This window comes from Diceros bicornis (assembly GCF_020826845.1).
Source record: "Diceros bicornis minor isolate mBicDic1 chromosome 13 unlocalized genomic scaffold, mDicBic1.mat.cur SUPER_13_unloc_1, whole genome shotgun sequence".
Lineage (NCBI taxonomy): Eukaryota > Metazoa > Chordata > Mammalia > Perissodactyla > Rhinocerotidae > Diceros > Diceros bicornis.
The window spans coordinates 1,046,608-1,118,696 of NW_026690866.1; positions in this window are offsets into that span (position 1 = coordinate 1,046,608).

Sequence of the window (72,089 nt, forward strand, 5' to 3'; positions counted from 1 at the left end):
CCAAAAGCTAATGCCAGAATAATTACCTTTTTTAATGTAGATTGGGCAAGAGAACCTCAATATTGTGCGGTAACATCAATACATATATATATACTTAATGGATGTTTTATCTTCTTTTTCTTTTTCTTTGCTGAGGAGGATTCACCCTGAGCTAATATCTGTTGCCAATCTTCTTCTTTTTCAAAGGAAGATTCACCCTGAGCTAACCTCTGTGCCAACCTTCCTCTATTTTGTATGTGGGTTGCCACCACAGCCTGAACCACTGATGAGTGGTGTAGGTCCATGCCCAGGAACTGAACCTGGGCCGTTGAAGTGGAGTTCTCTGAATTTAACCACTAGGCCATGGGTCTGGCCCATCTCTAACTGTTTTGAAGATGTTACTAGAGATGTAATTGAAGTTTCACTATGATCTCTGGATTTCCTTGCTGCTCCTTTAGTCCCTCACTTCAGTGTATGTGTTTCTTGCTCCATCTTTCATGCTAGAGGAATTCCTCAAATATCTAGTGGTCCTTGGCTACCCATTCGTATTTCTGTGATGAGGAGGAAACAGCTGAGTATGATCTCTGTGGGCCTGATGGGGCCTGTGTCTGTCTGGACTCAGTGTTTCTTCAGGGGTGTAGAGTGTTGACATAAACAAGCAAACAATGTTGGCACCCACACTGATCTCTAACAACATACTTATTCCACACATTCCCACAATGACAGACATCCTCTGAACACTTGGAAATGCTGACAACACACACACACACACACACACACACACACACAATTTGCAAATGACCAGCAGCATTCAGCCTGTAAACTGCACCTGATAATGCACACTGATAATCAGAACATACACACAAACTCACACACATACAGACCACTCACTGTCTCAGAGCCCACAGTGACTTGAACTCTAAACACACACAGACATCAACAAAACACACATTCACATAGATGCTATAATAGCCATGCAACCTGTGACCATACAGAATTGCTGAACACACACACATCCACACAACAAGGAACGTGGCCATGCACGTGTGGGCTTGATCAGGGGTTTTTTCACACCTCAGCATCAACATGGACACCCCGGGGCGAGAGGGAGAGGCAGAGGGAAGAGGGAGAACATGGGGGGAGCAGACAGGAGGCACTTGCATAAAGCAAATATGATACCTGCAAAGCTGGTTCCTAAATGACATATGACTCAAGGGTATGAGGAGCCAAGAGGGTCTGAAATGGTACAAAGGAGGTGACTGATACAAACCCATCACAAGATATTGAAATGTAAGGGACAGTGATATTTTAAAAGGCACTGAGGAGAGTTCATCAAAGCTTAGGTATAATTCCAGACAATGAGTGACATGGAATTCTGGCCAAAGAACAGCCATTATTGCTGTTAAAATTCCTATTTAAATGTTTCTTATAAAATTATACTCATTGAAAAATGACAAATATTCATTGGTTTAAAACATTTAAAACATTTCAGGATAAAATTACTGCAGGTTCCACTTTTATTGAGTAGCTTTCCTTGGGCAGCTATAAAAGCTGGATAAAGCACACAGAACAGCTGCTTGAAGGGTCAGAGAACATCCCGTGCAGGCAGGACTTGGGGGTCTATAATCTCTGAGATGAGGGAAGCACAAGATTGTGAGCACCAGCTCCATGCAGCTTCTCCCCTAAGGCATTTGCTATTTCAACAGTGAGAGAAGAGAGTCTGAGTAGAAAGAGGAGGAAAAATGAAATGAAATTTGGTTCCAGCAAAGTCCAGTAACTTCTGCTTCCAGTCAGATGTGGTAAAGGCAGAGCAACAATTAAACATTGATTTAATAAATACAGTGTGTTTGAAAACACCAAAGGGATGTGGAAGAAACAGGACTAGATGAAATAAAATTTCAAAAAGTTAAGAGCCTTTTTAGGTGAGATTGCCCGACATACCCTCACCCGGGGGAATTTGCGTAATCTGGACTGTGGTAATCAGACTTGTGTTAGCAGAAGACAATAGTAAGTATAATCTGTCATATTGATCTATGTTAGCTTTTTAATATCACAAGTTTTGTTTCCCTGTTAAATTTTATTGCCTCCACTAGAAGACTCTGTGAAGGGAAGGACATTGTATCATTTGCCACGTGATCTCCAGAACATTCTTCAGTTGGGGCTGCATGACTACTATAGATATTTGTTAATTGTTGGTTTCATGAATGCTATGGACTGAATGTCTATGTAACCCAATTTCATACGTTAAAATCCTAACCCCTGACGCGATGGTATTTGAAAGTGGAGCCTTTGGGAGTTAATTAGGTTAGGTGAGGCCATGAGTGTGAAGCCCCCATGATGGGATTAGTGCCCTTATAAGGAGATGGAGGGCCAGAACTCTCTCTGCCAGATGAGGGTAGAGCAACAAGCTGTCCTTCTGCAAAACAGGAAGACAGGTCTCACCAAAAACAAATCAGCTGGAACCTAGATCTTGAACATCCCAGTCTTGAGAACTCTAAGGAATGCATTTCTGTTGTTAAAAGTGCCCAGTCTAGGGACAGCCCAGTTGCGCAGTGGCTAAGTGTGTGTGCTCCACTTCGGCGGCCTGAGGGTTTGCAGGATCGGATCCCGGGTGCACACTGACGCACCGCTTGTCAAGCCGTGCTGTGGCAGCGTCCCATATAAAAAGTAGAGGAAGATGGGCACAGATGTTAACCCAGGGCCAATCTTCCTCAGCAAAGATGAGGAGGATTGGCATCAGATCTTAGCTCAGGGCTGATCTTCCTCACACACACACACACAAAAACCCAAAAGTGCCCAGTCTAGGGGCCTGCCCCACCACCTAGTGGTTAAGTTTAGTGAGCTCCTCTCTGGTAGTCTGGGTTCGGTTCCTGGACACAGACCTACGCCACTCATCAGCAGCCATGCTGTGGGGGTGACCCACATACAAAATAGAGGAAGACTGGCATGGATGTTAGCTCATGATGACTCTTCCTCAGCACAAATATAAATAAAGAACCCAGTCTATGGTATTTTTGTTACAGCATCCCATACTGACTAGGACACTGAGTGTGTGAATAACTTCATCTAGATCCATGATCCTTCTTCCACGTGACACATTATTGCCAATGATTCCTAATTTGGTGTGAGTCAAATGTCCCTTAAGGATCATAAAGACGTTAGGGACCTTCTCCGTAGTTATGTACATATTGATACGCATGAAAACGTTGCATCAAGTGCTTTATCGACGCCTTAGTCTCACACCTCATCCCATTAGCCTTCAACGAACCTCAGTGTTACAGCCAGTGCTTTGGGAAATAGAGGAAAGTCCCTGGACGGAAGAGGGGCTGGTGTCCATCGTGCAGCTCCTGTCCTCTGCCCAGCCAGCTCCAGCGCAGGGTCAATTTATAAGATGGGCTTTCCTCCAGGCAGCTCTGTCTTTCTCCCAGCCTGTTCTCATATAGGATGATCTCACCAAGAGCAATGAGTGGAAATTGGAAGGGAAGAGCTACAGAAGGCATCTGCCAGGGGAAATTCTTTGTGGTTACATGATCTAGAATATGGACACCCGGCTGCTCTAAAGGGTCCTGAAAATGGAACCCTTCCCATGTCTGCAATATCCCTCTATGTCCTCTTTCCCCACCATCTCTCTGTTCTTGGTGGCAAAATTCCCTTGGCAACGACAATATAAAAATGCAAATAGGGAATGGTCCATTTCCAGTCTCAGAATTCTGTGAAATTTTACTGCCTATCCCCAGTCTCCCAGGACTAAGGCCCTTTTTACTCTTTTAAGATTAGATCACATTTTAATCTCCTTGAATCAGAGTTTTCTCTCATCCTTGTTTATGTATATACATTTTCTAACACAGAATATTGAAAACATTATTTTTGGCCCTACAATTTCCAGATTAATTCATAGCTATTTTCTGATGGATGCATGCCTTTTTAATTATGTTTATAACTCCATTAACTATAGAAATTGACTACATGCTGAGTAGTAATGTACTAATACAGGAAAATGGCCCATTTTTATTCATCATAAAGTTTCATGTTTTCATCAAGACAAATACACGAATACTTAATTATTCAGCAAAAACTCTTACTGTGTACATGTAAGCAATAATAAATCTATTGGAGTTGGTTTACCTTGTCGATTATTCCTTGTTTCTGAATTGTCCCTTCAGCATTTCCATGAACATTTTAGAATCCTGCATCCTTATCCTACCATTTTAAATACTAGGTCATTGACAAAAGTCCACATGACTTATCCAGTTGTGTGCTAGTGTGTCCTTTGTAGGGTGTCTTTCCGGGTACGTTTTCCAATGTGAACTCCAGCTGATGGCCTTGTGACACTGACGTAAATACTGGTGTCTCCACATATCATGGGGCCAGTGGTGTGTGGTCCTTTACGGAGTCATATATAACCTAATACTTTTCATTCAATCAGTGTAAACAATGCTATGGAAAGTAGATTGGGGACAATTAATAAAAGAAGATTGATTATGAACATGCTGTTGGGGAGAAAAATTGAACCTCTGGCTATAAAGGTTTATGTTTATGCAATTAATCAGCCACCCTAACAAACCCCGTTCATAGGCAGGGCTATATACATATATATATTAGATTAAGATTATATCATCCATTAGTTTGAATGTGCTTTTGTAAAGTATGCCTTGTTTCTCTTGCCCTTTCATACTGGGAGAAATACGGAATAGATAGAAAATGACTGGCTTACTCTGGTCCTAACTCAGATCACGTAGGGCTTGAATCGTTGAACAAATGAGCCATTAACGGCGGCTACACCACTGGGATTTCCTGATCTAACATCGGTTATACAGCCTATTGTGGATATGGACTCTAGAATAGGATTGTGCTGTTATCCTCAGGGTAACTTGTTCTGCTGATCAATATTTTGGATCAATAAGTGATAAAATATTTTGACTAGCTGGTCTAGATTTTAATCACTCGGTGGTTATTTTCTTCCCTGAGGTCACCCCAACCAAAATTCTTAGTCCATTTCAGTTTTGTTATCCCTTGATTTGGCTTACCTTTGTTTTTTTTTTAATTAATTGAAGCTCCATAGGGTCTTCTCGCCTTATTTTGTCATTCCCACCTCTTCAGGGAAAGGTCCATTTCACTGTTTAAATGTAAGAGAGAGTAAAACCCTCGAGTGGCCCTTCATACAAGTTCTCATTTAGACAACAAATGATGATGTTGCCTTTGCAAGGTCTGGTCACCGCGGCTTTTACACCGTGTCACTGAGCAAGCAGTGCCTGTAACACCAGAAATGCCAGAGGAGATGCTTTTTCTAAACAGGTGTGGGCTGTGTTTGCCGATTTTCTTTTACTTTTTAAAGCTTTCCTTGAATGCCTACCTGTGTTGGGTTAACAATTAATATAATAAATAATTATTGGGTTGAATTTATTTTATTGTTAACTTTTGGTGATTATGTGTTCTGATATCAGATTATGCAAGGAGAAACAACTCTTATTCCTCATAGTAACAGTACTACTTCTATGAATTAATAGATTAATGCAGTATTAGATTAGGAGTTAGTTTCTGTGACTGAAATTAAGTATATTGTCGAACCCGAAAGCTTTCTTAATTGGTGGCTGAATTTAGGCCAACGAGGGTATTGTTTGTACTCCCTCTCTAAGGAAGGTTGTATCCTGTATCTAAAAGGCTGTACCTCTTTAGGGCTGGGTCTGGAGGAGGCAGGAGGCTGGACAAGTGTGGAGCTGGCTCTGGCCCAGAGGGATGAGCAAGAGACACAGGGCACCTGCTGCCACACACAGCCGCAGCAGACATCACTCATCAGTCACGACATGCTTGGCTGCAGAGCCAAGAGAGCCCCCAGTCCAACAAGGTGCACTCCGAAGCCACTCCCGGGCAGAGCAGGGGACTGTGATGAACCCATTTGCAGTCCCTGCTCCCCTAAGACGTGCTGCAGGCCTCCTCTCCCCACTTACCTCAGCAGCTCCTCACTGTCCTCGGGACTCAGGCCTTCAAGGCCCGCCAGCAGGCTGCTCCAGCACTTCTCCTTCCTTATCATCGTCTCCCCTCTCTGCTCCCACTCTAGTTCCAGGGCAAGTTACTTGTGGCTCCTGAGTGCTGTTCCTTGGCCTGGAAGGCCCTTCCTTCACCCCATCCACCCTGTGCACTCCTACTTACGCTTCAAGACTCGACTCCAGTGATGCCTCCTCAGGAAGCCCTCCCTGATGCTCCATCTTCCCAGGCATGCTCTGGGCCACCACTCTGCCTCCTGCCCACGTCCATCACTGCCGGGAACCTTGCTGGGCCCTTGTCTGGTCTCCACGTCCAGCCTAGCCCCTAAGGGGGGGAGGAAATGCTTAGGCTCAGGCAGTGGAGCAGACTCCTGGACCGTGGTGACACTCTCCACCCAAGGAGAGGTCATTCATTGACCCACTTCCAGCTTGGGCCCAATGCAGCTCAGGGGGAGCCAGGACACAGGGAGGCTGGCTCTGGGCTCCACAGGTCACAGGGTCAGCCTAGAGAAAGGGCACAAGGGGCCACACAAAGGGCCTCAGGACAGAACTCCAAGTTAACAATACCCTTGCCAAGGGCAGCAGGGGCCAAAGGCAGCTGCACAGGCCGCAGGAGGTTCTGGTGAGCTTTTCATCTGCTCAGAGAGGCCCAGGGCTGGATAGAAGGAACTCAGGAGGCCCGTCTGAGGTGGAGGCCACCTCGGGGGCATGTAAGCAGAAGCTGAGCTTCCCACAGTAAGTGGAATCTGAAGAGGTGACCCTCAGACCCCTGGCAGCTCTAACGTCTCCGAGTTGGAAGTCAGTCCCCTCAGTCACAGCCTCTAGCTGCCCCCTCATAGGGCTGTGCCTCTCAAACACAGCTCCCAAGGTGAGTGGAGGCTGAAGGTGAATCAAACTTCCTACCCGTGAGAACCTCTGTGATCCCGGCCTCCCACAAGGGGCCAAGGATGATGAGCAAGGGACAGAGGGACTGACCCACACGACTTCCCCACGGATTCTGAACATGCTTGTGATTCACGGGGCCAATTAGTATCTGTCCTCATCTCCACTCCTCTCTCCCCAAAAGGACATGTCAGTGTTTACTATGACATCCACAGACACATCAAGGGCATCTGGGAAGAGTCATGTGTACATCTGGAGAGAAAGGAACTGTGAAAACCAGTAATATCTGCATCCATGTGTGCAGATACTGACATCCACATACAGCTGTCACATTCCTCCAGCAGCCCTGGAATACTCCGCAATCACGCTGACAGGTTTTGGCACATGGGAGCCAAACCAACTGGTGCTGTCCCCGAATGCCACCACTGCTGGGGCCTACCTTGAGATTGGGGGGAGCCTGGGTGCCATGCCCCATCTCACAAAATTCTGGCTGTTGTCCAGGAGGGTCTCACAGCCTTTGAGGATCATGCACTCCATGGCTATGTTTTCCTGGATGCTCTCTGTCTCATTTACTTCATTGTTCATTATCCTGTGGGGACAGAAAATAAGCCAGAGACAGGCTGTCCCCACCTCTCAGGGAGAAGGGAATGCCGGGCCTCTGGCCAGACGTAGGAAGAAGGCCTGGCACCCAGGATGCTCAGGTGGAGCCTGTGGTCATGAAGGGGGAGAGAGCATGCATATTGAATACCTGCTGTGCTGGGCACTCTATGGGCATGATCTCACATCATCCTTCTGACAGCCCAAGGAGACAGGCTTCAGGAAAGGGGATCAGGGTCTTGGGACAAAGGGCTTGGCACTCATGTGCCTTCCTCACTCCTGCCCGACCGGGAACAGGGCAACCCACAGTAACGAGGAGCCTAGCAGGAGACCCAGGTATCATCCTTGGGGAAGTGTGCAGGATTTGGCTCCTTGGGGCATGAGAAGACTGGGGTCCCCACCCCACAATGGTTTTTGTTAGTCTGCAATCACGCTCTGATTACATTTGCTCCCTGAGTGAACCTCCACTCCGGAGCCTGTGCCCTGCCCTGGTCCAGCCTTGTCCTCCCTCTACCCAGCTGGGATCCGTGGCCCTACTGGCTGCCTTTTGCTGGATTCGGGAAGCCATTTAGGGCACTGAGTGTTTGGCAGGGCTGGGTACTGGACCTCACATACTGCACACCGACAATCCTTTGCAGTTTGTGGCAGCTCAACACTGACTACGAGGCTGCTCATCATCTCTTGGCCTTCATAAGGTGGAGAACCCAGGGCTCAGCTCTTGGTGCGCATCTCGTTCCTGCCTAAACTCACTCCCCTGGTGATCTCACTAGTCTTGTGACTTTAAATACCATCTCCGAGCTGATGGTTCCTGAATGGCTCCCACCCTGAAACCCCAGACTCAAACACCCTCCTCCCTTCTTGTCCTCTCCACCACTGTTGTCCATCTCAAGTTCAACATGCCCCCAGTAAAGCTCCAGTGAAGCAAGAAAGACTGCCCCTCCACACCTGCCCTTCCTGCACCTTTCTCCATCCCGGTTAGCAGCAACTCCAACCTTCTGCTTGCTCAGCCAAAAACGCTGGACTCACCCTTGACTCCCGTCTTCTCTCTCCTCACATCTAATGCATCAGAAACTCCTGTTGGTTCCATCTTCAAAACACACCCAGAATCTGAACCTCCTTCTCGCCTCCACTGCCACCACCTGGTACAGGCCACCGTCAACTGCTGCCTGGGTTGTTGTAGGCGCCTTGTTCCTGGCCCCTCTGCTTCTGCCCCGGCAGAGGAAGGTTGCCCCGTACTTTGGTGACTGAAAGAGGGGCAGGGGAGGGGACTTGACCAGAGGGCTGGGGCCTCTGACACTGGACTAGTCATGGGCATCTCCACCCATGACACTGCCTGCTGTTGACTGCAGCCTTGAGCACATGAAGGCCCATCACCCAGGACCCCCTCTGGGGCTCCTAAACCACAGATTGTGACACACTGACACTGGAGAACAGAAGAAGTTGGCAGAGTGCCTGTGAGTCCCTGGGCGGTTCCCCATTTTGGCAGGTGGGCTCACGTGAGTACCCAAGGCCCTTCCTCGAACCCCATCTGTGCCAAGGACAGCACAGCACCCACACCATCCCACCAAGTGCCCACTGGGCTTCAGCTGTGAACTCCTCAGATTGTTCCGGGGGCCCTGCTTGCAGGTGGGGCAAGCTGGGGGTCCCCCAACCCTCACCACTTGGGATCCTAACCTGAACATGAGCTTTTACCATCTGGGGGTCAGCAAACTCCCACTGGGGAGCATCCTCAGCCCTGGCTTGTCCACTGGCGGGGGCACCCGGAAGCCGGGCTCACCCAGACAGCTCCTCCATTTTAGCCCTGGCGTCGTCCAGGCTATGGGCTCGATGTGCTCATGAAAAGTGGGCCAGGAGCTCATGCAGTGTCAGAATGTGCCTGGGAATCTGCAGCAGGGAGAGGTAGGGGGAGAAGAACAGAGGCAAAGATGGGGAAGGAGAGAGACAGTGATGAAGCAAGTCAGAGAGAGAGCAGCAACGTAGAGAGGGGGAGAGAGAGAGACAAAGCAAATGGAGAATGGTTCTCTCAGCTCCCAGCACTCCCACGAGCAGGGCTGAGGACGGACACCCACAGCACTTCTGATCTCAGACTCTAAGGTGGAGCCTCTTCCAAGGTCTTGTCTGGGGCAAGAGCCCAACGCTTGAGGCTCTAAGCCGACAGGAGGAAGGGCCTGGAGGTGGGCTTAGGACCCAGAGCTCCCCCTCACCTTCCCACACTGCCTGCTCTGCGGAGCTGGACAGCCTGTGTGGTCCGCTGGGTCAGGGGCTGGCTCTAACCGCATTCTCCACGCAGCCCAGAGCTGGGGCCTGTTAGGGCCTGGGCCCTCCCGGCCATGGGCCCCTGGTGTTCCCAGAGGTGGCTTCCTCCCAGCTGGGGCCCTCACTGCCATGGCCCCCGAGTGGTCTCCCCAGGCATGTGCCCTCAAGGACATGGTTCAGACTTTTAGATCAGACCTGCTTTCTAGCTATTAATCTCCATTTCCGTCTCTCTGAAATAAGGCCATCTGTCTCCTTGGGCTGTCAGAAGGATGATGTGAGATCATGCCCATAGAGTGCCCAGCACAGCAGGTATTCAATATGCATGCTCTCTCCCCCTTCATGACCACAGGCTCCACCTGAGCATCCTGGGTGCCAGGCCTTCTTCCTACGTCTGGCCAGAGGCCCGGCATTCCCTTCTCCCTGAGAGGTGGGGACAGCCTGTCTCTGGCTTATTTTCTGTCCCCACAGGATAATGAACAATGAAGTAAATGAGACAGAGAGCATCCAGGAAAACATAGCCATGGAGTGCATGATCCTCAAAGGCTGTGAGACCCTCCTGGACAACAGCCAGAATTTTGTGAGATGGGGCATGGCACCCAGGCTCCCCCCAATCTCAAGGTAGGCCCCAGCAGTGGTGGCATTCGGGGACAGCACCAGTTGGTTTGGCTCCCATGTGCCAAAACCTGTCAGCGTGATTGCGGAGTATTCCAGGGCTGCTGGAGGAATGTGACAGCTGTATGTGGATGTCAGTATCTGCACACATGGATGCAGATATTACTGGTTTTCACAGTTCCTTTCTCTCCAGATGTACACATGACTCTTCCCAGATGCCCTTGATGTGTCTGTGGATGTCATAGTAAACACTGACATGTCCTTTTGGGGAGAGAGGAGTGGAGATGAGGACAGATACTAATTGGCCCCGTGAATCACAAGCATGTTCAGAATCCGTGGGGAAGTCGTGTGGGTCAGTCCCTCTGTCCCTTGCTCATCATCCTTGGCCCCTTGTGGGAGGCCGGGATCACAGAGGTTCTCACGGGTAGGAAGTTTGATTCACCTTCAGCCTCCACTCACCTTGGGAGCTGTGTTTGAGAGGCACAGCCCTATGAGGGGGCAGCTAGAGGCTGTGACTGAGGGGACTGACTTCCAACTCGGAGACGTTAGAGCTGCCAGGGGTCTGAGGGTCACCTCTTCAGATTCCACTTACTGTGGGAAGCTCAGCTTCTGCTTACATGCCCCCGAGGTGGCCTCCACCTCAGACGGGCCTCCTGAGTTCCTTCTATCCAGCCCTGGGCCTCTCTGAGCAGATGAAAAGCTCACCAGAACCTCCTGCGGCCTGTGCAGCTGCCTTTGGCCCCTGCTGCCCTTGGCAAGGGTATTGTTAACTTGGAGTTCTGTCCTGAGGCCCTTTGTGTGGCCCCTTGTGCCCTTTCTCTAGGCTGACCCTGTGACCTGTGGAGCCCAGAGCCAGCCTCCCTGTGTCCTGGCTCCCCCTGAGCTGCATTGGGCCCAAGCTGGAAGTGGGTCAATGAATGACCTCTCCTTGGGTGGAGAGTGTCACCACGGTCCAGGAGTCTGCTCCACTGCCTGAGCCTAAGCATTTCCTCCCCCCCTTAGGGGCTAGGCTGGACGTGGAGACCAGACAAGGGCCCAGCAAGGTTCCCGGCAGTGATGGACGTGGGCAGGAGGCAGAGTGGTGGCCCAGAGCATGCCTGGGAAGATGGAGCATCAGGGAGGGCTTCCTGAGGAGGCATCACTGGAGTCGAGTCTTGAAGCGTAAGTAGGAGTGCACAGGGTGGATGGGGTGAAGGAAGGGCCTTCCAGGCCAAGGAGCAGCACTCAGGAGCCACAAGTAACTTGCCCTGGAACTAGAGTGGGAGCAGAGAGGGGAGACGATGATAAGGAAGGAGAAGTGCTGGAGCAGCCTGCTGGCGGGCCTTGAAGGCCTGAGTCCCGAGGACAGTGAGGAGCTGCTGAGGTAAGTGGGGAGAGGAGGCCTGCAGCACGTCTTAGGGGAGCAGGGACTGCAAATGGGTTCATCACAGTCCCCTGCTCTGCCCGGGAGTGGCTTCGGAGTGCACCTTGTTGGACTGGGGGCTCTCTTGGCTCTGCAGCCAAGCATGTCGTGACTGATGAGTGATGTCTGCTGCGGCTGTGTGTGGCAGCAGGTGCCCTGTGTCTCTTGCTCATCCCTCTGGGCCAGAGCCAGCTCCACACTTGTCCAGCCTCCTGCCTCCTCCAGACCCAGCCCTAAAGAGGTACAGCCTTTTAGATACAGGATACAACCTTCCTTAGAGAGGGAGTACAAACAATACCCTCGTTGGCCTAAATTCAGCCACCAATTAAGAAAGCTTTCGGGTTCGACAATATACTTAATTTCAGTCACAGAAACTAACTCCTAATCTAATACTGCATTAATCTATTAATTCATAGAAGTAGTACTGTTACTATGAGGAATAAGAGTTGTTTCTCCTTGCATAATCTGATATCAGAACACATAATCACCAAAAGTTAACAATAAAATAAATTCAACCCAATAATTATTTATTATATTAATTGTTAACCCAACACAGGTAGGCATTCAAGGAAAGCTTTAAAAAGTAAAAGAAAATCGGCAAACACAGCCCACACCTGTTTAGAAAAAGCATCTCCTCTGGCATTTCTGGTGTTACAGGCACTGCTTGCTCAGTGACACGGTGTAAAAGCCGCGGTGACCAGACCTTGCAAAGGCAACATCATCATTTGTTGTCTAAATGAGAACTTGTATGAAGGGCCACTCGAGGGTTTTACTCTCTCTTACATTTAAACAGTGAAATGGACCTTTCCCTGAAGAGGTGGGAATGACAAAATAAGGCGAGAAGACCCTATGGAGCTTCAATTAATTAAAAAAAAACAAAGGTAAGCCAAATCAAGGGATAACAAAACTTAAATGGACTAAGAATTTTGGTTGGGGTGACCTCAGGGAAGAAAATAACCACCGAGTGATTAAAATCTAGACCAGCTAGTCAAAATATTTTATCACTTATTGATCCAAAATATTGATCAGCAGAACAAGTTACCCTGAGGATAACAGCACAATCCTATTCTAGAGTCCATATCCACAATAGGCTGTATAACCGATGTTAGATCAGGAAATCCCAGTGGTGTAGCCGCCGTTAATGGCTCATTTGTTCAACGATTCAAGCCCTACGTGATCTGAGTTAGGACCAGAGTAAGCCAGTCATTTTCTATCTATTCCGTATTTCTCCCAGTATGAAAGGGCAAGAGAAACAAGGCATACTTTACAAAAGCACATTCAAACTAATGGATGATATAATCTTAATCTAATATATATATGTATATAGCCCTGCCTATGAACGGGGTTTGTTAGGGTGGCTGATTAATTGCATAAACATAAACCTTTATAGCCAGAGGTTCAATTTTTCTCCCCAACAGCATGTTCATAATCAATCTTCTTTTATTAATTGTCCCCAATCTACTTTCCATAGCATTGTTTACACTGATTGAATGAAAAGTATTAGGTTATATATGACTCCGTAAAGGACCACACACCACTGGCCCCATGATATGTGGAGACACCAGTATTTACGTCAGTGTCACAAGGCCATCAGCTGGAGTTCACATTGGAAAACGTACCCGGAAAGACACCCTACAAAGGACACACTAGCACACAACTGGATAAGTCATGTGGACTTTTGTCAATGACCTAGTATTTAAAATGGTAGGATAAGGATGCAGGATTCTAAAATGTTCATGGAAATGCTGAAGGGACAATTCAGAAACAAGGAATAATCGACAAGGTAAACCAACTCCAATAGATTTATTATTGCTTACATGTACACAGTAAGAGTTTTTGCTGAATAATTAAGTATTCGTGTATTTGTCTTGATGAAAACATGAAACTTTATGATGAATAAAAATGGGCCATTTTCCTGTATTAGTACATTACTACTCAGCATGTAGTCAATTTCTATAGTTAATGGAGTTATAAACATAATTAAAAAGGCATGCATCCATCAGAAAATAGCTATGAATTAATCTGGAAATTGTAGGGCCAAAAATAATGTTTTCAATATTCTGTGTTAGAAAATGTATATACATAAACAAGGATGAGAGAAAACTCTGATTCAAGGAGATTAAAATGTGATCTAATCTTAAAAGAGTAAAAAGGGCCTTAGTCCTGGGAGACTGGGGATAGGCAGTAAAATTTCACAGAATTCTGAGACTGGAAATGGACCATTCCCTATTTGCATTTTTATATTGTCGTTGCCAAGGGAATTTTGCCACCAAGAACAGAGAGATGGTGGGGAAAGAGGACATAGAGGGATATTGCAGACATGGGAAGGGTTCCATTTTCAGGACCCTTTAGAGCAGCCGGGTGTCCATATTCTAGATCATGTAACCACAAAGAATTTCCCCTGGCAGATGCCTTCTGTAGCTCTTCCCTTCCAATTTCCACTCATTGCTCTTGGTGAGATCATCCTATATGAGAACAGGCTGGGAGAAAGACAGAGCTGCCTGGAGGAAAGCCCATCTTATAAATTGACCCTGCGCTGGAGCTGGCTGGGCAGAGGACAGGAGCTGCACGATGGACACCAGCCCCTCTTCCGTCCAGGGACTTTCCTCTATTTCCCAAAGCACTGGCTGTAACACTGAGGTTCGTTGAAGGCTAATGGGATGAGGTGTGAGACTAAGGCGTCGATAAAGCACTTGATGCAACGTTTTCATGCGTATCAATATGTACATAACTACGGAGAAGGTCCCTAACGTCTTTATGATCCTTAAGGGACATTTGACTCACACCAAATTAGGAATCATTGGCAATAATGTGTCACGTGGAAGAAGGATCATGGATCTAGATGAAGTTATTCACACACTCAGTGTCCTAGTCAGTATGGGATGCTGTAACAAAAATACCATAGACTGGGTTCTTTATTTATATTTGTGCTGAGGAAGAGTCATCATGAGCTAACATCCATGCCAGTCTTCCTCTATTTTGTATGTGGGTCACCCCCACAGCATGGCTGCTGATGAGTGGCGTAGGTCTGTGTCCAGGAACCGAACCCAGACTACCAGAGAGGAGCTCACTAAACTTAACCACTAGGTGGTGGGGCAGGCCCCTAGACTGGGCACTTTTGGGTTTTTGTGTGTGTGTGTGTGAGGAAGATCAGCCCTGAGCTAAGATCTGATGCCAATCCTCCTCATCTTTGCTGAGGAAGATTGGCCCTGGGTTAACATCTGTGCCCATCTTCCTCTACTTTTTATATGGGACGCTGCCACAGCACGGCTTGACAAGCGGTGCGTCAGTGTGCACCCGGGATCCGATCCTGCAAACCCTCAGGCCGCCGAAGTGGAGCACACACACTTAGCCACTGCGCAACTGGGCTGTCCCTAGACTGGGCACTTTTAACAACAGAAATGCATTCCTTAGAGTTCTCAAGACTGGGATGTTCAAGATCTAGGTTCCAGCTGATTTGTTTTTGGTGAGACCTGTCTTCCTGTTTTGCAGAAGGACAGCTTGTTGCTCTACCCTCATCTGGCAGAGAGAGTTCTGGCCCTCCATCTCCTTATAAGGGCACTAATCCCATCATGGGGGCTTCACACTCATGGCCTCACCTAACCTAATTAACTCCCAAAGGCTCCACTTTCAAATACCATCGCGTCAGGGGTTAGGATTTTAACGTATGAAATTGGGTTACATAGACATTCAGTCCATAGCATTCATGAAACCAACAATTAACAAATATCTATAGTAGTCATGCAGCCCCAACTGAAGAATGTTCTGGAGATCACGTGGCAAATGATACAATGTCCTTCCCTTCACAGAGTCTTCTAGTGGAGGCAATAAAATTTAACAGGGAAACAAAACTTGTGATATTAAAAAGCTAACATAGATCAATATGACAGATTATACTTACTATTGTCTTCTGCTAACACAAGTCTGATTACCACAGTCCAGATTACGCAAATTCCCCCGGGTGAGGGTATGTCGGGCAATCTCACCTAAAAAGGCTCTTAACTTTTTGAAATTTTATTTCATCTAGTCCTGTTTCTTCCACATCCCTTTGGTGTTTTCAAACACACTGTATTTATTAAATCAATGTTTAATTGTTGCTCTGCCTTTACCACATCTGACTGGAAGCAGAAGTTACTGGACTTTGCTGGAACCAAATTTCATTTCATTTTTCCTCCTCTTTCTACTCAGACTCTCTTCTCTCACTGTTGAAATAGCAAATGCCTTAGGGGAGAAGCTGCATGGAGCTGGTGCTCACAATCTTGTGCTTCCCTCATCTCAGAGATTATAGACCCCCAAGTCCTGCCTGCACGGGATGTTCTCTGACCCTTCAAGCAGCTGTTCTGTGTGCTTTATCCAGCTTTTATAGCTGCCCAAGGAAAGCTACTCAATAAAAGTGGAACCTGCAGTAATTTTATCCTGAAATGTTTTAAATGTTTTAAACCAATGAATATTTGTCATTTTTCAATGAGTATAATTTTATAAGAAACATTTAAATAGGAATTTTAACAGCAATAATGGCTGTTCTTTGGCCAGAATTCCATGTCACTCATTGTCTGGAATTATACCTAAGCTTTGATGAACTCTCCTCAGTGCCTTTTAAAATATCACTGTCCCTTACATTTCAATATCTTGTGATGGGTTTGTATCAGTCACCTCCTTTGTACCATTTCAGACCCTCTTGGCTCCTCATACCCTTGAGTCATATGTCATTTAGGAACCAGCTTTGCAGGTATCATATTTGCTTTATGCAAGTGCCTCCTGTCTGCTCCCCCCATGTTCTCCCTGTTCCCTCTGCCTCTCCCTCTCGCCCCGGGGTGTCCATGTTGATGCTGAGGTGTGAAAAAACCCCTGATCAAGCCCACACGTGCATGGCCACGTTCCTTGTTGTGTGGATGTGTGTGTGTTCAGCAATTCTGTATGGTCACAGGGTGCATGGCTATTATAGCATCTATGTGAATGTGTGTTTTGTTGATGTCTGTGTGTGTTTAGAGTTCAAGTCACTGTGGGCTCTGAGACAGTGAGTGGTCTGTATGTGTGTGAGTTTGTGTGTATGTTCTGATTATCAGTGTGCATTATCAGGTGCAGTTTACAGGCTGAATGCTGCTGGTCATTTGCAAATTGTGTGTGTGTGTGTGTGTGTGTGTGTGTGTGTTGTCAGCATTTCCAAGTGTTCAGAGGATGTCTGTCATTGTGGGAATGTGTGGAATAAGTATGTTGTTAGAGATCAGTGTGGGTGCCAACATTGTTTGCTTGTTTATGTCAACACTCTACACCCCTGAAGAAACACTGAGTCCAGACAGACACAGGCCCCATCAGGCCCACAGAGATCATACTCAGCTGTTTCCTCCTCATCACAGAAATACGAATGGGTAGCCAAGGACCACTAGATATTTGAGGAATTCCTCTAGCATGAAAGATGGAGCAAGAAACACATACACTGAAGTGAGGGACTAAAGGAGCAGCAAGGAAATCCAGAGATCATAGTGAAACTTCAATTACATCTCTAGTAACATCTTCAAAACAGTTAGAGATGGGCCAGACCCATGGCCTAGTGGTTAAATTCAGAGAACTCCACTTCAACGGCCCAGGTTCAGTTCCTGGGCATGGACCTACACCACTCATCAGTGGTTCAGGCTGTGGTGGCAACCCACATACAAAATAGAGGAAGGTTGGCACAGAGGTTAGCTCAGGGTGAATCTTCCTTTGAAAAAGAAGAAGATTGGCAACAGATATTAGCTCAGGGTGAATCCTCCTCAGCAAAGAAAAAGAAAAAGAAGATAAAACATCCATTAAGTATATATATATGTATTGATGTTACCGCACAATATTGAGGTTCTCTTGCCCAATCTACATTAAAAAAGGTAATTATTCTGGCATTAGCTTTTGGGGAAAGAATTGTAGCTTTATTTTGTGAGATTGATCTGCAAGGAGATGGGGCACGTGTCTGTCTCAGATCTGTCTCCCTGATCCAGGGCTTGGGTTACAATTTATGGGATGAAGGGTAGGGTGGTCTGATGTGTGGAGGTAGATGATTGGAAGTAAGGAGAAGTGAGGTAATTGATGATCTGCGCAAGCAAAGTCAAGCTTCATGGCTCTTCATCAGATGTGTGTTCACAAATTGGCAGTGTTACCATGATCTGAGGATGGAGCTTTTAGCTCGATGTCAAAAAGGTCACTTATCAAGCATTTGCGCAGGCCCGGTTGATGGGTTGGTGGTCTCAACTGGCCTGAACTGGACGAGGGGTGTCAGTTCCTGAAAGAAAATGCGGAACTACTCTGTTGATAAGATGGGGTCAGCTGAACTGGTCCTGGAGGGCCCATGGTTGTGTTGGTATATGCATATATATGCATATGCATGAGATTATCAGGATGTGTGTTAAATGTAGAGTATACACAAAGCCAGAATCTAGTTAAAAAGATCAAAACAGATTTTAATCAGTAATATACCACTGCAGTAGGGAAGAGGGAACAGGGCTGAATTCAATTTGATTTGTACAGAGGTGACGGGGCATTTGAAAGGGAGAATGAGGGAGCAGGCAGAGGGGTGAGCAGGGGCTCAGTAGAGTCAGGGAGGGAACAGCTACAGAGTGTTGGTCAGTGCAGTGTGATCTGGCCAGTTGTGTCTGCTAGTTGGAAATGATCAAAGTTTAACTTCTCTCCTCTCACAGAGTCTGGGAGACTGACACCCTGTCCTCCTCTCAAGGAATGGCTCTCAGAACCTTGAGAAATGCAGTTATAGGAGACACATACACAACTCAAAAAGACAGAGGAAAGATTCACAGTTGTAAGCACTTTTGGGTAAATGCTCTAAGAAAGGGATGTCAGGGGCCAATGATCGAGTGTTGGCCAGAACAAACAGTCAATTCTTTTGGCTGCCTTGAGCTTTCTCAGGCAGGCACTATAAGGGGGCAGGGGTCATCGTAGGGATGTGGATTTGAGCTGTTAGAAACTATGTCAGTGTTTAATTCTTTAATGTGTGTGTGTGGGGTGAAACCATTTGTGCTGAGAGGCTGTAGTTATTATAGGCCAAGATCAAGGCCTAGTGAAGAAGAGGGCTCAAAGGAGCCTGGCTTGAGTTTGGTCAAGTAAAGGAAACTATATATACGAATAATATATGTATTTTTTGAATAACATAAATCATTATATTGAATAATATAATACATTGAGTTAAATAATATAAATATATATTTAATGAATATATATTGAATGTGTATAAATAAGTATGTGCATATATATTTGAATTAAAAAATATAAATATATATATGATTTAAAGGAATATTCAGACATAATAACAGAAATTTCCAGAATTGATAAAATTCTTCTACTCTAGCTTCAGGCAGCTGAATACATCTCAAGCAGAATTAAAAAAATAAATCTAGAGTCAGATCCATCCAGGGAAACCAAAGAACACCAAATACAAAAGAAGATATTCAAAGCCCCGCAGAGGGACAGAACACTTATGGAGACTTACATTTAGACCCATGATACGTGTCTTAACAACGGAAGGCAAGAGAGAGTTGGATTAATTCTTCAGGGTACAGAGAGACGATCACTTTCAGTGTATACCCAATCAAACCATATCTCAAGAACTGGGGTGAATTAAAGATATTTTTATGCAAACATTTACTAAGAGTATTACCACCAACAAATGCTCATTAAGGAACATCGAAGGAATGTACTTTAAGGGAGCCAGCCACCTGGTGTATTGGTTTAAGTTCACCACGCACCACTTTGGTTGCCTGGGTTCATGGGTTTGGATCTCAGGTGTGGACCTACAGCACTCATCAGCCACGCCGTGGTGGTGACCCACATGCAAAATAGCAGAAGATAGGAAAAGATGTTAGCCCAGGGCTAATCTTCCTCAAAGAAAAAATTTAAAAAGTGAAAAAGAATGTACTTTAAGAAGAAATTGATAGAAGAAGAAATGCTAAGATGTAAAAATGGATCGTGAGGATAAAAAAGGGTAAACGTCTGAATAAATCATTGAAAGCATGACTTTACCAAACAATAATAATATTGACAGGGTATAACTGATGGAGTTAAAAACTAATGACAAGGGAACTTCTGGTTTAGAGGAGACTAGGACAGGAAAACACTCTTGCTGCAAAACTGGACAAAGCCAGATAAATTATAAATATATTTTTAGAGCATCAGAGAACTTCAGAACCAACCAACTAAAATTCCAGAAAGAAGAAAACTCTTTTATGTGAGCAGGGATTTTTATCTTTCTTTCCCCTGCAGGCATTTTCTGATTCTAGGTGCTTGCCGAGACTCTGGCTTGCTCAGTCAGAGCCTCGGCTAGGGAAAAGAGAAACTAGCCAAACTTCTAGTTTGGTGTGGCAGAGGAAACCTGAAGGCTCTCAGACACACAACTGCTCTTCCTCACAGCACCTGTGTTAAGTTTTGGTGCCACACAGGAATCTGGGGAAATAGGCCAAAAGCTTCCACAAAGCAAAGCGAAACCTCCAGAAGTGGTGGAAGTGGCCTAAGTCAAACATACTGCTAGTGTGACCTTTTGGGAATTTGCCATATTGTGAACAATGTAAGGTAGGAGGCTGGAGAGCTACGCTGAGATGTCTGACGGGCGTAGCTAAGTTTTCTGTGGGCTCCCAAACCTGAGGAGACAGATCTACCAGACTTAGGACCAGACCCCTGTGCGGGGGAGGGGAGCACCGCAAACAGGAACAGGGGGAAAGTGGAAGGCCTGGGTTTACTAAAACTGAGACCCAGACCCAACTCTGATCAAGGTCTGATTGGACTCAAGTGCTCCAACTTCACTCTGTTTCCCAATGAAGGAAGATAAGGTCATGTGAAACCTCTCGAGTTATGTTACACGGACGTTACAAAGACACTCGTGGGAGGCTGGAGAAGGCAAACCACAGACTGGGAGAAGACCTTTGCAAATCACATATCTGACAGGACTATAAAGAACGCTCAAAACTCGGCAATAAGAAAATTCAAGTTTAAAATGGTCACAGATTTGGACACTTCACCAAAGAAGATACGCAGATGGCAAATAAGCACATGAAAAGATGCTCAAGGTCGTTAATCATGAGAAAAAGGCACATAAAAACCACATTGAGATCCTGCTATGTACATACTGGAATGACTAGAATTAAAGAGGTTGAGCATACCAAGTGTTAATGAGGATGGAAAGTAACTGGAACACCCTTACATTGCTGGTGGGAACACAAAGTGGTTCAGCCTCTTTGGAAAACAGTTTTAAAGTGGAGTTTATTATGCTGCTGTAACAAATTAGCACAAATTTCATGGCTTAAATCAACTCAGATTTATTGTTTTACAGTACTGTAGGTTAGCAGTCTGACACGGGTCTCTTTGGGCTATAATCAAGGTGTTGGCAGAGCTAGGTTCTTTTGGGGGGACTTTAAAGCTTAATCCATTTCCTAGCCTTTTCAAGCTTCTAGAGACCACCACATTCCTTAGCCTATGCCCCCCTCCTCCACCCTCAAAACCAAGAACTCGGCATCTCTCTGGCCCTGCTTCCCTTGGATCTTTTTCTACTCTACTGCTTCTCTTTCCCTTTTAAGGGCCTTTGTGATGCACTGGGCCCACCTGGATAATCCAGGATCCTCTCCCTATTTTCAAGTCAGTTGATCAGTAACCTTAATTCTGTCTGCAAATTTAATTCACCTTTGCCAAGTAAACCAATGTATTCCCAGGTTCAGGGATTAGGACATCTTTGTGGGCCATGACTTTGCTACCACAAAGAGTTTTTAAAATAAAGTTAAACATGCACATACCATATGACCCAGCAATTCCACTTCTATGTGCTTACCCAGGAGAAGAAGACATGTTCATGCAAAAACTTGTTTGCCTTCTCAAATCATAAAGATTTATAGCAGCTTTATTCATAGTCAAAAAAGACAAAACTGAAAATAACTCAAATGTCCTTCAACTGGTGGATGGATAAACTGGTAAATTCATACAATGGATACTACATTCAGCAATAAAACAGAAGGAACTGCTGATACAGTCAACAACATGAACACTCAAATAAATGTATCATGCTAAATGAAAGAAACCAGACTCAAAAGGCCAAATACTGTAGGATTCCATTTATATGATATTCCAGAAAAGACAAACCATAGAGAAAGACAACAGATCATTAGCCACCAGGGGTTAAGGTTGGGGGAAGAGTTGACTAGAAAAGAGCAGCTCAAGGGAGTTCTGGGTGCTGGAACTGTTCTGTATCTCAATTTTGGTAGTTGCACAGCTCCATGCGTTTGTCAAAAGAGGAAAACAAATACTTCATTCCTCACCCATCAGATTGGCAAAAATTTAAAAATCTGACAATGCCAATCTGACCATTCCCAGGGCAAGGATGACTCAAACACTGTTGGAGGGAATGGAAATTGTTAAAACTTCAGAGGATGATTTGGCTGCAGCTCATCAAGAGGCTGATGCACATCAGCCTCTGGCCCAACAATCCAATCACAGGCAGGTGTCCATTCTAGGGAGTTCACACGTGTGCTCGAGGAGACACACACAAGGATGGTCATTAAACATGGCAGGGGAATAAATTAATTGTGGTTAGTAGTTACTTAAAAAAGAAAGGAAAGAAATGCATATGGGAAATAATCGACCCTGCTGGCTATGTATATGATATGAGAAGGTAACTCATTGATTTGTCTACTTAATAGTACGCAGCACAGAGAGCACTGTACTAGGAATCTGGAGACAAGCATCTGAGCATTTAGTTCCAACTCTGCCACTAAAGTAGCAGTCTGACTGTGGACGACTTAACTCAAGAAACCTCACGTTCCATTTCCTGGAAATTGAAGAGGTTAGGCTCTAAACCACTAAAATTATTTCCAACTCAACAATTCTATGATTCAATAAGTCAACAATCAAAAATTATATTCCAAAGTACCTATGTTGAGAAACTGTTTTTCCCAGACACCCTGAAATCAGAAAGTATCAGAGAAATAAAACATCTTATTATATTGATACATAAAATGGTCCAAATGTCTTGGAATGTCTATGACCAGGTTTTTAATCAAGATCATAACTCAGAAAGAGTGTAAAAGCAACTAAACCTGCCATATCGACTTGGGTCACCCTCAGGTAAAATTTATATATCCTCTCCCATTTTAACATTCCAAAAGAAGTTCCCCATACCAATGAGTCCATCTTGTCAAGTTCAGGTCTGTCTAGCCAAAAGTCATTCATGTGTATGGTAAGATTCACTTGATTTTTTAACAAAAATAAATTGATGAATGGCTTTTTGTATTTTTGCCTGTTTCATCTATAAAGAGCTTACATTATAATTTAATAGCTTCAGCCTGCTACAATAATTTAAAGAGCCTTTTGAAACTTGTAACATGCCACGTCCAACAGGATCTAGTAAAAAAATCAGTAGTTCAGAATCCAAAAAAGCTCATTTAAAAGTTTCATTACCGCCAATACTTACACTTCAAAGACGCCAATAACCAACATGTCATTTCTTCCTACTGCAGAATTTAATAGGTTATCAACTTCTGGTATCACCCAAAAGCATAATTAGGATGCTATCATTAAAATGTATTTTTTAATAAGAAATATTAAAACTAATGATTAAACTATTGAACTAAATGATTAACTAAATATGAAAACTAATGACAACTAACGATCTGTTGTCTTTCCCTATGGTTTATCTTTTCTAGAATATTATATAAATGACATCTTACCGTATTTGACCTTTTGACCTTTCCCCTTGTCAGTCAAATCAAAATTTCAAACTTCTTGTTCTATGGGCTTTCCAAATCTAAATTCTTACAATTCTAAATGAGTACGGAGACAAAACAGACACTACATACAGCTTCCAAAATCCTCCTCTTTATCCGATTTTAATTTTAGCACCGACTGCCAAGAAAATCTTTTCAACTGAAACCAAAATTCCATACACATTATGTCAATCATCAATTGATCAGTCATCAGTCTATGTTAACAGAAGGTGAGTTAGTATTAGGAAGCTACACAATTTGCACCAAAGATTGTTTAAAGCTCCTTTCATTAAATGCAGTTTACAACAATTCACAGGCTTCAAAGTTCACCTTGCAAATATAGAGTCAATTATCAGAAACCATGAATGCGATCAGGCTTTTCAATAAAGGTGGTCCCAAGGATGTAGGAACCGTTCATTTGTTTAATGAAGGCAATGAGGAGCCCAATAGCCTGAGCGGAGTCAGGCAGAGGAGCGCTGACCACAGGCCCTCTTCCGGAGGAAAGCGTTCACCCAAAGATGTCGCGACCTGGCCTAGACGGGGTCCCGGGGGGCGCGAACTCAAGGGCGGGCGCACAGGGCAGGCGACTCCCTGCCGCCCCCTGCACCACGGATGGGTGTGACCCCGCTGAGGTGGGGCCCCGCCAAGGCACAGGGACAGGCTGGCCAAGCGGCGCTCTTCTGCTCCTCCAAGGGACAGAGGTTGGGCTCCCCCGCCTGGAGCAGCCCGCCAGCAGCCCCGGCCCCCGGTCCCATCCGCCGCCCCGGACGCCGCGCTCCCGCCATACGCGGCGGCGATCTCCACGCCGAGCCCGCTGCCCACCGCCTACCTCAGCGCCGCTCCTGCCCAGCGCTCCTCCACACTGCAGAAAGGAGAGCTCCCCGCGCTGAAAATCCTGGAGGAAGGATCCAGAAACTGCCCGAGCCCCCCACACAAACTCCAGTGGCCACCACTTCCGCATCAGGGGCTCCGCCCCCAGTGCTTGCGCCCCGGGGCTCTCCAGCTCGGCGGCCCCTCTGCCACTCTGAGCACCGGTCCTGCGCTTGCTCGGGACTCTGAGGATACAATGGGAACCCTTGGGGGGGGCACTGGGAGGGGTGTCGGGGATTGGGGACCGAGGTGTCCATGAGATGGAGAGCAGGAGCCGGCTGACGCTGTGCAGCCCTTGACTCTGCTCTCCCTGGATGACCTTCAGCTCCTGGAGAAGTTCTGCCTTCCCTTGAGGTGGCTTCTCCTGTGCTGAGAAGCCCGTTACACGATCTAACATCTGTTTATAAAAGAACAATGACATCCTTAACACCCAATGTGTTGTGTCTCCAGAAGAATTCTCTGCTTCCCCAGAAGATGATACAGGGAGCAGCTGGGACCGGGTTCTGACCAAGGAAGGAAGGATGCTGAGGGCCCAGCTGACTCCCCTCCACTGGCTCCTTCCCCTGATCCATGGCCCTGATGGGGCAACAGTGCTGGGGACTCCTGCAGGTGACAACTCTCAAGTGTTTGCCCACGGTATTACATTTCTTATGGTTTAGTGGTTAAAACAGGGGGCCAGCTGTCAGTTTTTCAGACGATTTCATTTGCAGAAATGTCTTTGGACAAAGAAGTTTGTTTTCTTCGTCTCTGATTTTTAAAATCAATAACAATAATTAAAACACTTATTTTCTTAATCTCATTGGCATGCAAAAACAAAAAAGTCACTTGGATTTCACAAAATTGGCCACATTTTCATTAAGACTTTGGAAGTATTGCTGATTGAATTAAAGAAAGCATTTGGGAAGAACAATTACCTTCAGATAGTATCTGCCCAGATAAATGTACAAACAGAGTTATGAGCCGTTTTGAGGGGCCTGGCAAATCCAGTTTGCGTTTTACAATGGATCGTCCAGAGTACAGGTTAAATTAGTAATTTTCTGAGGAGTTTTCGAGTAAATGTTCATGTCGGCTTCATCAAATAGGTCTGGTGATTTAAATGAATGTTGAGCTAAAGATAAAAGTTTTCAAGAGACTGAGAAATATTAGGTAAATGTACTTAAAAAAGGGTGCAAATTAAAGTAAATCTGCCATTATCCTCTTTACAACAGATTCAGAGTAACATTATTGTCAAGGTATAAGAAGGAATAGAAATGTTTTATAAAAACAATTCTTCACTTCTAAAGGACCTAACGTGACATTCTAGAAGTCTCCATAGTCTTTCACTCATCTAGATTTAAATTGTTCAATTAATACTTTAAAGACTAATGAATCTGAGGGCAAAATATTCAAGGTCATTGTTTGTTTTTCATTGTTGCAAAGTAGATGGGTATGAACTGTGGCTGAAATTCATGGTCTTGAAGAAGAAAAATATATAGAACTTATCTATCACTCTCACAGTGTGTCCTGACTTAATCCTACACATATCCCCAGAATAAAGCCTCAAGGAATTCCATTATGTTATTAGAAATGACATCTTTCTTTCACCATGAATATTCTCTAATTAATTCTCTAGCTAGTAATTATGTTCCTGATGCAAATAGGCAAGTAAAAGAATCCATGCTTGATTAAATTGGGCTCATAACATGTATACATGGGAGACACATGAGAAATGGAGTCTCTCAAAAGAATGGCAGAGATGCTCCTCTTAAATACTATCTTCAGATAAGACAAAGGAGGATGTTGGGGGTGGGGTTTGGGATGTGAGACTGGAGAAGACAATTCTCATGGAGAGGGACATGTAAATGTTTGTCTGAACCAACTCCCCTGCACTGGGCTCTGGTCCTGAAGGGACGACAGGGAGGTGACCAGGAACAGGCCTCCCAGTGGTGGTGCCTTCCCAGGGGTAGCATGGGGATGCTGGGGGAAGGGGGATGGTGTGTGACATGGCACCAGCGGTGGAGGCAGCAATGCAGAGGTCAGGGATCTCTCTCGCTCTCTCACTCTCTTTCTCTCTCTCTGTGTCTCTCTCTCTCAGGGACCTGAGAAGAGGAAGTTGGCAGAGCCCGCGCCCCTCGCCTACCTCTCTCATGGGCCCTTCTTTCTCTGGCCGCTCGCTATGGAAGCCCTGCGGCCTTGGGTTTAACCCATGAGGCCAAGGGCACGTGCACAGCCAGCGGGCCTAGGGGGGGCCTTGGGGGTCCTCAGTGAAAGCCCCACCTGCCCGCGAGGCCTTGACACGGTGACACCACCTGAAAATAAAGCTAACACATATAAGCATATGTAGTTTTAAAAGGAAAAGCACACAACTAAAAGAATTGATATCATTAAATACACTATTCTATTTGTTTATGTGTCAAATTACTGATAGGAAATAGCCCGGTGTAGTGATAGTAGATTTGATCAATTTCATAGAGAATTCTTTTAACGGTTGCTCATAGCTTGTGTTTTACATCATTGATTAGGGTAATATTTTCATCTTTTCCTTTCCTAGTGTCTCCATCAATCAGCCTTGAAGTGGAACTGAGTACATGCTTTTCAGAAGCGGCATCATTCTCTACTCAGCCAGAGCATTGGGCCTGACAATAGCTGGATCCAGCAGAAAACTGGGCACTCTAGGAGATGTCATGTGGAGATGTGCCTGGCTGGACTAATAGTCACGTGGATATGATTTTTAAAAAAATCTCTCAGAGCTTTCCCAAAATCAAATAATATTCTTAAGTTGCTTTAGTAGACGAGACATTAGTTAGTGTCTTTTTAATTTCCACAGAAGCTTTTTGTATGTTACTAAAGAAACTAAACATTATGTCTTTTTTCTTGTTACCAAAATGGACTTGGTATTAAAAACAAGAAACCTACAAGAAAGGAAACACTCATATGGAATAGAAATTGTGGGTCCCAATTGCTACTTTTTTATATAAAATCATGTTTTATTTATTTACAATTTCTCTCAACTGTGCTTTTGAAAATAACTTAGTATTAGAAATTACCAGTAAGAAGAGGGTGTGCTCCCTTGAGTGTGGTCCAGTAGAAGTCAGGTGACTCAGACCTGAGTTCTAGGCCCAGGTCTGTTTCTGGTTAGTGTGTGACAACGTACTTAGGCTCTCTGGAACGTAGTATTCCTTTCTGTAAAATTAAAGAGTTTGATGATTTTTGAGAACTTTTCTAAATATTAAATGACTTCTCTTTTATATTTTTTATAATTTTATTTATTTATTTTTCCCCCAAAGCTCCAGTAGATAGCTGTATGTCATAGCTGCACATCCTTGATGTATGTGGGACACTGCCTCAGCATGGCCGGAGAAGTGGTGCGTCGGTGCGTGCCCGGGATCCGAACCCGGGCCTCCAGCAGCGGAGCGCGTGCAGTTAACCACTAAGCCACAGGGCCAGGCCTGACTTCTCTTTTAAAAAACAAAAAGATCCTTCTCAAACTTATACATTATCAAAAATGTTTTCTGAACTTTCACTTACCAAGAACAACTGATGTCCCTTCAATTATATTGATTGAAAATAAAGATCATAAAAGTATAAATTTGGTAATCTAATAAATGAATTAGCATAAAAATGAGCCAGGAAAAAATTTATGATCAATCAAGATATTACACTATGAAAATATTACTGTTTGTTACAGTACATAAAATGATGACACTGAAATAGTATCTTTTTGCTGTCTGTAAGTTTATATTGTTACTCATATATCACCATTAATCCTATTATGTTTTACAGGTAATAAAATGTCTTGAAAGGAGAGAACAATAAAGCAGCAGCCCTGCATTACACACGAATGTTGTGTTCTCCCTGGAGGGAAAATGGGGATACAACATTGGTCAAGTACTTCATTTTGTAATCCACTGGTGCCTTTCAAACATATAGCTATTATTGTAAGAGTAAAGATGTTCTTTTTTTTTAAATAATTTTATTTATTTATTTATTTTCCCCGCAAAGCCCCAGTAGATAGTTGTATGTCATAGTTGCACATCCTTCTAGTTGCTGTATTTGGGACGCGGTGTCAGCATGGCCAGAGAACTGGCATGTCAGTGCATGCCTGGGATCCAAACCCGGGCCGCCAGCAGCAGAGTGTGCACACTTAACCACTAAGCCACGGGGCCAGCCCAAGAGTAAAGATATTCTTAAGAATAGTGCCACAAAACAGGTTTTCCCAGCTACTTTTTGTCAGAGCTGAGACAGACATTAGGCTGGGGCACTTGAAGAGGCATGGTGGACTCTGCTGAGGGTGATTTAATTACTGTGAGATGATTAGCCAATAGCGAATAAGACAGAGAAAGATTAAAAAGAGGTAAAGGGAAATAAAGTTGGAAATAATTAAGAAAAATAGTGCCTTCAAAATATCCTCTCATTATTTTTATAGCTTTTTTTTTTTGAGGCATGACTAGGATAGTATGTTAGATTTTTATAAACCCTTTTCTCCTGGGCTTATATTACTGAGATCTTCATTATTTATGATAATGCCAAAGAAAGCCTGGACAAAAGTATTCTGTACTATCAACAAGCACAAAACATGTACAACATTGCTCTATATATTAAGAGTCCAGCTGTAATAGTCAAGACATATATTCACGTGTGTAAAATTATAATGATTTTCTTATTTTCTCTGGCTGTGAACCATGTTAAAATATATAGTAATAAGCAGAAAACCTGAAGAACTAGGTGATTTAAAACACCTGTTGTTACAGCTAGGCCATTCAAGGGTGAAATTAATTTCAATTTCACACTTCTCCTTTCCTTGTAGCCAGTGAAGTGTCTGGAAGACAGAAAACACATAAAATTAATTGAGAGTTAACAGTATTTGGAGGCAGTTGAGGTTAAGCACTCAACAATGATGTCCCTTACTTCAGGAGCCATTCACTGTTTGTCATAAGTTTACTTTATACATGGGTTCTATTCTTAGATTATTTCTGTATGTTTCTTAGAAGAGAGACAGGGCAGGAGAATTAACTATCAATCTACTGTGCGCCAGTTCCTTTACTGTATTCCCTTATGCAATTCTTACAGTAATCCTTTAAAGTAACTGTTATAATTCATATTTAACTGATAAAGAAAACCATGTTTACAAAACTGATCAAGGGTAAGAGGGAAGATGTGAACATCAGTCCGTTGGGTTATGCCTCATATTCTCTCCATTGTGATAAAAATGGTGCTTCAACATGGGTTCTCACCATCTGGTTATTTAATACCGGCTCCTGCCAACAGCAGTGGATGAGATGAGATGAGAAGTTTGTTTCCAAAGTTATTCTATTATATTTAAACTCTACTATTTATGAGTAGGATGTCAAGACATGTTTTAGAGGCATAGAGAGCAACTGATTAGTTCACCTACACATTTTTCAGGTTTACTATAACTTTCGTGTGCCACATTGTATCAACTTTACCAACTTTAGTGCTTCACTGTTCTGTTTTATAAAACTCAGAATTTCACTTTTCATGTAAAGCACTTTGCTGCTCTCTTAGTCACTAAATGGCAGTTCTGTATCTCTGTAAATTACCACTGCAGCAGGAAATGAGAGATCTTAAGCCAGTTTGCTCTGCACAAATGATGGACATAGGAGGACTTCTGCTCCATCAAGACTGCCTGTGTTATTCCGTGGCTGTAACGGGGATGTCCAGGACTGCTTAGTCAGAGGCACGAACCAGAGTCAGAAAGCATCCTCTTAAGTTCTTCTTCACATGTGAGTTCAGGCACCTGTCTTCTCACCTGAGCACATTGGAGTTTATTGAATGTGTTCAGACTCTTACTCTCTCCCTGTACTTAATAAGTCTGGGAGCTCCATACCCCTAGAAAAAACATATGACTCATAAAGCCTTTTCTCAACTAAACAGAGTTGAGGGCTATGGTGTTGCCCGAGAGTCTGAGGCTTAAAGAAAATACAGCCGGTGCTCAGGCGGAAGGAAAGAGCATCAGCTACTCCTGGAGGGCTTTTACTGATGCTCCTATGGAATGAGCAATTTCAAAATAAAACCACATGGCTTAAACCTCACTAACTGATTATTTTATTTTCAAGTAATATGCTCTGAAAATCTGCTATGTCTAAAAAGCTATTTCGTAAAACTGAAACAGTTCTGTTTTTTATTCTCTGGTATTTGAAATACTATTAAAACTGTAAATCCTTTAACATTCTACAATATACAAATAGGCAAATATCAATTATATTCTCTAAAAATGTCTGCTCCCATGTTAAAGTTTAATATATAGCAGCAAAACTGGTTACCACCCAATTTTTAACTCATATTTTGCTTTTGAAATTACATATAAAATTTGTGTTTTGAAGTATTTTCCTAAAACTCAGCATCTTTCTGATATAAATAGACTAGTTGCAAGGTAACTAGAATGAAGTTTGATCTTTAAAACTTTAGCTTTGTGTAAGAATTGATAACAAGAGGCAATTGGGTCTCTCCACGTTATGATATTTATTAATTGTGAATAGCCACATCTATTACAAAGTGGTGAATAATAAAAAGAAATCAAACAATATCAGCACTCTCTTACCCCACACGTACAGTTTATATGCAAATAAATTCTCATAGGTCAGAAAAATGCCTATGATTTCAGATAACCGGTAAAATACTATCTCATTCCAGTTTTAACCTCATTTGAAATTGACTTAAAACTCTTCTCTTAGATTCCTGCTCTGATCAGTGCCCCCTGGTCCCCTCAATGCCTCATTGGATTGCAAACTTATCTGAGGAATTGAATATTCTTTTCCATTTCTTCTCTTTAAGGTATCTGTGATAGTGCTTTTTATGCAATGACCACTTGGTACAATTCAGTATTAGTTTCAGAAACATCTTTAGTTAGGAACAAATCAAGGAAACAGATGTGAGGAATGTGGGGATGCCTAGCTGATGGTGCTTCAGGGATTCCTCACGTGAGTCTTGTCATAGAATAGTTTAAAGAATAAAGCAGCATTAGTCAGTTCAAAAGTGTGGGGTGAACATAATTCTAAATAATGATGGAGACGTAAAAACAAGAAGCCACTTGAATTTCGTTGAAAGGTGTTAGACACATCAAAGGGCTGGGAAAAAACATTGTTTAATGTAAGTTCTTTCTAAACTCTAAGGCAACAAGTAATATGAATTTACATGATAATTATAAACCACAAAACAACAATTCACAAGACAAGTAAACAACTAAAGTAGAAACCAGAGTAAGAAAAATAGAGGTTAAAGCAGAGATGGAGAGAGATGGTTGGGGTCAGAAACCATGGCTTAGTCATCCTTGAAGTCTCCCTCAGACTCTGATCATTCCTAGCGCTCAGTAAAGAGTTTGACCCCATGAGCCTGGGGAGGGCCAAAGTGAGAGGTGGTTGGGAGGGGAGACAATGCAAGGATACCCTTGTGGAGGCACTGACATTGAAAATCAGTGACATTTTTGCCAAGGTGTTTACCATATTCAAGATTATTCTGGAAAGTTAAGGATTTTTCTGGAATGTACATTTTCATTTTATGGAAACTCCAACTAGCCCAGAGAAAGATTTAGACATTTTAGCTTTAGAAATAAAGAGAGGGGCCAGCCCGGTGGTGCAGCAGTTAAGTGAGCACGCTCCGCTACGGCAGCCCCGGGTTCAGAGGTTTGGATCCCGGGCGCACACCAATGCACCGCTTGTCGAGCCATGTTGTGGCGGCATCCCATATAATGTGGAGGAAGATGGGCACAATTGTTAGCCCAGGACCAATCTTCCTCGGCAAAAAGAGGAGGATTGGCATTGTAAGTTAGCTCAGGTTTGATCTTTCTCATAACACAAAAAAAAGAAAGAAAGAAATAATGAGAAACTTTTTTGTCAGTTTTAATAATGAAAACCAATTAGCAACTGGGAAACAGTTACAATTTGAGACGAGAATGTGAAGAAAGAATTAGACGTCACATGTTGTTGCTTTCCTCTGGGGCAGTAAGACTTGCAAGGGGAATGAAGTTCCATCTTTGCTCTATTGAGTTTGAGAAGGTGTAAAATTCATTTGTGCTGGGCAACACTGTTGACCTGTGGAGAAAAACAAATGGTTCAAGCAGTTGATCTAAAGGAATAACTGAACTCATAAAAGTTTTTAGCTTATAAAGTGTGCTTCCACTCTATTTAACTTTACTGGACATCCATTGACCTCTATGTGCAAGGTATTTGTGGTAGGTATCGAAGGAAATATAAAGAATTATACGGTTCCAAGCTCCTCCACATACATGAAATTGTTTGCAAGATATAATTTGATTCTGCCAAGGTATTTAGTGTATGTTGTATTACAGAACCTTAAAAAAAATGAGAATGTTATCGAGAAATTGTAATTAAGGACAGCTTCTTAGGAGAGGTAGACTAGATCAAGTCCTCAAAGGGACCACTTTTGAGCAGGTGGAGGGAAGAAAGAGTGAGGATTTCAGATGGGAGAAGAGAGGAAAGGTACTGAAGCAGAAAGGAACATGGCATTTGGGCATGGGAGTGGGGAGGCCATGACAGGCACAGTCTTCCCGTGACTGAGAGGCAGCTCAGTTTCCTCCTGCAGGAACCCAGCACTGCTTCCCACCTCCTGGCCTCCTCCACCTGCAGACTCCGTGGTTGAGCCAAGGCCTATCTTTTTTGTGTGTGTGAGGAGATCAGCACTGTGCTAACATCTGCCAATCCTCCTCTTTTTTTGCTGAGGGAGACTGGCCCTGGGCTAACATCCATGCCCACTTTCCTCCACTTTGTATGGGATGCTGCCACAGAATGGCCTGCCAAGCGCTACGTTGGTGCGCACCCGAGATCCTAACCGGCGAGGCCCGGGCCACCGCATTGGACCACGCATGCTTAACAGCTTGCGCCACCGGGCCGGCCAAGACCTATCTTATCTGGATCGCTGCCTAGTCTTCCAACAGGTCCCTTTCCTTCAGTCTTAATTTCTTCTAATCTTTCCTTCACAATGCCTCCAGAGTTACCTTCTAGAATCCAAATTTGCTTAAATCTGATATCTGCTTAGACTCCTTCAATGACTGCTCAGAGCATCCGAGAGAACATTCAGACTCCTGAGCTGGACATGCAGGCTTTCTCTTGCTGTCGTCATCTTTAGCCTCATCACCCACTGTGTCCTACATGTTCGCTTTGTTCCAGCCTTAAAAATACCCCCATTTTCTGAAAGCTTTAGCATCCTTTATATCTGTCTTTTTATATGTGTTTCTTCTGCACTCCTACCTCCTTTATTAATCAACTTAATTCCTATTTCTTGATCTAAACTCATATCAAATGTTCCTTCCTCTTGGAGACATTTCCTGAGAGGTCTCCATCTAGAGACCCATTTTGATGTCCCCACTCTGGGACCCTGTACTTATTTCCTTTTCCATAACTGTTGTTTTATTCTTGTCTCATAGACAGTGAGCTCCTTAAATCTGAGACGATCCTTCTTCTTGATGAATAAATGGCCAGCAACAGGATACATTGGAGCATATGAGGAAGCCATTTGGTGTAAAACTAATTGGGCCTGACCTTGTTTTTTTTTTCTTTTCCCCAAAAGGGGCCTGTAGCCTCTGTTCATCCATTGTATATCCGCTTTAAGCAATTAACGTGTCCCAAAGACAAAAGCAATGCCCTTAAGGTGTAAATGCAACTTCCCCCACATTAGCATTTCCTTAAGGATAAGCATTTCTCCATAGACTAGGATTTGATTGCTGCGATCATTCCGTGACCACCAAACTTGAGACAACAGCCACGCCCATGGAGACAGCACACCTGATACCCATAGTGTCCATCAATCCACGTGCCAACAGGTCAATGTCGTGGCTATTGTAAAAGGGACATTGCAATCACATGTGGTACATGCTCTTTGATGGTATATAACCACACTATACACCCCACTTCTTTGCAGTGCTCCATTTCTTTGTGAAAAGACTCTCCTGGGCTATATGATCCTCAAAGCTTGGCTCATAATAAACTCACCCCAATTTTGATTTATTGGTTGGTTATGGATTATTTGTGACGATATTCTATTTGTCCCTCCAGTATCTAAACACCGTACCTGACACCTTTGGTGCACTCAGAAAATGTTTGATGAGTGAATAAGTATGTGTGAGACCACACAGGCTGGATCAGAAGGGGCTTTTCAGGGAGTGGTAGAAAATTCGCTCACATTCCTACCATAGTGGTTGAGGCTGTGGGCTTTGGACTAGTTTGTCTGGGCATCAATCCCAGTTATTCCACTTTTAACTGGAGAACCTGTGGAAATATTTACTCTCTGAACCTTAGTTTCCTCATCTATCAAAAGGGGCTACTGAAAACTCCTGTCTTGTAGCGTTTTAGTGAGATTTACATGCATCAACTTATGTAAAGTACTTAGAAGAGCTCCTGGCACATAGTAGGCACTTAAATGTTAGCTGTTATGTTATCATTATTGCTCTTATATATAAGCAATATTCTGGTTTTGAAAAGATGCTTTCATAATATAGTTGCTCCTCATTATTTGTGGATTCCGTGTTTGCACACTTGCCCACTAGCTAAAATGTACTGGCAGCCCCCAAATGAACACTCTCAGGGCTTTCATGTCCATTTGCAGATATGCACAAAGTGGTGAGAAATTTGATTCACTCGACGTGCACATTCCCAGCTGAGGGGGAACAAGGTGCTGCTCTGCCCTCTTGTTTCAGCCCACATTGTAAACAAGTGTCCTTCTTGCAGTCTATTTAGTGCCTCATTTCTTATCTTTTTGTGCATTATGTTGGTGACCTTGCCATTTAATATGTCCCCCATGTGTAGTGCTGCAATGTTGCCTGGTGTTCCTCAGGGCAAGAGGCTGTGACGTGCCTTTACTGAGAAAGTATGTGTGTTCGACAAGCTACTATCAGACACGAGTTACAGTGCTGTTGGTGTGAGTTCAATGTTAATATATCAACAATATATATTAAGTAAGGTGACTTTAAAGAGAACACACAGAGAACAAGGTAATGTACTGATGAGTTGAAGAAAATGTGACTAAGGCTTACAGAAACCTAACACTGCATTTCCCGTAGGAGCAGTGGGTCATATTCACCGATTCAGTGTACACAATGACCTTATAGAATGTCACACTGTGCAGAAAGAGAACTGACTGTATCTTATGTAATCCTCACATACTCCTTTATAGCAGGCAGGGTACGGAACAGGGTGTCCACATTTTACTATTAAAGTAAGGCTATTAAAGACATTGTGAACCAAGTGGAGAATTTAAAATGTCTTGTGTTCAGCATAAGAGTCATGAGTTTTTGAGCGAGGAAGATCTATGATGCACTGATGTTTAAGGAACAGTTACCTGGCAAGAGAATGTAGTATTGAGAGGAAGAGGGAGAACTGATCTGGAAAGGAGAACCAGCTGTTAAAATCTCCACGTATTCCCATTGCTAGGTGAGGAGATTCGGAGCTAAGGTGCTGATGTGATAAAGGAAAAGTAGCAGCCAAAGGATAAAATAATGGATTTGGTAACCATATATAGGGTGCAAATCAGGCTGTGGTTCTCAAAGTGGAGTCCTTGGACCAGCAGCATCAGCATCACCTGGGAACTGGGCTGAAATGCAAATTGTCAGGTGCTGCTGCAGACCTGCTGAACTGGCAAGTCTGGGGTGGGGCCTGGCAATCTGGGTTTCAACAAGGCCTCCAGGTGCTTCTGGTGCCCATCAAGTTTAAGAACCAATGAATTAGGGGCCGGCCCCGTGGCTTGGCGGTTAAGTGCGCACGCTCTGCTGCTGGTGGATCAGGTTCGGTTCCTGGGCGCGCACCAAGGCACCACTTCTCCTGCCATGCTGTGGCCAAGTCCCACATACAGCAACTAGAAGGATGTGCAGCTACGACACACAACTATCTACTGGGGCTTTGGGGGGAAAAATAAATACATAAAATCTTCAAAAAAAAAAAGAACCAATGAATTAGAAAAACGATTCCAACACATCACTATGTCCAGGTAAGCTGCAAGGCAGGAGGTGGTATTTGTTTGGAGGATAAGATGCATTTTATTTTTATTTTTTTGTGTGAGGACGATCAGCCCTGAGCTAACATCCATGCTAATCCCCCTCATTTTGCTGTGGAAGACCAGCTCTGAGCTAACATCCGCTGCCAATCCTCCTCCTTTTATTTTCCCCCAAAGCCCCAGTAGATAGTTGTATGTCATAGTTGCACATCCTTCTAGTTGCTGTATGTGGGATGCGGCCTCAGCGTGCTCGGAGAAGCCGTGCGTCGGTGCGCGCCCGGGATCCGAACCCGGGCCGCAGGTAGCTGAGCGTGTGCACTTAACTGATAAGCCACGGGGCCGGCCCAAGGTGCATTTTAAGTTTCAGGAAATGGTAGTTCAGCATCTATTTCATCGTAAGGATTCCAGAGATGCCATTTTAGCTCTCTGGTGTGAAGCTCTTTTGTCCACAATATGTTCTCCTTTAGAGAGCCCTTGATAAGTTATTTACCACTTCCCACATGTTCTGAGAGTCTCTTCTTTCTTGAAATCCCCTTTCAGACTTGAAAACGTACTTTATTTTTGTGCATAATCTCCTCTATTTAAAATCTGGATTTCTCTTCCTGTAGGATCCTGTGTGGCACATGTAGCCTTACTGTAAATTTGGAATGCCATTGATTTGTTCCAACACCTTAGAATGTTTTAGAACTTAGAACCTGATGAATAGAGAATTTATATGCTTCTGTTTAGGATTCATATTTTTCAGATGTCTAGAGGTATCCCAACTTGCCAGTAATGTGGCTTTAGGTTTAGCAGAACTTGAAAATCTGAATATACTAGAAAACGAATTACATCTCTCATACTAACATTTACAAAATAAATGATCACAATGTTAACTTCCCAATAAGCACTTTCTATATTCTAGGCTCTATATTATGCTTACATAATAAACATGATAAAGTTTCAAAGAGGAGCCAATTAACTTTTGAGCAAAAGCTTGACTTGAGTGTATATTGGCTTCATTTTGACAGTTGTAGCCTTAATATTATAGTAATGTTTTCTTTTTCTGGGAATCAGATAATCTTGTTGTTGGGGGAAGAGGGAGAATCTCCCTCTGCCCTTTCCCTTAAGGTTCTTATGGCTGGCCAAATAATTAACAAGCCAGGTTAGCAGGAGAAAATAATAACAAGTTTAATAACATGTATACATGGGAGAAACTCAGAAATGAGCAACGCATCCCTCTGTCTAAGCTGCCTGCTTAAGTATTGCAGTTAAAGGCGAGGAACGTGTTGGGGGTGGGTAGTGGTCTGGGACCTCAGAGGGCAAGAGGCAACTCACATGGAGATAGAAATGCAAATGTTTGCCTGACAACTCCTCTCAGGGTCATCTATAGATAATGTGGAGGGAGAGATAAAGTTTTTGATATAAGGGGCTTGGTGTCTTTCCTTTTGTAACCGCTATCCTACATTATCTTTACAGCCATCATGATAATAACTCCTTCCTGAAACAGATCTTTTGTTTTAAATTCTTTAGGTAGTCTGGGAGGGGAAACTCAAATATTCTTCCTGAGCTCTCTGAGTCCTTATTGTCTTCAGCTCGAAATAATCTGCATACCAGAGTGGTGCCTCCTGGGGTAACTTGCCCTGAGCACCATCAGTTCCCTCCTCTGAAACTTTCCTAGAAGTTTCACAGTCCTTTTGAAAATTAAAGACGTTTCATAGTCCAAAAGCTGAGTTGGTAGATTGTTTCATCTCACTGAGCACATTTCTTAGTCCTGATAATAGATAGTTCAATTAAGTACATTTTAGAAGGTGGTGATGCAGGTGGGCTCTCAAGGTTACACCTATATCGTGGAAGCAAGCAATCAAGTATTTAATGGAAGCATTTCTATGTAAACGAAAGAAAAACAAGGTTAATGGTTGGAGCAAGTTGTAAAGCAGTTTCTGAGTTTAGAGGACAGCCAGATAAGATTTTTAGATGTCAGCGTCAAAGCAGCTTTTGCAGTTTAAAATGTCTCTGATGATGTCATCGGGTAATCTCTTAAGTTTATAGCAAGTCCATCAGCTTCAGTTTGAAAGGCTTCAGGAAAAAGGGCAGGTTCAGTTTTCAGCGATTCCAAATGAAAATGATGGAAAAAATAAAAAACGTTAGTTTGGACATCTGTAGCCAGATATTTTAGGAGACTAGAAGAAATCAGGATCCAGTCAAGTCAACAATATAAAACAAAAACCTTAAAAGACAATTAACAAAACCAGGATCTAATATCCGCAAATCTACACTATAGTTTTTACAGAAATATAATTTTTCTTTCTAAAATCACCCTCATTTTTATCAAAGATGGACAAATTAAAACTAAGTAGTTTGCAAAATAAGTCTAGTTCCAATAGAGTTGGCCCAATTATTTACATAAGTACAGCAAGAATGGCAATTGATCACATAGGCTCTTTTAAATCTGCTTTGCTGGAACTTTTTATAAGGAATCTCAGATTGAACTTTAAAGGCCTCTCCAGGCCAGGAAAGCCAAGCCAAAATTTTGTTATCAGACTTTGCCTGTAATACCTACAGATTTGGGTGAACTCCTCTCTTCCGAGGTTCCCCCAAAATATTTCGAGGTTCCTTGTGCTTGCCAGATAAGTGACATTCTTTACTTATCCTGGTAAGCGCTGCTTGGAACATAAGGTACCAGGGCAATGTTTCCACGTGGCTTTATTCCATAAAGTCCAATCTTCATTCCTCAAAAGCTGTATGGTTATATCGCAAATATGATGTTCCAGTCACAGCCTTGGTAATAGAACCAGTGTTTCCAATTGTGTCCTGTTATAAGGAGAAGAGATTCTTATTGAACTTATGCAAATAACTATATTGCCATGAAAACAACAATACTCACTAAGAGTTTCCAAATTCGAGGGATCAGATAGAGAGAAAGATAAATATTTCAATTTTACTTACAAAAATATTATTTACCAAATTGTTATAAGTCATAGCTAGCTCAAGAGAAAAGAGAAAAAGTTTTCCTTAAATCTAAAAAAACAAAATATTAAAAATTCAGCAATACTTCAAATGAAAAATAATAAAAATTATAATCATCCTTATCAGTTCATTCAGTCCTGTGTAATCCATTCTTGATCCCAATCTTTTTGTGAGCAGTTTCATGAAGTTATCAGTCTTTCCATCAGCTTTCTGTAATTTCTTACCAAGTTCAGTTTTATTATCAGAAAGTTTGTCAGAAACCTGTACTCCAGTGTAAATGTCAGAGTCCTTTCCATGAATTTTTCTGAAATTGAAACATTTTGCAAGGGCATTAGAGCAAAGAAATAAGTCTGTAAACAAGACCTCAAAATGGTAATTGACAGAGGAATTTGGTTAATTTTGTGACATACAACACTTTAAAATAATAATAACCAGAATTATGACTGATAATCAGGACAGATCAGAATTTCAGTAATGTTATACAATTTTAAAACACCTATGTCAATAACATTTGCCCACATAACAGCGCCTAAGCAGACTTACCATCACTTGTCTGACAATGCTTTCCATGTAATTTAACATACGGAATAAGCCTAATAAATTTAGTATCTTTCCCTTTGTAGGAAGAGAGCAAATTTCTTTGAGAAGTTCCAGGGCCCTTTGAAAATTCTCAAAGAAAAAAAGTAAAAAAAAAGACTTTATTTATATGAATTTTGGGGAGCTTGTCAAAAATAGAAAACGTTAAAGCAAAGAGAGCATTGACAGTCCAAAAACTTTAATAGAGAGACTTCAGTCTTTTGAACGCAGGAAATCATTTTAACAGATTTTTTTTTTTCCGTCTTTTAGGTAGATTTACCCAAAGGTAAAGAAAAATCTTTTATAACCTCTTTATCAAGTTCAAGAAAATTATCCTTTTAAGAGAAAGAAGACCAAATTATAATTTTGTACCAGCTTCCTTCTGATATTAAAACTCATTTACTTAATTAAATTCATTTCAATCTGAGCCAACTTGACCATACAAAAACTGCTTTTCCAGAATTCCTCTTCCACAAACCTATAACTTTCTTTTTACATTCAGAATTTGTCCCATGTCTTTCTTTTCCCTCCTAGTTCTTGAAGACAAATTTATCTTTCTTAATCAATCAAATAAAATATCTCCATTCTTTGTTCCTTCTTTATACATCTTACTTTCCTTGTACACAGACATAATTTTCTTAATATTTAGTAGCTTCAATCACATATACTAATTAGAAATTTTAACTCTTAGAAACCCCAATTTGTAAGTAAAAACTAAGTAAACAATTATAAACTTTCTTTTACATTAGGATCTTGTAGCTTGGAAAATTTATAAAGACTTCATAACTTCTAGAAATATGTTCCTTTATAGTACAATCTTTTAATAAAACACACGTTTACCAATAGACCCAAAACACCTTTTAGTTTTCCTGTAATGAAAAGCCAAAAGTAGACAAACGTAAGTTTAGCAATCAATGTCTAATATCTTATCTTATTTGGAAATGATAATACTCAGTGAATTTTTATCACAAAATTTAGCAAAACTCTAAAGTTTTATGTCACCAAAAAGAGTTTGGAAGCTGTAACCACCATAACACATAATTATTGTTTAAAGTTCACCCAACATTCATCTTTTTCACAACTATTTAGTTACTTGTTCCCAATAATTATTTAGATTGTCTATAAGACTTCATAAGACATTAGATAAAATTAGCCATCATTTAAATTACTATTTTTGTTAACCAGTTCTGTAATAGAAATAACATCAGTTTTTTGTACAAAACTTCATGTAAATTTCATCACCTCTTATACCTTTAACCATAGTTATCATTAAGATTTTTATTAATAGATCTGGGTCTTCTGATTTTGGACAAGGGAAGAATTCCCAGTCAGACATTTTAAAATATACTCAGGCAAAGTTGATGTAACCTCTTTATATAAAATTAGCTCAAACATTCCAACCTTTATAATCTTATCAACACTTACACTTTTACATGTTCTCAATTCAATTGCAACCTGAGTCAAGCTCTTAAGGCTATTTAAATTTTTCCCCTCCTTTTTCTGGCCCTTTTTTAGGTACCAATTAAACAATTGTGTGAGAGCTCTCAAAACATATTTTTTTCCCCCAATTTAGAAGTTTTCCCAATTCAAAGAATCCGTCATCTGGCCATTGACGAGTAGGATCTTCATTTGTATATTTATTCCAATAGTGACTCGATCCAATAAGACTTTTTAAGAAAGACCCAGAGGTAACTTTCCACGCTTAGAATAAATCTTTACCGTGGACGCAAGGGGCGTCCCTGGTGAGGGCGCAGATGATGTAGCCCCCATGATCCACAGAATTCACTCCCAAAGATATTCAGAGAAAGTAAAGACCTTCGTTGCACAGGCGGTAAGGATGGTGTAGTGAAAACGGTGTCTCCGGTCTCCCACAATAGTGTGGGATGCCTCCAGTCACAGACCCGCTACGCTAATCTGTGACATCGGGCAGGTGATACTGGTATGGGATTTTTCCAGCACTAACAAGCAACGAAGGTTAAGACGACAAAAGCCCTTATGGACTGGGCCCTTTATGACAAACTCCCCTGAGAGCTTGGCACAGCCAGACAAAGAGACAGTTCAGAACCCCAGTCTATTCGACTGGCCACCAAGGGGCACCCCAGTAAATGCACCTTCCATATGGTGGAGACCAAGGAGGATATTCTCACTTGGCACAAAGCCAAGTTGTCTCAGGACACAGAACAAGACAGAAGGAAAAACCTCATCCGGTTTTTTTCTTATGTGCACAATGACAGCTTTAGCCACGCCTTAGGTCTGTTGGAGCCAGAATAATACCTAGGAGGGGAGGTGTCACGGGGTTGGGGACTGTGTGCTTTACAGAGTACCTCGTCATTGCATGGACATTTTCTTGCAGTTGACGGGGGACCTGTGTCATCTACCCCGTTCCATGACCCAACTTATCCTGTCACGGGAGTTTCCTGAAAGTGGCGAGCGCCCTAATGGCTCTTAACCGCTCGACCCGTGCCCACCAAATTTGTGGCCTTTTTGGCTTCCAAGATGCCCTTGGCAATGGCCTTCACTTCATGTGCATATTAACCCACAGCAAAGTTTGTCTAAATAGACGCCAGTCTGGTGAGACCCACAAACTCACCAGTCTGTGGGGCCGGCCCAGACATTAGGCTTATAGGGTCTATGCCTGCGTCCTACACTATGGTATTTCCTTCTTATGACACACGATACAAAAGACAAAGACAAAAGAGAAAAACAGAGACTATCTCTGGGAGGAAAAGGGATCAAGATCAAAACCAAGAGTACTCTACCAAATGTACCAGCGTCACTAAAAGCACAAGAAACTCGTTTCCCAAATATTTTCTCCTGCCAATCTAAATTTAGAAAGAGAAAAAAATTCTCACCACTTCCTTCCACCGGACTCCACAGGTAGAGATTCTGGGAGGCTGACGTGGTAAGAAGTCTTATATTTTGCCGACTTTCGTCAGGCGTTCCCGTATCTCATCATCTGAAGTAATCCAGGGAGAAGGCAGTTCTTCCAGCCAGAGAACGCAACTTGCCAGCCAGTGTAGCCCCACGTTGGGCACAAAAACTGTTGAGGGAGAGAGAGAATCTTCCTCTGTCCTTTTCTTAAGGTTCTTATGGCTGGCCAAATAATTAACAAGACAGGTTAGCAGGAGAAAATAAAACCAAGTTTAATAACATGTATACATGGGAGAAACTCAGAAATGAGCAACTCGTCCCTCTGTCTCAGCTGCCCGCTTAAGTATTGTAGCTAAAGACGAGGAAGGTGTTGGGGATGGGTAGTGGTCTGGGACCTCAGAGGGCAAGAAGACAACTCACATGGAGATAGAAATACAAATGTTTGCCTGACAACTCCTCTCAGGGTCATCTATAGATAATGTGGTCAGGGAGAGAGAGAGTTTTTGATAAAAGGGGCTTGGTGCCTTTCCTGTTGTAACCTCTATCCTACATTATCTTTACAGCCATCATGATAATAACTCCTTCCTGAAACAGATCTTTTGTTTTAAATTCTTTAGGCAGTTTGGGAAGGGAAACTCAAATATTCTTCGTGAGTTCTCTGAGTCCTTATTGTCTTCAGCTCGAAATAATCTGCATACCAGAGTGGTGCCTCCTGGGGTAGCTTGCCCTGAGCACCATCACCTCCATTTATAAGGATGCACCCATTATATAGATTCTGTACAAAATTGCAAAGATCACTTTTTCCTTTTCAACATTTATTTGTTTTAACTTTTAATAGTGAGAACCTTAGTGTTGGGTAAACTGCTGCACAATTACTGGAAATGCTGAGAGTCTTTTTGAAAAGTGCAGAAGTCTAAAGATAATGAAAAGTACATTTTTCGAATGTCAAGTCCCTTGATGATTTGATAAGCATCTGTCTAGTTGTACCCGGAAGAGATGGAAGATTAAACACCAGCACAGCACACAAGGAAACAGGCTGCAAACTTGAGGGCTTCCCATGGACCACAGAGTGCCTGGCTGACTCTTGGAGATTAAATCTGGGCTTTGTCCATGGGTGGACCCTGAGAGGAAAATTTTGCTTAAATGACCAGAGAATAGACAACGTTTTATGTTGATAATAATACTTACCATGTAAATTTCTTTATAAATCTTTGAATAAAATAAAAATTTATAACCCGCATATAAATTAACTCTTACTGACAAGCCCCACAGCCTTCTCTAGAGAGCTCAACAGAAAATATCTCTGCTGACTGTGAATTGTTCTTCTCTGAAAGCCAGCCAGCACTTCACTGATAGCCCTGGATAAGGAAGGCCAGATACAATTCTTTGAAGATGTTTAGCTGAATTCAGAACCAAAAATCCTACCTCCAGTTGGCTCCTCTGTGAGAATGGATGGCCGGCCTTGTTTCACAGCCTGAGCAATTGAGGTTTCAGATGAGATAAATTGCTTTGTTCCCTAGGGATGGAAAAGCTGGACTGTGACATCGATTCAATGCTGAGACTTTGCAGGTAAAGATAGGGTCATAGAGGGGAATAAAGATTTCAGCAAATTGGATTTTTGTTCTCAACAGTGGAAATAATTTAAGAAGCAGATAGTCTCTCACTCCAACTTCTCTTCCCTGTTCTCTGTCATATCACTGTAAAAATTCTCTCTATGAAAATTTCAATCTTTTTTCTTTGTAGTGTGTTTATTATCATCTTCACGAATTCTTTGACTTCACCACCTTTCTGGCAGCACAACATTAGCCATTGAGATATTATTATAGATTCAGTTTTGCAATTTCATCCCCTTATCTCTATTTCGTCTGTCATTTCATAGTTTTAGTTCTTATTTTATCTTATGCTTGAAAACATTTGAAGCTTACAGTGTGTAACAGTTCCTTCTTTTCTCAAATTTTTATCTAAGTGCCCTCAACTATCACTTTTTTTTAGAAAAGAAGTGAAATACATAACAGAACAATACACTGTAATAAATTGACCACTCATAATATTAAGTTCAACCTGAAATCCCTCCTCACTTAACAGAGACCATCTTTTATAATTCACAATGCTTTTGTCTGGGCAGGGTCAGTTTATCAATGATTTTTGGATGTTTTAAACCACATGAGATGAATACAATATAAGGTAAAATTGTTAATCTTGCAGAAGTTGTAGAATTTCCTGATGCTTAGGGGAGTTGGTGGTGGAGAACCTGAATCATATGAAAAGTAGTTAATTAATTAGCACCTGAGTTTGTTAATTTGGTAAAGATGATGATGAGACATACATGTTGAAAAGATAACTTTGCATATCAGAGTATTGTCAGAGGCCACTGGGAAAATTCATAATATTTTCAAATACTACAAAAAAATGATCATTTTTTCATAAAAGATGTGATACATGACGGCATCATATACTTCTGTCAGAAAATTTGCAATGAAGAAAATTAACACTTCAGTCATTTTAATTCTAACAATTTGTTCATGCTTACTAGTAGGTTAAAAAACTTTTTAGAAATAAAGTGAGGGCTGGCCCGGTGGCTTAGCGGTTAAGTGCGCGCGCTCCGATGCTGGTGGCCCGGGTTCGGATCCCGGGCGTGCACCGACGCACCGCTTCTGTGGCCACGCTGGGGCCGCGTCCCACATGCAGCAACTAGAAGGATGTGCAACTACGACATACAACTATCTACTGGGGTTTTGGGGGAAAAATAAATAAATAAATAAATAAATCAAAAAAAAAAAAGAAAGAAAGTGATAAGTGATGTACTTGCTTAATTTTTAATTTCTTTTAGTAAGAAAACTTTTTCATATTTTTAAAAAATATTTATTTGTATTTATTTTATGCTGAATTTATTCCTGGGCCAAAGATTTTTTTTTTTAATTAACTAACACCAATTCTTTTCAAACTCTTTCAAAAAGTTGAAGAGGAGAGAATACCCCTAAAGTCATCCTATGGGATTAACACTACCCTGATATCAAAGCCAAAGACACTAAGAGAAAAGAAAACTATAGGTCAATATCTTTGATGAATATTGATATAAAAATCCTCCATAAAACAGTAATAAACTAAATTAATCAACATATTAAAAGGATTATACAGCATTTTTCAGTGGGATTTACTCCTGGAATAAAGGATGTTTCAATATATGAAAATGAATCAATGTAATAAACCACATTAGCAGAATGAAGGAAAAAAACACATGATCATCTCAATGGATGCAGAAAAGGCGTTTGGCAAAACTAAAAATGCTTTCATGCTAAAACCACTAAAAAACCCCTCAGAGTAAAAGGAAACTACTTCAACATAATAAAAGCCATATATAGAAATCCACAGAGAACATCATATTCAAGGGTGAAGGAATGAAAGCTTTTTCTCTAAGATCAGGAACAAGGCAAGAAGGCCCATTTTCACCACTTCTATTCAACATGGTATTAGAAGTTCTAGCCAAGGTAAGTAGGCAAGAAAAAGAAAGAAATAGCATCCAAATTGGAAAGGAAGAAGTAATATTATATTTGTTTACAAATAGTATCTTATATGCTGAAACCCCTAAAAATTCCACCAAAAATTTGTTAGAACTAGAAAATTCTGCAGAGTAGTGGGACACAAAATCAACATGCAAAAACTAGTTGTTCTTCTATACATTAATAATAAGTAATCTGAAAAAGAAATTTAAAAACTTTACATTTTTATTTACAATAGCATCAAAAAGAGTAAAATACTTAAGAATCAACTTACTCAAAGAGGTAAAAATTCCAGTGATGGTTTTGCAAAATTAGAAAAATCTATCCTAAAATTCATATGGACTCTCAAGGGACCCTGAATAACCAAAACAATCTAGAAAAAGAAGAACAAAGTTAGAGAACTCACACTTCCTGATTTCAAAACTTACTATAAAGTAATCAAAACAGTGTGGTATTGGCGTAAATACACACACTATGCTAATGAAATAGCACAGAGACCCCAGAAATAAAACTTTGCGTATATGGTCCAATGATTTTTGACAAAGGTAGAAAGATCATTCAAAGGAGAAAAGATCAGTTTTTCAACAAATGTTGTTGGGAAAACTGGATACCCACATGCAAAAGAATGAGGTTGGACCCTTACTTTACACCATATACAAAAATTAACTCAAAATGGATCAAAGATATAAATGTTAGAGTTGAAGCTATAAAATCCTTAGAAGAAAACACATGGTAAAAGCTGTGTGTCATTGGGTCCAAATGCCATTGTAACAATGATTTCTTTATGACACCAAAGACATAAGTAACAAAAAAAATAACAAATTTTACTTCATCAAAATGAAAAAGATTTCTGTATCACAAGATACTATCAACAGAGTAAAAAGGCAAACCATAGAAAGATTGAAAATATTTGCAAATCACAAATCTGATAAGGGATTAATATCTAGAATAAATAAAGAACATCTACAACTCAACAATAAAAAAACAACTCAATTTAAAAATGCACAAAATACTTGAATAGACATTTCTCCAAAGAAGATATAAAATGAACAGGAAACACATGAAAAGATGCTCAACATCACTAAGTATCAGGAAAATGTGAAATAAAACCACAATGAGATACCTTTTCACACCCATTAGGATAGTTACTATCACAAAATCAGAACATAACAAGTGTTGGCAAGGATGTTGAGAAATTGGAACCCTTGTGCTCTGAGTGTGAGAATATAAAACTGTGGAAAACTGTGTGGCAGTTCCTTCAAAAATTAAAAATAGAATTACTATATGATCTAGAAATTCCACTTATGGGTTCTGAAATAATAAAAATCATATTTATCAGCCTCTGTGTCCAGTTCTTGGCACAGAGCTCCTGAAACCTTTGTAATTTCCCCAGTGATAAGAACACTAGGAGAATCTTTTGTTCTATTGAGGCTACTCTGGGTGGGCTCCTGGATGCCTCCTGAATGGGGGCTGGTCACCAGAAAGACCAAGCCCTGATTAGAAGCTTGGAATTTTTAGCCCTACCCCTTATCCTCCAGAGAGAGGAGAGGAGCTGGAAATTGAGTTAATAATTGATCATGCCTATGTGAGAGAGCCTCCATAAAAGTCCCAAGAGAAGGCGGTTCAGAGAGCTTCCAGGTTGGCAATGACAAGGACTGCTTGGAGACTGGTGTACCTGGAGATGGCATGAAAGCTCTGTGTACCGTCTCCATACCTTTCCCTATGCACCACTTCCAACAGGCTGTTCTTGAATTATATCCTCTTATAATAAACTGGTGACCTAGTAAATGTTTCTCTGAGTTTTGTGAGCCACTCTACCAAATTAATCAAACCCAAGGAGAAGGTTGTGGGAACCTCTGGTTTTTAGCCAGTAAGTCAGAAGTATAGGTAACAGCCTGGGCTTGTAACTGGCATCTGAAGTTGAGGCGAGGTTGGGTGGGTGTGCAGACTTATAGGACGGAGCCATCAACCTGTGGAATCTGATGTATCTCTGGGTTGTCAGCATCAAATTGAGTTGAATTATCTGGCGACCAGCTGGCATTCCAAGAATTGCTTGTTGGAGGTGTGGGGAACCCTCCTACATGTGAAAAAGTGAATCTGAGAACACCATTTATGGGTATACACGCAAAAGAACTGAACGCAGAGGTATAAAGACATATATGTACACCCGTGTTCTTAACAGCATTATTCAAAATAGCCGGAAGCTGGAATCAAGCCAGGTGTCCATCAATGGACGAACTGACAAAAAAATGTGGTGTATACACATAGTGGAATACTCTTCACCCTTAAAAAGGAAGGAATTCTGACACATGCTATGACATGGATGAACCTTGAGGACTTTATGCTAAGTGAAATAAAGCCAGTCACAAAAGGAAAAATACTGTATGATTCCACTCATATAAGGTACTTAGAGTAGTCAAATTTATAGGAATAGAAAGGAGAATGGTGGTTCCCAGGGGCAAGAGGGAGGGATAACAGGGAGTTGTTGCTTAATGGGCACAAAGTTTCAGTGCAAGGTGAAAACAGTTCTGTGGAAGGTTGGAGGTTATGGCTACACAACTATGTGAATGTATTGAATGACACTGAACTGTACACTTAAAAATGGTTAAAATTTTATGTTATGCATATTTTATGACCATTAAAAAATTAATTATTATCAACAAATGAACAAACACTAGCTACATGCGATAGCATGGATGAATATCACAACCATAAGGCTGCATAAAAGAAATTATATTCAAAAGACTATATATTTTATAATTCCATTTATATAAAATCCAAGAAAGAAACAAAACCGAGGTCTGGCTTCTAGTAATGGTGGAGTAGCCTGTTGAACTAACACTCTCACAGATAACAATGATAAAATCTGCACAAAATATTATATATATTTATACAGACTCGTGTGGCTATATGTAATACACATAAAATAAATGTGTACTTGTGTGTATGTATAAATCACTTCCAAAAGCAAGCAGAACTGAGAGGGAATCTTCCTTTAAATGATGGGAATTGCACCAGGAGATATTTGCAAGCTTGAGTCTTTTGCCTCAAAGCATTCCAAAATCTGCACATGGCCTAGACAGGGGAAAAACTACAGTCTTACTTGTCATGTTAGAGGATGTATTTTTGGGCTGGCAGAGTAGCTGGAAAGTTAGGGGAGAAATTCTGGAAGGGAGGGAGCCACAAAGAGGAAAATCGCAAAATATATATGTAAGTCTCTCCCCCACACACTCCAAATTGGCAGATCTTTGAACAACACACATGCAGGGTAGGCCCCAGAAGGCCTAGTGTAAAAATAGCAGTTGGAAGATGAAAGAACTAAACTAGGATTTCAGTTATGCCCACTGTAAATGAGATAGGATTGGAATTTCAGTCTAGCCAAGTTGATTCCCTGCTAGAAAAATAACAAAACTCTTCCAAGGAATACAATAGAATCCGGAGCCTCTATACCTATCTTTCATGATTTCCAGTACACAATTTAAAAGAAGCACGAGATTTGACAAAATAGGAAAATGTAATCCATATGTGACCAAAAGCAGGCAGTAGAAACTCTCCCCAATGTGTTCTAATTAGCAGTCAAGAATACGAAAGCAGTTATTATAAAGGTGATCATGGTGGTAAAGAAAAATATTCCCATAGTGAATGAACAGATGTGGGAACTCAGCAGAGAAGTGGAAATTACACAAAAGAACCAAATAGGAAGATGAAATAAAAAAAAATACTTTTGAGTTTACCGGTAGATTAGAAATAGTAGAAAAAACATGAAGATACAGCAATAGAAATTATCCAGTCTGAAGAAAAGAATGTAAAAATTTTGAAGAAAAATGAAGAGAGCCTTATGACCTGTGAGATGATTGAGTCCCAAGCAGAGAGGGGAGAGACAGAAAAATTAAATGAGGCAGAAAGGCAAATCAATAAGTAATAGCATAAAACTTCCAAAGTTTGTTGGAAAATCTAAAATTGTAGATCCCAGAAATTCAGCAAACCCACAAAATAAAATATAAAAGAAAAGCATACTTAGGTACACGATAGTCAAGCTACTAAAATCCAAAGATAAAAAGAAATTCTTAAAAGCATCAGGGAAATACACACATACAGTGGAAGACATTACATACAGGGAGAAATACTGTGAATGATGGATGATGTACTATCAAAAACAAAAGAGACAACTCAACAACAAAATGACATCATTCAAGTGCAGAAAGAAAACCCAAAAGTCAACACAAAATTCTACATTTAGCAGAACTCACTTTCAAAAAGGAAGTAGAAGCCATAATAAGATACTGCACGCCTATTAAATGGCTGAAATAAAAAATAAAATTGCAAATACGACGTGCTGGTTAGGACTAGGAGCAATTAGAACTGGGAATGCAACATGATAGTTGCATTCAGAAAACAGTTGAGCAGGTTCTTATAAAGCTAAACATACACTTATTATATGACTCAGATATCCCACTCCTAGGTATTTACTGAAGAAAATTGAAAACTAATGTTTAAACAAAAATCTTTGTGGGAATCTTTATAGCCATTTTATTCATACTTGCCAAAAGCTGGAAATAAACTAAATGTCCTTCATCAGGTGAATGGAGAAAGAAACTGTGTTGCATTGGTACATTAGAATAGTACTTGGCAATAAAAAGGATAAACTCTTTTTTTTGTGTGTGAGGAAGATAAGCCCTGAGCTAACATCCAGTGCCAATCCTCCTCCTTTTTCCCCCCAAAGCCCCAGTAGATAGTTGTATGTCATATTTGCAAACCCTTCTAGTTGATGTATGTGGAACACGACCTCAGCATGGCCTGAGAAGCGATGTGTCAGTGCGCACCATGGATCTGAACCTGGGCCGCCAGTAGGGGAGCACACGCACTCAACCGCTAAGCCATGGGTCGGTCCCAGGATAAACTCTTGATTCACACAACAACATGGATGAATCTTGGCTGCATTTCTCTAAGTGAAGGAAGCCAGATTCAAAAGGCTGTATAGAATATGATTCCATTTATATGACTTTCTAGAAAAGGCAGAATTACAGGGATGGAAAATGATCAGTGGTTGCCAAGGGATGGAGTAGGGGAAGGGGTTGAATACAAAGGGATAGCATGAGAGAACTTTGGGAGTGAAAAACACAGCTCTGTATGGTACTGTGGACATGTATGCATGACCATAAAGTCAAAACCCATAGAACTGTACACAGCAAAGAGTGAATTTTACTCTGCAAATTTTAAAAATCAATCAGGATGCTGGGGAACCCAGATGGAATGCAGTGACAAATGAATCTCACTGTATTACAAGCATGTGACATAACCATACAGAAGGAGTGGGGATGAAAGGTCCTGACCTAAGTTACTTTGGAAGACAGTGTTTTGACGGGATACTGTAAAACTAAAGTACTGGACATAAACACTGTACTCTAGGTGGTCAATTTGTTTTTCATAAGGGTATGGATTAGCAATTCTGAAACTAGTTGACACAGTAAACATATTGTAGCTAACTGGAGTTAGGTTTCTCACTGTTGGTGAAAGAAGTTACAAATAAACAAAAGGAGAATGCTAGAATAAACCCAGTGGTGCTGGCTTGGAGTTGGAAGTATCAGTATGAATCCATGTCTCTTTTAATATATCTATCAAAAAAGATAGATAGATTGATAGATCGATAGACAGATGCGTATACTTGAGTTTATATTCATACATATATTTCCAAGCTCTGCTGAGAGGGACTAGAAGCAGTGACACTCTAATATTAATGAGCACATCTAGCTCCCAGATCTTGTTTTCTAAATATCATTCTCCAATAAAAAGAACCAGGTTTTCTTGGAGAAATGGCTAATTCTAGGGCTGGAGATAGAAAATACAAAATGAGCCTGGATCATCTTGTAGTGCCAGAAAGTAGGAAAGTGCTTTAAAACACACACACACACACACACGCACACACACAGAAAATGATGGGACGTGTCAAAATGAATCAGTCTAAAAGACTTCCCAATGACTCAAGCTGGAAAACTGTGAGCAACAAAATAAATAATGGTAGCATTGGATTATTACCCAGAGACTAAAATAAATATCCACGAGGCTATACTGATATAAAAAAGATTAAATAAGAAAGGAAGGGAAGGAAGAAAGAAAAAAGGGAAAAAAAAGAATGAGAGAAAGAGAGAAAGAAAGGAAGAAGGAAAGGAGAGGGAGGGTGGGGAATCTTCCTCACAGAGTTCCAAATAATAAATGCGCTAGATAGCATGAAATTGAAAATCGCCACTAGAACGCTACAGTAATAATTACTGTTGGAAAGATTGACTGATGAATGCAAAAACTGTGGAGGAAACTTAAAGAAGAAACAGTACAATTGCAGAGTCTCAAAGCATTTCCTTCCAAACATTTAACTTATTTCTCTTATTTCTTTAAAATACCTATGACTATTTAAAGCAAATTTATAACACTGTATTGTGGGATTTATAACATGGGTAGATGTAAAATTTATGACAACAATAGCACAAAGGACAGACAGAGGTAGATGGAACCGTTCTGTAGCAAGTCTTCCATATTTTACATTGATTAAACTGGTGAACTATTAAGTCTAGGTAGGCTGTGATATGTTAAAGATGCATATTGTAATCTGGACCAACCAGTAAAAATCCAAAGGTGTGTCACTTAAATGCTAATAAAGGAATTAAACACCATACCAAAAAACGTTTGTACAAGACTGTTCACAGGAGATGACCTGCACGTCCCCAGGAGCAAGATGAGCGCACTTTGGGGCATCCACAGAGCAGAACGTCCTCAGCCGTGCCAAGGAGAAAACGCTGACACACATATGCTGAGAGAGACTCATCAACCTCGTGCTGAGGGAGGCAAGCTGGACAGAAACCAACACACATGGGATGATTTCAGCCAAGATGAACCTATGCTGAAAAAACCAGAACAGGGGTTGCATCGGGGCAAGGAGAAAATTGTCTGGGAAGGAACAGGAAGGAGTTTTCTGGGGGTGATGGAACTATCCTATTCTTAAAGGGATGAAAGTTATATGGGCATGTTTATTTGCCAAAACTGTACGGTTGAGATTTGTGCCTTTCAGTGTGCATACATCTTACTCACCACACACGCACAAAGGCTTAAAAGAATAATAAAGTGAGGTGAGAATGGGATGGAGTGTGGATGAAACAAAAATAGCAGATGATTAGTAGTTGTTGAAGCTGGGTGATGGGGCTACTATGCTATTTTGCTTATTTTGTATATTGTTTAAATTGTTCTGTAATAAAACACTTGTATAAGAAGACAAACTCGATATACAGTGTTCACTGGTAAGATATCAGTTACCTTTGGGGAGGAAATAGGGAGAAAGGGATTGTCGGGGCCTGAGTAAAGCTGGTGTTAGTTCTTGGTCACACAAGTGTGTTCGCTTTGTAATAATTCTTTGAGATTTACGTGGATGACTTCTGCATATATTTCTGTACGCATGTTATACATCAATAAACATTTTAAATCCTGCATATTTGCACAAAGATACTAAGTCAATATCTTAGAATAACAGCAGTGTTTTGTTTTAAAGTGGAACACATTCACTCATGACACCATTAGATGGATTTTAATACTCCCAAGTATCTATTAATGCCCTCATCCCTGCGTGGCTCCTGGGTCTTTCCATTTTTGCCTCAGTTTTGTAAGTGGCATGGATTTGAGTTTTTATGATGCCATCTTTCTCCAGCAAGGTCCACCCCCACCACGATGCTCACCAAGGCCTCGACACCTAGCACAGTGCCGTGTTCACAGCATGCACTGAAGACCTGTGAGACTGGGTTGGATGAGGAACAAAATGAGGAGCTCATGATGTTCGTAACTTATGTCTAGGTGCCATACTGTGACTTAGGAAATTGGTAGAGTTTTTCGATAGCTTTGCTATGCCTTCTAATTTTTCCTATTTAAAACAATGGGAAATAGGGTCTCAGAGTTCTTTCTCAGAGAAAGTCTGACATTTCAGGCACAGATTACTGACAATTATTAATGGCATATGACTTTCCCACCTCATCTTAGTGTTAAGTTTTTAATTCCTTACCTTGGAAATGACCTAACATTTCTTCTTCCAAATCTTGTAGTAATACCGATGCTCCAGAAAGTCAGGCCACAGATATTCTGCTGTTGTGCATCCTCCCTGCAAAGAAGTGGAGCTGTGCATCCACCAGTCTAAGAAGTGTGTGGTGCTGTAGTATTTGGAGTCAATCAGAAAAGCTAAATGGAAAAACGACTTCAGAGAATTATCACCATAACCCCCCACAGCAACAAATTATTTTGTGATTCTGAGGGTATATTCAAACAAGGATATTAAAACTAGTTCCCAAGGAGCCAGCCCTATAGTAGAGCAGAAATTGCATATTACCTTCCTGCACAAACTTGCCTAACATTGTGGGAAGGACCAAAGGGACGTTTCGGTGTTGTTGCCTATGTTAACGAGGCCAAGAGGTCCACACTGGGATAAGGAAGTCCAGTGAACCAGCCTGTGTGCAGCGTGGGAAAAGGGACATGTGTGTGGTCCCCTGAAGTGGCTTAGGGGTCACTTACCAGTGCGCCTGAGTTTCCTGTCTGTATAATGCAGGAATTGGGGCTGCCCAATGTGATGTTTTCTCCTTTTTATGACATGGCTCAGGGCAGTCCTTCTAAGACTCCTGACCAAGGTATGGGCCCTTCAGGCAGATTGGGTCCAAAGGGAGGATCTCTACAGCGACCCTGACCACGGGTCCAGAGCGAGGATCATGGCAGCCTGGAGGGATGGGGGGATGGTAGGACAGTGGCCTTGAAAAGGCAAATTCCAGGATCCCAGGCACCTGGTAGTTCCATTTTAGATATTGAATTCACATTTCAAATACTGGCCAGGGAGCTTCCACCAGGGCTGCAAGCAACCTCAGCAACAGCCAGGCTGGTGAGCCCCACCCCTACCTGAGTCCCGGCCTCAAGGGATGCAACCCAACCACACTGCGCATACTCTGGGAGGTGGGCAGGGCATGGAGAATGGGCGTGGTATAGAGAAGAGGGTTGGATGGAGAATCAGAGGCGTGGAGCCCAGGGCCCGAGAGACAAGGCACGAGTTGGGGCCACGAGCTGTGCATGCTGGGAGCTTTTCTCTCTTAACCGCTCCCAGCTGGCAACCCGTAGGGCTGCAGGACTAGAACTCCCAGGAGGCTCTGGGCACGAGGCCGTGCCTAGCTCTGGGGGGAGGAACAGGGCAATGTGAGCTTGGCCGAGGGCCAAACCCCCATTGAATCAGGACTCTGGCCCTGCACCCGCTCCAACTGGACTGAGTCCCGGAGGGAATGAGAGGGACCAGGGAGTTAGGAGGGTGTGGCGGCTGCAGTGGCAGCCGCGGGCCTGCCACATGCAACTGCTTTTGTCCAAAATTGAAGCTGGACTGGCGCCTCTTCCCCACCACCTCCCTCCGTTGCTTGATTCCTCCTCCCACCTGCATGCCTGTGGGTCTTTCCACAGCCTCCTACCTAGTCCAAGGCCAGGTGTTTCTCTAAAGTGCTTATGGGAACTGGTTTGACATCCCAGAAACTTTCCAGTTTGCCTGCTGCCCTCTGCCATCTCCAGCCAAAGTGCCATCATTTCATCAGCTTTTGGGAGACATTCGCCCTTGTGGCCCCTTTTGCAAGCACAACTTAAGAGTTTGCAGGGTGGTAGCATTGGCTGTTGCTTGCCTTTTTCACAGGTGTGGAAGTTGAGGCATCCTCGGGGTTAATCATTGGTTTCCCCAGGATCTGCTAAGAGCAGAGGGGAACAACACAATTCCCAGGCAAGTATCTAGTAAGCCGTTTTCACTAACCCATTCCAGTGCAGAGGCCTCCAAAACAGCATCCTTAAGATGAGAATAGCTTAAGCATTTTGCCCTTTAGATTGATCACCTAATCTCAGTTCAGGCCTGAGTGGCCAGTCTCTCAGGGACATGAGTGATGACTCTGATCCTTCAGGAAGAGACCGGTGGTCCAGCTTTGGGAGAGGCATGTTCATGGTAGACAGCACCTGGGCAGCATTTGAAACCCGTCAGCTTTAACATCTCTGCTTTGGATTCTGGCAAGTTTCCAGGATAAACATGCCCAGGGATAGTCAAATGTACCGTATTCTTTAAAAATTGATTAGAGTAGTGAAAGGAACAGAGCATAAAATATCCTGATTATTTGCAAAAGATGAAATGCAAGCAAGACCTTCTTGTTAATTTTTTTCTCCTCATTCTCTTGGCTGTACTATACGCTTGAATGCAGAAACAAAAAATTTGCATTGCCAAGTTATCTTTTCCTGAGATTGGTAAATTAACTTAAAAGTCTTATTGAAACCTGTGGAGGAATGGTTAGCAGCTTTCATGATTCATGTCCTCCCTAAAAACCTGGGTGTTGATCTACATGAAAAAAAGTCCTTGTTTATATTACACATCCCAATAGCTTACATTTCCGATTCCTGAATGTGGGATATCATCAAAACAACTGAAAAAGCTGGTCATGGAAACTGGACCCTGTCACTATGTGAAGAATTTACCTCTTTATGAATTAATGACTCGAATTCTTTAACATTTTTGTAAAGAACGGACGAGAAACTCTGCAGTGTCTCTGAATGTGGCAAGACGGGGAATTCTCCTTAGACCACATCCTCGAGTTCTTCTCTCGTGTTCAATAGACCCGGGTGATAGTCCGTGTGGTCAGGTGCAGCGCCGCTCCCCCAGCCCCCAGTGTTCCATCCTACTCTGGCCTGTGACCTCTTCAGGGGGTTCTGATGACACTCATCCACAAGGGTTGGAAGGAGACATTGTAACATGAGGATATTCATCATCTTAAAACAACGATTAATGGAGAGGAAAGTCTCGGGATCTGTGTGCTCCGATGCAACTGCTGTTGGGGTGTGGCTTCAGTGACCACTGTGCTCCCAGCAGTCCCCACAATGGCTGTCTCAGACATTTGATCTCCTGGTGCAACCACAGCAGCTGTTGACAGAGCTGAGCGCTCGTGGTTCAATGTCTTCCGTCAGATTTTGTGGCTCTGACCCTCCTATGCTCACCCCCTTCCCATTCCTATCTGCTGAGTTGATTGCTTTGTAGTTGTTTCCTAGGAGCCACTGTGTGTAACTGGATTTCACAGTGTCTTTAGAGACCCATCTTCACTACACGAGTCACTGTACAACAGTGACTTATCCTGGTGTAGCCCGTGTTCATCATCTCCAGTGGAGCTGTGAAGAACCCTGCTTACTAGTACCCTGTCTCATTCTCATGCTGCTGGGGCTGCTTATGAAGTTGAGCATCCCGTCTTTGGTCTCATTGCCATTATTCTTTTCATCGATTATTTTGAAGTCGGATATGACTTTGTTAATAATGTGGACACTTGCTGTCACAGGAACTTTTATGTAACTTCCCCAACAGCTCTGTGAAGTAGTCCTGTGATCCCCATTTTACAGGGGGGGACACTGAAGCTCAGAGAGATGGAGTAGCTTCCTTCACGTCACACAATTTCTCAGTATATTTTGTGTCTCCACCTGGAGCTCCGCTTCTCAGGTGAGTGCACTTAGGTGGTGTTCCACTTTATGCCTCTCTGCCAGTCTCCCCAAAGGCACACGCCCCATCCTGAGTCCATTGTCTGCTTGATGGCAGTCACCCTGCACAAACAGTCTCCGGGCAGGGATTGGACTAGCGGGGCGTGGTCCTCCGGCTTACTCTGGGCAGGTACTAGGTTCATGGCGAGAGCTGGAGCAGTGGAAGATACTGACCGTCACTCACCTGGAAGGTTTGTTATGTAGAAATACTCCACTGACTTTTTGCAGGTGTCATGTCTTCTTTGTCTTCATTGCTCCTCTGGGCATTCTCCTACAGTCCAGGCTGTGCAGTAACATAGAGTACAGAGACTGGTGAACATAATACTGTTGCCATGCACCAAATGGTCACATCACTCATTTTTCTAATTATGAAACAAATACACACTGTAAAAAAGTCAAATTGCACTGATCTATGTAGAGTAAAGTGAAACATTCCCCTTTCATCCCCTTCCCTGCAAACTCACTCTCCTACTCAGAAGAAACTATTGTTAAGAGGTTGTGACTTATTCTTCTGGAAATTTCTTATGAATTTATAAATACACAAAATTTTTTTTAAACATAAATTACATAACTACATCGTTTGCAATTTGCTGTTTCCTAAACCATATATCATAGACCTCTCTCCTTATCAGTGCACATCACTCTAACTTACCTTTTTAGAAGTTTTAGAGGTATTCCAAAGAATAGGTATACCATGATCTGTTTATATCTTCTTTGATAGCAAAGGGATTACATCCAGTTTCACTATTATACATAATGCAGCTATAAGATCCTTGTATGGAATTTATTACACTGCTTTCAACTGCTCAATATGCTTTGTTTCCTTTTAGTCAGAGACTATGATATATTTTTAACACTTTTACGGGAATTATTTTATAGGGAAATTAATTTTATCACTGAATAACGACATTTATGCGGAAGCTGGACTTCAAGGTCATCCATGTCAGTATTCTGGAGAAAAATAATGAAACTTAGAAGGTATTATGCTTGCTCCATCACATTCTAACAAGTCATGTTAACAATGTGAGTTGAATCTTTGAATAGCCTCTACTTTCTCTGTTCTGATGAACGATGACTTTTTCTTGTCTTGAAAACTTCTGACTCCAAGAGCTCTCAGTTGGGTTTCAGAGAGGGTAAGATATTGGTGTTGTATCTATTTCTCTTCAGCTGTAGGCTGCGTCTTCTAAAGATCATAGAATTGATCATGGTCCAATCGATATATGTGATTTGGTTCAAAAATTCAAAGTAATGAACTCAACATAGGAATCTATATCTTTTGTTCTTAATAAAGAATTTCCTTTGATATCCTTAAGTCTCTGTGATTACTAGTAAAAACTCACCTATGGGTGAAGAGATGTGGTTCTGCTGACAATGTCTGGCTTGAACATCCCTAGTTAAGCCTGCCACATCTGTAGGTAGGTTACACTTGACCTCTTGATGACCTCTGCCCTTGGTCTTTGACCTGGGAAAAATAAGAATTTAAAAAAGCTGCTGTTATTAGCACTCAATGCTAGAAACGCCCATTAAAGAGTGAGTTTGGTTTGGTAAACCAAAGGGAGTATAAGCAGAACAAAGTCATTAATATCTATAAAATTTCAAAAAATTCTAATTTTTAAAAATATAACTCTGTTTTTGCCACAGTGCAAACTGTGTATATATGAATGAAGTATCCCTCTGTCCATTTCTTAAGTTATTTCCATTGATTTGATGGATTTATCTTCAAACCTGGATTCCAAGTGTGAAAGGACATCTTGGTCCTTCAAAAAAAAGAAACCATTGAGATTTAATTTTCCTTTAGCTCAGCATCCCAAAGGTTTGAGGAATAAATGATCATGTAATGATACAATGATTTTGAAATCTAATTGTTAATTAGAGGGGTGTAAGAGATGACCGAATGGTGGTTCATCACCATGGTCAAGGGTATTGTACACATGGACATGTAAACACGATTCAGGAAGCTGCTTCAGCACCGTGACATCACTGAGAACCACAGTGCAGGGGGATCTAGGCACAAAGCCGTCTGCCTCGATCTCCTGGGTTACATGTAGATCCAGGTGTCTTGACAGTGGCTTCAGAGAAGCTAACTTTTATCTATTTCTCCCCTTCCTTATCTCCAGTTTACCTCAAACACTCCTGACTACCATATTTTAAAGTAAGACCAATTATAGTTATCTATGTGAGATTCTTGTTTATTATTAGAGAGTGATAATCAAGGATACCATCAAATATCATTTAATTGACCTAATTAAATTTGTTGTACCTTATAATTGATTAGAACACTACATTTAGTTGAGCGTTTGATATTCACCAAGTGTATTAATCTGCTTACAACTGCTATGTGCCTGACTCCTTGTAGAAGTGTATCTTTGGCCCATCACAAGATTTTAATGACTCAAATCATCATAAATTAAGATAATGTACTGTCTTTTGGATGATAGGGAGACATATGGGTCCATTTTGGAAGTATGCCCATCTGTCTTTGCTGCCCATGGGAAGTTGCTGGTTACTAGGTCTCCAGGTGGCTTGCACAAGCCCTAGGTCTGTAATAGCTTGGTGCCTCTCCTTCTAATTGGGGTAGAAATAAAAGAGATCAGAGAGACTTATTAAAGTTTTGGTTGCATGAAGTCTTCTATGAAGACCATCCATGCATAGTGTTCTGGATAGCTCTCTGTTCCTAAGACTACTAGTTACTTAAAGGGCTTGTCGGGAACTGTGAAAGGTCTGATATTTTACCTTTCCTGCAAGCTAATAAGTCAGCCTACAATGGTTTTACAGATGCTGGCAAAAGACAGGAGACCCATGGGTCAGAGACAAAGGACTTAATGACACAGCAATAGCAGTGGCCAGAGTATCAGCATTGGCACTGGTTCACTAAATCCCACTTCCTACAGGCTGATACACAGTGGGCCAGGTGACATGCAGAGGGTTGCAAGATCTCAGAGCCTAAGGAATTCAAATCTTTGATAACGGGCAGGATGTCTGCTAACCTTTGCCCTGGGGGGGTGTTATTTTTATTATACTGGGCAGTAAGCAAGGCTACCCTTTGCTCCAAAGGAGGCCACTATTTCTATCTTCCAAGCCTCCCAGCTCTACACACATCCTTGAAAAGATAAGCTGGTCTTACTGGCTTTCAAAGATAAGCTTGAATGAGACTTGATCATCATTCAGTTCTTCTGTTTCCTTTATTGAGATTGTGCAAATATGCTCTTTTCTCTGTAAAGTTCATTAACTTTATTCATACATAAGGGATGCTTTTGGTTTTATTTGTTAAGTTCAAATTGTCTTATTAGAGGAAATGATGAAACTGTTATGGGTTGGATCTGAAAGTATGCTTTTCCAGGAAAAATGTGAAAGAAGATCAGTGCTCACAGAACTTTGCCACAAGGAGCTGATAGCAACTTAAATTATTTTAATTTGAATAGTGTTTTGTACATCTTTCTTCCATTTACTTCATCCTCTCTGCTTCCTGTAACTCTCATATGGGAATGGGGCACTTTCAGGGATTCACTGAACTCATTTACAATATTCAAATGGTTTTGTTTGTTGTGTTTTTTTTATTGAGGTAAAGTTGACATACAATATTATATCAGTTTCAGGGGTACAACGTAATGATTCAATGTTTGAGTATATATTGAAATGATCACCACAATGAGTCCAGTTAACATCCGTCCCCATACATAGTTACAAATGTTTTTGTCTTGTGATGAGGACATGGCATATTTCAAGGTGCAGAAGACTCAACGATGGTGTCATACTTTTCTATATACAGCTTGATGAATTTGGACATAAGTATACACCCTTGAGACTGTCACCACCATCAAGGCCACAAACATTTCCATCACCTTCCAAAGTTTTCTCTCACCTCCTTTATTACTATCATTCTGTGGTAAGAACTCTTAGTATCTACTCTAGTAGCAAATGTGACGTATGCAATAGAGTTTTGTTAGCTGAAGGCACTACGCCGTATCCTACATCTCCAGAACTTATTTCTCTTGATAACTGAAACTTTGTATCCTTTGACAATCAGCTCCCCATTTCTCCATCTCCCCAGCCCCTGCCAACCACCATTCTAACCTCTGCTTGTATGAATTTCACAATTTTAGATTCCACATATAAGTATTTGTCTTTCTCTGTCTGCCTTATTTCACTTAGCATAATATCTTCTAGGTCCCTCATGTTGTCAAAAATGGCAGGAATTCCTTCTTTTTTCAAGGTTGAAGAATATTCCATTTCTTTATCCATTCATCATCAGTGACGTTTAGGTTACTTCCATATCTTCGCTATTGTGAATTAGCTGCAAGGAACATTAGAGTACAGGTATCTTTTTGAGACCCTGATTTCAATTCCTGTGTGTATATACCAGAAGTGGGATTGCTGGATCATATGCTAGTTTTCTTTTATGGAGGAACCTCCATACTGTTTTTCATAATGGCTGTACTAGTTTACATTCCCATAAGGGTTCCTTTTATTTACATCTTCACCAATATTCGTCATTTTTAGTTTTTCTGATAATCGCCATCTTAACAGGTGTGAAGTGATAGCTCATTGTGGTTTTGATTCGTATTCCCTGATGATTAGCGATGCCAAACACCTTTTCATAGACCTATTGGCCACTTGTATATCTTCATTGGAAAAAGTCTATTGTGGTCCCTTGCCCATTTTATAAATTGATTTGTCTTTTTGTTATTGAGCCAACACAAAAAAAGGAGAACAAAATTTCCAGGCATTATGGATGCTTCCCAGTTGATGCAGATGGTTTTGTGTTTACAGTGGTACCAAAAGATCATGTTTCGTGTTTTTTCTTCGGCTTGTTATAAGACCCGCAGTAGCTGCAGCATGGCAGATAATCGGGATCTTCTGGGTTTGGAGGTTTACAAAATAAATGAGTGGTAAGGATTTTTTATTTTTCCAAGGAAGTTATTGTGATCATTGTTCATGGAATCCAGGATTAGATAGGTGGAGGAGAAAATTAAGGTCAGGAATGGTGATCTGGCATTACTTCTGATCTTGAGGGACAGGTATTTACTGCATGAGTGTTTGAATAAAAATATTAGAGATCAGGAATTTGTGGTGGGTGAATATGTTTTCTGAATTATTTACTTTTGAACACAACCACTTGGATTATGTGAACATCTGGGATATGGGAGTAAGTCGTTAGCAGGGGGTGGTTGATAATATCACTATTGATTTAACCTCTATGAACACCAAGTGGTCAATGGATTAAGCAAATGAGTAGACAGAAAACACAGAAATGGTAAAAATTGGGATTTAGTAAAGGACTGGGGACTGACTGTCCTGAGTGGGAGTGCCAGGACTTGTGCGGTTGAGAGTGACAAGGACAAGAAGAGAATAGAATCACACTCAAACAAGGAGGGGGTGTTAACAGGATGGAGGGGGAGAAATTATCTGGAGTAGCTTTGAGTTTTGACCTTGAGCTTTCTGTTCTTGATGCAAATCTGCCTGATGACATCCTGGGACACAGGTCAGATCTATCCCCAGGGGATCGAGGGAGGGTGGAAGTACAAAACAGCCAGGATAATTGTCCTAAAAAGGCAGGCTTCCTTTATCATTTGACCCACTTTCATGATTGGTTTATCTAGGGTAAGAGGAAAAGAAAGATGATAAGAAGGATGATAGTCACGTCTTCGCAGACTTGGTGAACACAGAAGGAGCAGCAGGGGCCTGGCTTCCTGAGGACAGGTTTAGGCTGAGGGCTAAACCCACCGCAACAGCCTGGAAGAAGCTACATCCAGCAGGATAGACGAGCACGGAAGCCAGAGACCTGCTGATGGCACCAGCTCGGCAACTCCTCCTGGAACAGCCCAGCCAACACCACTGTGTCCCATGACCAGGGCCTCCTGCCCAAAAATGGCACCCTGCTGCCCATGGGCTGAACAGATCCCTCTGCTTGTTAACCTGGACAAGATAGATGGGAATGTTTCAGAGAATGCTCAAGTGAGAAACTATCAAAACCACAGCCCACTCAGTCCCCTGCCCCACACTCCCCTCCTCTCTTTCCAGACCCACAGCCTCCACTCTGTCTTGGTCATCAGTTCTCTGCTCAAGGACTCGTCTTGGCTATAGAGCTCCTTAAGTTTTTCAGAGCTTTACCCGAGGGGAGGGGAAAGAGGGAAGGATAAATTTAGGGATAATGTGAGGGGTCTGAGTGCAAATCCCTTTTCTTTGACAACCCAAGAGATTCAACCTGCCTGGAGGAGTGTTCTCACTGGGCTCCTCTGAGCGCTAAGGTCTCATGGGACTGGGAGGGGACTCTCCTGTTGGTCACTGGGGTCTCCACTCCCCAGCTCTACAGAGCAGCTCTGTTTTGACCACTATGAGTTTCAACTGACCATAGAGTTCTGTTGCTATAAACACTTGAAAATCTCCAATGTGGCTCAACCCAGTACCTGACATTTAGGGAAACTGAGTCCTGAAGCAGAACTGGTTCACTAAGGACACCAGGAGACTTAGAGACCAACTGCCGACGCCCAGGCCCTGTCCCCAGCATTTGCTGCCTCCCAGGAGTTCCCAGCTGACTGAGGCGCCAATAGCAGTCATACAGGAGATCCCCCATCCATCCTGGTCCTCCTATGGAGAGAGGCTTACCCACGGGGAAACTTCCCCCGATGTGTTCTTCAGGTGGCTTGTGGAAGTTTTCTGCAGAGCAGAGATGACAGTGCAGGGCGAGGAGAAGTTCTTCCAGATCTCGCACTCCTGAGGAAGGGAAAAGAATGAGGTGTGAGGTTGGGCACTGGAGCCCCGCTTGCTCTAGCTTCAGTCCCCTTCTATTTAAATCTCCCCTCCTGGATGAGACAGATGCTCAGGGAGCCCCAGAAGGACATTTAGGACTCAGAGAGTAACACTCACAAGGAGGAGGAGTTTAGCTCAACCCAGGGAATTAGACAGGTAGGAAGTGAGCATCCTCCCACTAGGACCTGGAGTCAAGGTCAGTGGGCCCCTGGCAGGAAGCGCCTAGGGACTTGCAGGAGCTTAGACCACACACTGCAATCCTGGGAGCTGATAAAGGTGGAGAGGCAGTTCCCAAGTCTCCAGAGAGGGGCTCCACTGGGCCTCCCACGGCACGCCTGGGCCACCTGGACCCAGTGCTCTACCACCCTCGCCCTGTCCTGGGCTGTCATGCTCGCATCCCTGAGGCAGGTGGTGATGACGAGGCTGGCCACCCTTCTGAACTGGTCGATGGTGGCCTGGATGGTGGGTGTCTAGTGCTCACTGCCAGGCTTTTTCTTCTTGTGCCAGGTGGCTCCCAGGCACTGAGAGGGCACCACCTTCCAGAAGAGCTCCTGGGGAACAGGGGGAATGTCATCCAGCCCTGCCACAGGTCACCTCTGTGTCCACAGCCCCTAAAGTCCGACACAGGTGTCACAGTTTAGAGCTGGAGCTCAGGAAGCTCAGGATGTGTCCTGAGCCTTGTGAGAGTCCCTGGGTTTTCTTCTCTGTCCACCGAGGGTGCCCAGCACAGGATGACCCAGGACCCAATCCCGGCAGGGAAGGGAGAGGGGCATTTGCACCCAGCCCGTCCTGGCTAACTCCAAGCTCCAGATGGTGGCTCAACTCTGCTCATGTCAAGGAGGCATCTTCCACCACCTTGATCTCCGCTCTGATCCCACTCCCCATTCTGATGCACATTCCCCCGTGGCAGCTACAACCACTGGCCTTGTCTGTCTCCCTTGTAGGGAAGCACACATCAGGTGTCAAGTCCTGAGGCTGTTGAGCCTCCTGAGGAGACGGCAGGGCCACCGTAGACCTGGCTGCACACAGTGAGTTCCCCTCCACCGCTGATGGGCCAGGCCCTGTCCAGCTTTCCATCTCTTCTACCTCATGGAGCCGGCACAGCCACTCTGTGCAGCAGGTCCTGTTAGTGTCCACCTCTACGATCTGCAGGTGGACAGCAAAGGCTTGGGGGTTCCAGAAGTTGCCCAGGTCATACGGTTGGTAAGGGGTGGAGCTGGGATTTGGGCCCAAATCATGGGAGTCTGGATCAGGTCTGGGACAACGATGGCAGAGGGAAGGCCTGTTCCACCCTGCCCTGAGAGCCCAGCTGCTCACCGCATCCATCACGGTCAACCGCTCTACCACCTGCTTAGGAGAGAAGGCCGTGAGGTTGGGCTTCTTCTCACGCTCCTTAACAGCCACAGGTGGAGACAGACTTCCCACTAGAAATGATGGTCCAGGTGACTCCAGCTCAGCAGCTCCCACTCCTGCTGGAGCCGATGTTGGCCCTTGCTCCAGCTCCAACACTGCTGATGGAGGGGACGCTGGCTCCAACGCTAGAAGGGGTGATGTCAACGGAGCTGTAGCCAGCTCTACCTCCACCACTGCCCACTGCTCTGCTTCTGCCACTGGCTGGAGCTCTGCAGCTGGCGCTACAGTGGGATAAAGAGAAAGATTCACCCACATAGCTGACTGTCCATGTGTCCCTCTAAACACAGGAAAGATCCCACTTCCCTTCCAGGAATATGCAGCCTGCAGTCCCCCTTACCCTCTGCCTCTGTCTCAGTGGCCTCCAGAAGCTCAAACCGGGCAAGGGTAAGAGGGTCATGGCAGCTCAGCTCCGAACCAGGCAAGGTTACCTGCGTGTACATCCCCTTTAGCTTGAAAAAGGGACAGCCCCAGTCTGGTCATGCCCTAGTTCTGCTCCAACCTGGTTATCTCAAGGTCCTGAGTGTGGAGACCCTCTGCTCCTGCTCTTATCTCAGAGCAGCACTGGATGGTGTTTGTGGCCTCAGGCACCTTCCCCTTGCCTAGTGAGTTGGTGAAATTGAAACCATTGGGCAGCTCCTCGATGACCTTCTGATTGGAGTTCTGCAAAGACTGCTCTGGAGCTGGGCCAGAAGGAATCAGGGGCTGCCTGCACACTGCCACTGGGGTCAACCCCCAAGAGAAAGTCTGCTCCTCAGTTCAGGCACAGAGGGACATCCCTGCAAAAACTGTGGTCAGGCAGGAAAAGAGATGAAACCTCTATGGCTCAGTAACATAAGAGTAGAGGAGCTCACCTTCTCATGCTGCCAGCCATGACCTGGGCTATGAACATGACAGGCCCACCATGCTTCCGACACCTAACAACCAGCTCCTGCCCAAGAATGGCCTACCCCTCATACCCTGCCTTCTCCCCTCTGCACAAACACACACAGACACACACACACACGATGAAGTGTAAGGGGTGTGGGGCTGATCAGGTGGGATCACAGTTGTGTCCTGGCCTGCACTAGCCTTTCCTGGGCTGCCCCGTGTTACCCTTCACTGCCTCCTGCCAGATGTCCAGAGGCGTCGGGGATGAGGGCTGAGCCAACGTCGGCAACGACCAAAAAGTTTCTCTTTCTGGTTTTTTTTGAGCCTAGATCCTCCAAAATTTGGGATACAACAACAAAATATTTTTGCCTGTTGACTGTCTCCAGTCAAGTGAGCTGAATTGGGGGCTGTGGGTGCCTGGTTACCAGAGTTCTAAGATCTGTTGAGGTTTATGACCAAGGAAGTGAGGTCATTTTTCAAGATTCCTTTACCTGGGCCCCTTCCCTCAATCAGACTTGTCCAGAGCTGCCGCCTGTGCCCTGGCTGCTAACCCTCCTCCCCCATGTCATCTCTTGAACTGTACACAAGGAGCCTACACAGCCCTAGCCACAGCTCCCTGGAAACCTAAGTCGGGTCTTAGCTTTGAGGAGACAGAGACGAATGCAGACCTCCTTTTTCTTACCAGTTCTTCATCCTGATAAAGTCCCTGTACCTCTCAGGTCCTCCTCAGTCTCTAAACCTGCACCATGGGGATCAGGCTAGAATCTACTTCCTAGGGATGTCACCCGGTGTATATGACATAATATCTATTACCCCTGTGGGCTGGTGTCACATGTACGTAAGGCACAAACTTAGAGATGGAAGAATAACAAGAAGGGGTGACAGGTAGCACAGAACACCACTCAAAACAGGCCTGGGTTCTAGCAATGTGATATTGGAACAGTCGCTTCCAACTTGGCCTCATTTTCAGGTCAGCATCATGAGGGGGTTGAAACTAATGGAAATTTAGATACTGCCATCCTGTGGCATAAAACCATTCAATTGTTTCCTGTTTAATGGAGAATGTGACCCAAGTGCCTCATCTTCGCATACGAGGTGGGCAATCTCCACAGTGGTACCTAGTAAGCGCCACCCATGGTATAGCCATCCCAGTGGAACCACTAAGTAGTTAGTAACTGGCTTCTTAACATAATAACAGCCAAAGTGATGGGATGTCTTGTCTAAATTTTAACTAAAAAAGTCTCTCACTTCCTCTTACTCCCTCTTTCATGTCCCATCTCTCTCTCTCTCTCTCTCACTCTGTCGAATCCCTGTAACTGAGGAATCAAATACCAGTGTTTTTGGGCTGCCCAATGTGGACGCCTAGAGAGGAGAGAAGCACGAGATTGCCCAGGCCAACAGACAGAAAGAAACTCAGGCTCTCAGTCCAAACTGAACCCTGAAAGCTGAGAGTGAACTTGGGGGCCAGTCCTCCCCAAGTTGAGCCTCAGTTGCAGGCCACACAAGGGGGTGATGAGGTAAGAGGGAAGAAAGGACTGTGGGAGCTTTCTGCCTGATCCACCTGGAAGAGTGAGGGCGAGAACAGTGTCATGTGACACTGAGTCCTCAGGAGAACCTGTGAGGTAGCTGGAATTCTCACACCTTCCAGATGAGGAAACAGCCTCGGGGAGGCCTGGCCCAAAGCCCAAGCTCACACCCAGAGTGAGAGTTGGAGCTTGGCTTGTTCTAGGATCACAACACCTTGGAGGATGGAGTGCTATTGGTACCAGATGCCTGGAGTCAGATGTCCACGGTCAGAGGCCAGCGGTGCTGGAGAGAAATGGAGTGAGGGGACTATGGTCTTACTGACACTCACCTCGACCCTGGCAGCAGAGGCCCTCCACGTTTGCCCCCCCACAGATCAGCCCTCAGAGAGTGCAGGAGAAGCAGCAGCAGCAGCAGGTGAGTGTGCCTGTGGGGGAGGGGTTCTGCCCTCCCAGCTGGAGGCCCTCAAATCAAGAGAGGAGGCCCCTTCCTCTTGCTGCCACAGTGCCTGAATCCCCCAGTAGAAGTGACCGGGGTGAGGGCCTGGAAGAGCTGGTGCAGAATGGGTTTGTTGTGGGGAGGGCCAGGGACCGCACACCCTGTGATTTGCCAGAAGCCGGCCCTGGGAGGTGAGGAGGAGGAGTGTGGTTTTCTTGGGCTGTGAAAGGAGGAGGAGTTGAGGGGAGGCTGCTAAGGGTCTTGGCTGCTCCCCGTGGGAACCCTGGGGTGGGCCAGGAGGCTGAGGGTGAGGACTTTTCAGGGGAGGCTCTGCAGGGGGCTGACTTGAGAGCAAGGACTCATCCCACCCACACCCCGATATCACAAAGTGTCGTCCCCTATCTTGGCACTTTCCTTGGTCACCTGCTGATGCTGCACCTGCTGATGGGTGATAATCTCGAGATGGGTGCACCTGAGGACCAGGCAGGGAGGACCAGGATCCTGAGCCTTGGGATGGGGAGCCCCCGAACTGAGCTCTGAGCTCTCAGCACTTGGCACATCTCCTGTCATAAGAGCCTCTCAGCCACCCCTGGGAGCTGGGGCATCAGGCCCATCTTAGGGATGAGTGAACAGAGGCTCCACCTGAGACACCCATTCCGGTTCCTCAGGCTGGGGAAGCTCAGAGCTGCCTGACGGCACAGCTGCTTGAGGTTTTATCTGAGCTGGACGCAGCCTCTCCCTCCCACGCTGCCCATGGAGGGAGAGAGATGTCAGACCCCTCCAAGTCAGGCAGCACATAAGTGGCTGAGCAGTCCCCTCTGCCTGAGGCCTCAGCCTCCAAGTCTGTCATCAGAGAGGGTTGTGCTGCCAGGTCCCTCAGCCTCTACCCCATGTCCTGCTTCTCTGGAGCCCAGATCCCAGCCTAGGTCCAATTCCTGTTTTCTGTGCATGCCCGGCCCCCTCTGGGGACCTGGCAGTAGTGCAACATGAGAAGGGGTGGGCCTAGGGGTCTAGTCAGGCTAGAGGGCCCTGTCTGATGGACTCTGGCTCTCTGCCTTCCAGGGGAATGAGATCAACCTGAGAAGAGGACTGAAGTGAACAGCTGCCGCACTGCCTGCAGGGGAGGGGAAGGAGGAGGAAATCAGAGACCCTCTGGGCAGAACAGTCCCTGGCTCCACCCCCTGTATCTTACATTTAGTGGAAGAGTTTGATAACAGAGAAGTGGGAGACCCAACCAATTGGCGGGTGGGTTGAGGGGAAGATGACATCAAGGAAAACATCCTGGAGGAGGGGCTGATTATTCCCATTCTGAGAACAGGTAGAGCCTGGATGGAACTGGAGGGAAGGAGGGTTCCCAGGATGGTCCCCTGCCCCACTCCTCACCACCCACAAGGTCCATGAAGCATCCCCCACCCAGGCCCTATCTGCATCCTCTCCTTCCCTCTGGTCCCAGGAATACCCAGTCATGAGGGCGATCCTTCTGCTCCAGGTGGCCGCAAAGAATTACAACCTAGAGCCCGAGGAGCGATTTGGGGCCTGGTTCTAGGACATGGAGCTGCTCAACGAGAATGATAGGTGAGGCCGGGCAGGAGTTGGGTGAGGGCAGGGGTGGACGCTCCCTGTTGGCCAGTCCAGAGAGCCTGTCTCCGTGGCCCCCCACTCAGCCCCAGGTCTTATTGCATGGCGACCTCTGGGACTCCTAGACTCCAGCTGCTGGGCAGGCAGTGGGGGGACACCTGAGGTGTGTCTCCTGGTAGGCTCACAGGTGCCTTTCTGTCCTGGAGCTACAGCCTGTCCTGCCAGCTGGACCCCCCAGACCTAGTTGGCCAGCAGAATACTCAAGGATAAGAAGAACCCGCCATCATTAAGGTCAGGGGTGAGTGAGTGTCTGGGCCGTGGTGACTGACTCCCAGGGGTTCAGTAAAGCTTCGGGCTAAACGTGCCCTTGGGGAGTTGGACAGCTGGCACTGGGATCCCAGCTCCACTACTGAGCAGTCCTGTGACTGGGGTGACTCTCTTCAGCTTCCTGAGACTCCGTTTCCTCCTCTGTGAAATAGGTGATACCAAATGATCTCTTGCGTGGCAGGGACAAATGGGGTACTGGTGGCTGACAGCACTGAGCACAGAGTCTGGAGCACTCAGTGCAGTGGGGACAGGGTGGGGGCCATGATTCTGAGGGAGGCCCCCCAGGGTAACCCGACTCTTCTACTCAGTCCCCAGGCCCCAACACCGAGCCCTGTACCAGTGGCCGATCACAGCCCCATCCTCAGCAGCGGGGACACAGCTGGGAGGCTTTCGATGCACTGGGCCAGCTCCTCCCACCTGACGGGAAGGGGAGCATTGTAAGCTGATCTCTGAGGTCCCCTGAAACCCAAGAGAGAGGGGACGACCCCACCCCAGCTCCCTGATGTCTCTACCCCAGCACCTATTCACCCATTGGGGAGGGACAGTAGTTATTTGTTGTAAATAATAAATGCCCTATTTGAATATTATATTAAAGTCCTGTTCCCTTTAGAGCTGGGAGTTGTGGTGTGGTTCTGTCGCTTTCTGTAGGCATGTAAGTGAGACACTGAATCTCACATTTCTCCTTGAATCACGAACTCTTCTGGGTTCATCAGCTTATTGTCTGTGGGTGAAGGGAGAAGGGCCAGCCCCTTCCCTGCTTAGTGGGGACACTCCCAAGTCCCCATAATTCCGAAGATCAGTTCATTTCAGTATCATTCAGCTCCTCCAGGAGCAGACATGGCCCCCACCCTTTCTCTTGGGATTTTAAGGTTGAAGGTACTTTCACAGGCAGAGCAACAACCACTGAAATGTGGGTGTCTTTAAAATAGCACTACCCAGTACAACGTCGTGCCACAGGCAGGGACTGCCTTTCTCCATTCTTGAGGAACAGGGAACTTTTTCTGCTCCTCTTTTTGAGATTTCTTTTGACTAAATTTTAGGAACTTGTAGTTTTCTAGTTCAATCTCTGGAATTGCATCAGCTCTAAGTGATGAAAACAATGTAAAAAGATCAAAACTTTCACGTTGAGAGGACAAGGCCCAAGGAAGCTCATTTGCAAATGGACTAAAGGCAGGCAGGACCTCGCTCCTGAGGCCCCTCTAGGAGCTCCCTGTTCACCCCTGACGTGGATTTGAATCCTGCTGGGATCCTTGTCCAGGACTCTGAATTCCTTCTCCTGCTTGTTTTGTATCCAGGCGGAAAGATTTGTGACGCAGCTTTTAAGGCTACTGCTGGGTCTCGTTCCATAAACATGACTGCTCCCTGTGAACTAGGATTTTCAGCACCCCTGCCTTCCTTATGCAATTCCCTTTAGGGCAGAAATTCCCCAGAAGGCCCCAAGCCTCCTCCCTCGATGGATCCCGGGTGAGCTCTACTTGGCCAGTATAAGGGACCA